General features: G+C 52.0%; 2 protein-coding genes across 5 annotated transcripts in view; both read left to right on the top strand.

Moving 5' to 3' along the window:
- The first annotated feature begins 2072 nt into the window (after window positions 1-2072).
- Window positions 2073-41344, top strand: D2HGDH (D-2-hydroxyglutarate dehydrogenase). 4 transcript variants are annotated; one of them, XM_077153369.1, is made up of 10 exons: window positions 2073-2149; window positions 6791-7176; window positions 18814-18871; window positions 19884-20023; window positions 20682-20875; window positions 22434-22602; window positions 26384-26527; window positions 28428-28570; window positions 31060-31225; window positions 40365-41344. In XM_077153369.1, the coding sequence occupies exons 2-10, from the start codon at window positions 6801-6803 to the stop codon at window positions 40622-40624; spliced, it is 1650 nt and encodes a 549-aa protein (XP_077009484.1). In that variant the 5' UTR covers window positions 2073-2149; window positions 6791-6800; the 3' UTR covers window positions 40625-41344. The 4 variants fall into 4 exon arrangements, with proteins under 4 accessions (XP_077009484.1, XP_077009485.1, XP_077009486.1 ...); XM_077153370.1 differs by having other exon boundaries at window positions 2078-2153; XM_077153371.1 differs by lacking the exon at window positions 2073-2149 and adding an exon at window positions 3261-4757.
- Window positions 41345-52946: 11602 nt separating this feature from the next.
- The window catches only part of LOC143675677 (galactose-3-O-sulfotransferase 2-like), a 10241-nt gene continuing 1035 nt past the window's right edge, over window positions 52947-62152 (top strand). The window contains 8 exon segments of the mRNA XM_077151748.1: window positions 52947-53013; window positions 53183-53268; window positions 56765-56856; window positions 57590-57615; window positions 57618-57711; window positions 58638-58908; window positions 59668-60654; window positions 60920-62152. The exon segment at window positions 60920-62152 is cut by the window's right edge and continues 1035 nt beyond it. Of these exon segments, the coding sequence (XP_077007863.1) occupies window positions 52947-53013; window positions 53183-53268; window positions 56765-56856; window positions 57590-57615; window positions 57618-57711; window positions 58638-58908; window positions 59668-60483 (1452 nt within the window). The 3' untranslated portion in view covers window positions 60484-60654; window positions 60920-62152.

Raw genomic sequence — 62152 nt, 5'->3', positions numbered from 1 at the left:
ATCCCCGCCCTGACTGAACTGTGGAGTGAAGACTGTGCTACCAGAAGGGCCTAGGAGATCTCTGCAGCTTACTCTCCCTCTCAGGGTAACAGGCCAGAGGTGAAAGGAGTGTTCAGCTTGGAGAGCATGTGACCGACGTGCCTGCCCCATCCCCAGAATTTTCCTGGGAAGAAGTTGGGCCTTCTGAGAGAAGATGGGTTATCAAAAACATAACTGGATAATGGCTCCACCTGCAGCTGCTCTTTCAGGCATGAGTTCCTGGAGCAAATCTACACTGCCAGCTCAAGGTGTGCAGCTGCTGGTCTGGCAGTCTTTCCTCTACACAATCACTAGGGACCCCAAGTCGTCTGGCTCTTACTAGGCAAGGCCAAGACTTGCTCTCTAGGCCTCATCTCAGGGTTGTGTTGATTGCTGCTGACTGCCAAGATCTGGTTCTGAAATCTTCACATTGCACACCCCAGAGGGTGTCACTTGGGCTCCTTCACTGACGGTCTGATGGACCTGGACAAGTCCTTTTGATGTCTTCGAAGGTGGCTGTGGGCCAGGGTGGGGGTACACCCTGCCCCTCATGCTACTGATACCAGGTGCTGTATCAGTCTGGCAAATAGAAACCACTATCTTATTTTAACAATTTAATTTAGGATACTGGAAGGTTGAAAAAGCAAAAGGAACACTGAGGTAACAGCAATTGCAGGAAGGCTGGGGGCCCAAAGGCAAGAAGCTTGGCTTACCTGGACTTAGAAGCTTAGAAGCTCAGCACTTTGAGGAGGAGTGCTGCTGGCTGGTCCTGGTGCCTGAGAACTCAGATAGGGTGCTCTGCAGAGCTGGAGTCCGGGCATCTAAGGAGGGGCGTAGCTGGCTGGGCCCAATGCCTCGGGAACCAGGGAAGGGCCTCTGAGCGGAAGGTGGTGGGTGCTGCTCTAACAGAGCCCAGAGCCAGGAGCCAGGCCTTGGAGGAGGCTATGGGCAACTTGAGGGAATGAGGACGCTGGATGTGAGTTCAGCTGGAGACTGCCCCGGAGCTGCTGGGCTGAAGGCCCTTCTGAGGTGCTGCTCGCAGGTGCCTTCATGGGGTCCTGCTTCGTCTTGCCCCTGTCTCTGCGATGCTGGTCAGCAGTGCCCAGCAGCAAGGTGGCTGGGGTCAGCAGGAAATAAACGGAGCTGTGAGGCAATGAAGACCTTTATTTGGTGTCTTAGAATTGCAATTCCGGGAGCACAGATTCAGGCAGCAACCCACATCACTGTCTGGTCTTGTTATCTCTAGGCAAAGGTTTCTAAAGGACAAGAAGATCAGATACGTTGTTTATGATTGGTGGACACCAACTGCTCCTCAGGTCACCAGTTCACTGCCTTCTGTATCCTGTGTTTTATTATGGTCGGATGGCCGTAGGCATCTGGGGAGCATTGTTGCTCGAGGTTTTGCATGCTATGGCAGTTTTTTGTGTGTGTGTGTGACCTCTGGCTGCGACCTGCCTATCGGTCACCTCCAGAATGACCTCCCCACTTCATTTAAATCTCTTAAGCATAGAAATTCTGTTTTCTTGAACACCGGCCAAAGAGAAGTGCCCAGCGTCACAGAGCAGGTGCAGAGGGGGCCACAGCCCGTGGATGGGAGCGCTCCCCGGCCAGAATCACACACCTGGGGGCACCCTCGGCTGCTACGCCCGCGCGGGGCTTGTGGAGGCTCTGCACATCCCCGCCTCGGGCCCGCCCTTTGCGGGGAGCCCTGCTTTGAGTTCCAGCCCTGGCCTTTGTTAAGAGAGCGGGTCGGCCTACCGGGCCGCTTTCCCGATCGGACCCCCAACTGGTCGCTCTCACCACCTGCTCGGTGTCCCCCAGGCCGGCCACAAGGGAGGCCCTGGACTCGGGACCCAAACGTAGGCCGTGGTGGGTCCGGCCTCGGGCAGGGTCTCGCGTGTTGGGGACAGAAGGCCTGGCGCGTCGGGAGGCTCAGGCGGACCGGGGGCGGCATCTAGGCCGGCGTTGGGCCGGGTCGGGATCGGTGCCGCAGGGCCGGGGGCGGGGCCGGGGCCAGGGGCGTGCCGGGCGGGGCCCCAGCGCGCAGACTCGGCTCCGCGCGCCCTGCCCACTCTGATCCGGGAGGCGTGAGGCGTGCGACAGACGCTGTGCCCGGGAGGAGGGCGCGGACGTGAGTGCGTGCGCGCGGCCGGCGCGGGGCGAGGGTGAGGGGCCCCAGGCTGCGGTTCCCGCCCGATGCGCGGGACAAAGCGCCCCTCCGCGGGGGAAGGCGCGCAGGCTCCGCCTGGTCCGCTGGGGCGGTGTCCGGTTCGCGCCGGCGCAGGGCTGCTCGGGGACGAGCCTGGGGCGCGCTATAAGCCGCACGGGGACGAGCCTGGGGCGCGCTATGAGCCGCACGGGGACGAGCCTGGGGCGCGCTATGAGCCGCGCGGGAACGAGCCTGGGGCGCGCTATGGCCGCGCGGGGACCAGCCTGGGGGCGTCCACCTTAAGCGAGAGACCACCAATAAGACCGGCGGTCACTGCGCCGAGTCCCCACCCCCACCTGACAAGGCAGGTGCTGCATTGGTCCTTTGTACCGACAGGCGTAGAGGCGTGGTCATCTGTCCGGAGTTACAAGGCCGGGTGGCGCGGCTTGAATGCATAGCCCTCTCCCGGAGCACTTTGCTGCCAGGCCCCAGGTGCAGTCGGGGTTATCAGAGCCCTAGGGGAGGCTAAAGCGTCCACATTCCAGGGATTCACCTACCCGCTAGGGTAGCACTGAGGGTTACTTCCTATCCTAGACGCCAAACTCTGCCTCTATCAGGGAGTGGTCGGGAAAGTTTCCCTAAACAACCCCCACCACCCCCACCCTGCCACCCCCTTTTTTTCCCCTATTCTTTTTTTAAATTTATTTTTTATTTATGATACATAACCACATACAAATACAAACATTTTTATCATATGATCATTCCGTTCTTGCTATTTAATCAATAATTCACACTATCATCACACAGTTGTATATTCATTATGATTTCTTAGAACATCTGCATCAATTCAGAAAAAACAATAAAAAGAAAACAGAAAAAAATTAATACATACCATAGCCCTTACCCCTCCTCTTCACCTATCACCAGCATTTCAATCTACTAAATTTATTTTAACATTTGTTCCCCCTTTTAATCCATATGTTTTAAATAAATTTTTATTTTTTTAATCCATATGTTTTTACTTTTAATCCATATGTTTTAAATAAATATTTATTTATTTTTAATCCATATGTTTTACTTGTCCGTCAATAAGGTAGACAAAAGGAGCATCAAACACAAGGCTCTCACAACCACACAGTCATACTGCGACAGCCGTATGGTCAAGGAACATGACCACCAGCTCCACATTTTCAGGCAGTTCCCTCCAGCCTCTCCATTACACCTTAACTAAACAAGTGATATCTATTTAATGCGTAAGAATAACCTCCAGGATAACCTGTCAACTGTGTTTGGAATATCTCAGCCACTGACACTTTATTTTGTCTCATTTCGCTCTTTCCCCTTTTGGTGGAGAAGAATTTCTCAATCCCTTGATGCTGAGTTCCAGCTCATTCTGGGATTTCTGTCCCACCTTGCCAGGAAGGTCCACATCCCTGGGAGTCATGTCCCATGTAGAGAGGGGGAGGGCTGTGAGTTTGCTTGCTGTGTCGCTGAGAGAGAGACAGAGACAGAGACAGACAGAGACCTATGTCCGCCACCCCATTTTAAAGCCTTAGCTTTACAGAAAAATTAACCAGCTAGGTCAGGGAGTTCCGGCATATCCCTCTGCCCCATCCAGTTACTCCTCTTAAGGTCTTGCATTGTTGTGATACATTGTTGTAATTAAAGAACCAATTTTGAAGCATTCTCATTAACTAAAGTCCAAAGTTTTGTTAGGTTCAGTTCTATGGGGGTTGGCAAATGCATAATGTCACCTGCCCACAGTTAAGGTATCATACTGGCTGCCCTAAAAATGCTCAGTGTTCCACCTATTCATCCCTCTTTCTCCACCAGAACCAGGGGGTAATCACTGGTCTTTTTCAGTGTCTATAGTTTTGCCTTCTCCAGGTCATCTACATTACATCTACATTACAACTAAGATGTAGTTGTAATCTTACAGTATGTAGGCTTTTCCAACGGGCTTTTTTCACTTAGTGATACACTGTAAGATTCCTCCATGTTTTTTAGTGCTTGGTAGCTTATTATTATTTTTTGCTGAATGATAGTCCATTGTCTGGCTATGCCAGGGTTTGTTTATCCATTCATCTATGGAAGGACATTTGGCTGCTTCGAGGTTTTGGCATTTATAAATAAAGCTGCTTTAAACATTTGTGTGCAGTCGTTGTGTGAACATAAGCTTTTTGCCTCCTTTGGGTAAATATCTAGAAGTGTGATTGCTGAATCATATGGTAAGACTGTTTTAGCTTTATACGAAACTGCCAAACCATCTTCCCAAGTAGCTGCACCATTTTGCACTCCTGCCAGCCATGAGTGAGCTTTCCTGTCGCTCGACATCCTACCCAGTATTTGGTGTTGTAAGTGTATGGAATTTTAGCCATTCCTATAGGTATGTAGTAGTATCTCATTATTGTTTCAATTTGTAATTCTTTGATGAAATGAGGTTGAGCGTCTTTTCATATGTTCTTTTGCCATCTATACATCTTCTTTGATGAGGTGTCTGTTCAGATCCTTTGCCCATTTTTAAATTAGGTTGTTTTCTCATTGAGTTTTAAGAGGTCATTGTACATTTTGGATACAAGTCCTTTGTCAGGTATGTATTTTGCAAATATTTTCTCCCCCTCTGTGGCTTGTCTTTTCATTCTCTTAACAGTATTTATTTCATAGAGCAGGAGAAAATTTTAAATTTTAATGAAACCCAACCATGCTTTCATGGATCATACTTTTAGAGTTTTGTCTGAAAAATTGTTGCCAACCTTAGGGTCACCTAGATTTTCGCCAATGTTGTCTTCTAGAAGTTTTATAGTTTTGAGTTTTACATTTGGTTTTGTGATCCATTTTGAGTTAATGTTTATGAAAGATAAGGACTAGTGTTTAGATTCGCTTTTCTGCATGTGAGTGTCCAATTTTCAAGCACCGTTTGTTGGAAAGACTCTCTTTTCTCCATTGAATTGCCTCTGCTCCTTTATCAAAGATCAGTTGACTATATTTGTGTGGATTTATTTCAAGGCTGTGTATTCTGTTCTGTTGATCTATTTGTCTAATCTTTCACCAATTCCATATCATCGTGATCACAGTAGATTTATACTGTCTTTAAGTCAAGCAGTATTAACCCTCTGACTGCCCTTCTCTAGTATTGTGTTGGCTAATCTGGGTCTTGCCTTTCCATATAAAGTTTAGAATCAGTTTGCCAATATTCACAAAGTAATTTGTTGAGATTTGGATTGGGATTGCATTGAATGTATAGATCATGTTGCGAAGAATTGACATCTTAACAATACTGAGTGTTCCTATCCACCATCATGGAATATTTCTCAATTTATTTAGATCTTCATTGATCTGTTTCATTAGAGTTTTGTAGTTTTCCTCATATAGATCTTGTATGCATTTTGTTAGATTTGTACCTATTTAATTTTTGTATTGGTCTAATGCAAATGGTTTTGTATTTTAGTGTCAGATTCCAATTGTTCATTGCTGCTATACAGGAAAGCAATTGACTTTTCCTTTTTTTTTTTTTTTGGCATGGGCAGTCTCCAGGAATAGAACCCGGGTCTCCAGCATGGCAGGCAAGAATTCTGCCACTGAGCCACTGTTGCACCACCCAGCAATTGACTTTTATATATTAATCTTGTGTCCTGCAACGTTGCTATAATTGTTTATTAGTTCCAGGAGGCTTTTTGACTGATTTTTTTTTTCTACATAGTCAAGTCATCTGTGAACAAAGTTCTTTCCCAATCTGTATACCTTTTATTTCCCTTTACTGTCTAATTATATTAGCGAGGATTTCCAGTATGATGTTTCAGTGGTGATGAGGGCATCCTTTTCTTGTTCCTTATCTTAATGGTAAAGCATCTACTTTCTTACCATTAAGTACGATGTTGGCTGTCAAGTTTTTTGTAGATGTTCTTTAATGAGTTGAGGAAGCATGTCTTCTTCATTCATGATGTGGGTATTGGACTTTGTGAAATGCTGTTTCTACCTTTGTTGGTATCATTATATGATTTCTCTTCTTTAGCCTGTTGATGCGGTAGATTGTATTAATTGATTTCAAATGTTGAAGCAGCCTTGCACACCTGAGATAAATCACATTTGGTCATGGTGTGGAATTTGTTTTATGCATTGTTGGAATTGATCTGCTAAAATTTTGTTCAGGATTTTTACATCTCTGTTCATGAGAGATATTAGTCTGTAATTTTCCTTCCTAGTTATGTCTTTGTCTGGTTTTGGTATTAGGCTAATGTTGGCCTCATAGGATAAATTAAGAACTGTCCTTCCCTTGCCTTCTAGCTCCTTAAATTCCTGTTTTCTTCTGCAGGATGACAAGCTGAAGGGCAGCTATGGCTTTTGCAAATGTTGTTAAAATATAGCAACAGGAGAGGATGAACTAAGGACAAATGTACAGTTCAGGGAGGGAGGACTCACAGCATGAGTTCTTCAGGGTTATCACCTGATCAGGCACCAGAGCCGGCCCCTCCCAGTCGCAGCCACGCTCTGGGGTCCACAGCTGGAGGCCTCTTGTCTGCTGGTCGCAGCTGTGTGCAGCACTGGTCGGCCCTTTTCCCTACCATCGGGGTGCTCTCCTTTGACTGGTATTCCAGAGCTCCACTTTCTATCGCTTATTTATAGGGCAGGAGCAATGGTGCCCTACCTGGTGCGGAGGTGGCCTGCCTGGTGCTTTGGAACCTCGCCTGGATGGTGGCGGAAGGGCCCTTGCGAAGCCCTGGTGTGGCCGGCAGGCGCTCTGGGATCCGAGGAGCAGAGGAGACCGGCCAGCGCACCCCGGGCCTGGGGTGTGGGGGTGGCCGCGGGCCCCGCCTGCAGAGCCCACTCCTCCTCCGCCGGAGCCCATCGGGTCCCACTGACCCAGGAGCGCTACCCGGTGAGGCGGCTGCCTTTCTCCGTGGTGTCCGAGGAGGACCTGGCTGCCTTTGAGCGAATCGTCCCCGGTAGGGTCATCACGGACCCGGAGGAGCTGGAGACGGCGAACGTGGACTGGCTGCGCACGGTGCGCGGTGAGTGGGGCCCGGGCAGGTTTGGGAAGGGGTGCGGGAGGAGACGAGGAAATCCGATGGTCAGCTGCCAGGTCCTAGGTGAGCTCAGAAGAACTGTTGCTCTGGGTGCCTTCTAAGGCCTTTGCACAAAACTGCTTTCTGCTGGTGATTTATTTTTGTGCGTATGTGGGGTGAATGGTTGGGTAATCGAACCGGGTCTCCTGCATGGTAGGCGAGCATTCTACCACTGAATCGCTCTGCTGGTGGTTTTAAAGTGTTTTGAAAAAATAAAAAATCCATAGCGTTTTATGGTGGTGCATGACATCTGCAGATAAAAAATTAAACAGCCACACCCCCCCACCCCAGCCCACCCCCACCCCACTGCTCTCTGTGTGTGTGCATGTGTGTGTATGTTAACTACCACACACTTGTCAGAACCTGTGTTAGTTTCCTGGGGCTGCTGTAACAAATTCCACAAACTGGGTGGCTTAAAATGTCAGGAAGTCAGAAATCCAGGTGGCTGCGCCCCCTCCCCAGGCTCCAGGGGAGGGAGCTCCCTGCCTGTCCAGGCTGGTGGCCCATGGTGCTCCTTGGCCGTGGCCATCGGGCTCCATCTGTCTCCACTTCCCCTTGGCTTCTGTTCGCCGTGCCTTCCCCTCTTCTGTCTCTTAAAAGGATATTTACCTCTGGATTTAGGGACTGCCCAGATAATCCAGCATGATCTCAAGCTCGTTAACTTCATTACATCTTCAAAGACCCTATTTCCAAATGAGGCCACATTCACACATTCGGGGGTTTTGATGAAGACATGTATTTTGGGGGGACCACCATTCAACCCAGTACAGCTCCCGAGGGGAAATGCCACTGTCCCCCCCACACACACACACACCTATCTGTTCATCAGCACCTTCCTTCTCAACTGCACAGACCCAGGAGAACAAGTTTTGATAAAGCACTCTGTGTTCTCTCCTGAAGTGATATTTGTAGATAATATAACCTACCTACTCACACAATTTCAAAAGTGAACATGACAACATGAAAGGAATTCACAGTAAAACATGCTTAAATATGTAATGCCAGGACAGGCTGGGTCTCCAGGCCCCCAGACTGTGGCTAGAAGCCCCACGAAAGGAACAGCAAAAAAGGCAGGTCCACAGAAGTGTACAAATGGGTGACTCAGATACCGGAAGGGGTTTGGCTGTCTGTATTAGTTTCCTAGCTGCTAAAACGAATACCTCGCAATGGGTGGCTTAGCAACAGGAATGTATTGATTCAAGATTTCAGAGGCTAGAAGGTATGTCCCAGCTTCCAGCCATCTTTGGGGTTCTTTGGCTTTTCTGTCACACAGTGATGTGCATGGCAGCATCTTCTCCCTTCTTTTCTGACTTCTGTTGGCCATCAGCTACCAGCTGCTCTCGGTGGCTTCTCTCTCTTGTCCAATCTCCTTTGCTTTTTGGCCATATTGGGTGAGGCCCGCCCTTATCCACAGGGGCTGGGATGGCATGGGTAGTGCAAGGCCAGGAGTGCCCAGGGACTGGGGGTGCATGGCATTCCATGAAGCAGGCAGAGGTAGAATGAGGGGGCCGCTGACTCTCAGCTGGGGAAGGAGGGAAAATGTGGGGACCTGGGGGTATGAAGGACAGTGACAAGGTGGCCTGTTGTCATGGCAGGTGGACAAGCTGTTCAGCATAAGAGTTGTGGGTTCCAGCTGGAATGCTGGGAATGGTGTTTGAGGAGCACGATGCCACAGGTGGAATTCCCTGGACACTAGGACACGGGAAGAGAAGGGGCAGGGTCCTAAGCCCAGGAGGTGGAAAGTGTCATCTAAGCCTGGGGTCAGCAAAATTCACAAAAAGGGCCACAGAGTTAACATATTAGGCTGTGTGCTTCTTGGTCTCTGTGGCAAGCATTCAACTCTGCTGCCATAGCAGGAAAGCAGCCACATTTTCCCTGGCAGAGCTGCTTCTGGCCCCAGTCTCAGAGCTCACCATCTGGGTAGGCTGAGAATGTCCAAACCATCAGTTTCTGGTTTCTCTATGCTTAGGAATTAAGTTCTCAGCTTGTCCCCTTCCTCCTGCCTTTCACTACAAGCTGCAAGGAGAAGCCAGGCTGCACCATCCAGAGTACTTGGAAATCTCAGTTAAATACCTAGGTTTGTCTCTTGCAAGTCCTGCCATCCATCCAACATCAGAGCTCAGTGTCCCAAGTTCATTTCCAGTAACACATTTGTCATTTCCTAAGGCCTCTTGAGAAGGCCTTTAATGTCCATACTTTTACCCATAGTCTCTTCAAAGTAGTCTAGGACTTCTCTGTTAAGTTCTCCCAGCCTCTGCCCATTTCCCAGTTTCAAATCCAATCCCACATTCTTAGGTATTTGCAAAAGCAGCACCCCACTCTCCAGTTTCAAAACTGTCTTAGTTTTACTAGGCTCCTAGCACAAACACCACAGGCTGGGTTTGGCCCTGGGGGTTGGAGGTGGCCAGGGCTCCCACCTGCAGAGTCTGCTCCTCCATTGCCTGGCCCCACCATGTGCCACAGGCCCACGAGCACGACCCTGTGTGGTGGCTCCCTTTTCCCATGGTGTCCTTTGAGCGAGTTGTCCCTTCACATGGTGATGTCTTCTCCATTCTCTTTGGAGTTCCTGCTGACTTCTAACTTCTGGCTCCTCCCTGTGGCCCTTTTTCTGTGTCTGAATTTCTTCTCCTTATAAAGGACTTTGGTAATCTAGATTAAAGCTCACCCTGATTCATTGAGGCCAGACCTTATGTAAACATAGCATCTTCACAAGGTCCACTTTATAGTGGGTTCACACCCACAGGGATGCAGCGAAGACTAAGAGCACACGCTTCAACCGACCAGAGACCGCATTTTTGTAGTGTCCTCCTGCCCTCCACACACACACATGCACACATATACACACGCACAGACACATGTGCATATGTACACACACTGACACACACACAGAGGTGCCAACTTCAGAGGCATGCAGAAGGGTCCTTTGCTTCTGTAAGAGGCGCTTTGCTTGTATCTGTGGTTCTGCTCCTGCGGCATGTCTCCAGTGCAGCAAGTGTTTTCCTTTTGTCATTAGGAAGTGTCTTGCAGAGAGATGCTTGAGACTGTGCACCCACCCTGTGGCTTCTCCAGCTCTCACACGTGTGTTTCAGCATCTCTTGAGGATTCTTGCCTGAATCTGCTCTTACGATGGTTGCCAAATGGTGGTTTTCTAAACCCAGCAGTCTGACTTCTGAGAAGAATGTAGAGAAGAATAGATTGGGTTCACTCCTGCTCCACGAAAGAAGAGACGGTGTGCTGGTTTGAAAGGCAGCATACCCCCTAAGAAAAGCCATGTTTTAATATAAATCCCATTTCATAAAGGTAGAATAATCTCTATTCAATACTGTATGTTTGAAACTATAATGAGATCATGTCCCTGATTGATGTGATTTAGTTAAGAATGGTTGTTAAACTGGATTAGGGGATGACATGTCTCCACCCATTTGAGTGGGTCTTGATTAGTTTCTGAAGTCCTATAAAAGAGGAAACATTTTGGAGAATGAGAGACTCAGAGAGGGCAGAGAATGCTGCCGCACCATGAAGCAGAGAGTCCACCAGCCAGCAACCTTTGGAAATGAAGGAAAACACCTCCTGGGGAGCTTCATGAAACAGGAAGCCAGGAGAGAAAGCTAGCAGATGACGCCGTATTTGCCATGTGCCCTTCCAGCTGAGAGAGAAGCCCTGACTGTGTTTGCCATGTGCCATCTCACTTGAGAGAGAAACCCTGAACTTCATCGGCCTTCTTGAACCAAGGTATCTTTCCCTGGATGCCTTTGATTGGACATTTCTATAGACTTGTTTTAATTGGGACATTTTCTTGGACTTAGAACTGTAAACTAGCAACTCATTAAATTCCCCTTTTTAAAAGCCATTCTGTTTCTGGTATATTGCATTCCAGCAGCTAGCAAACTAGAACAGAGGGGAAGAGGAGAGAATAACCAGGACTGCAGTCCTGGAGTGCGGGTAATCAAACAGGGTCTCCAGGGAGTTTTAGGAGAGGGGGTGGTGGTTGGGAGATTGGATGGGAAGGAGGGTGGGTCTGGCAACCATGATCTCAACTGGGGCAGGCTGCAGCTGAGGGAAGGTGTGATAGAAGGAAATTGACTGCCACTCCACTCCAGCCTGCCCCCAGCTGCTGGCTAGGGAAATCTTCCTGCATGGGTCCTAGTGGACAGAGCCAGTAGGGAGCCCGGAGGTGGACCCAAATGTTCACCACAGGGGAGCAGACTCCCAGGCATGGGGCGCGATCGCCTGGCTGGGTATGGTGTTTGGCAGATGTTCTAGTTTGCTAGCTGCCGGAATGCAATATACCAGAAACAGATTGGCTTTTAAAAAGGGGAATTTAATAGGTTGCTAGTTTACAGTTCTAAGACTGAGAAAATGTCCCAATTAAAGCAAGTCTATAGAAATGTCCAATCAAAGGCATCCAGGGAAAGACAGCTTGGTTCAAGAAGGCCGATGAAGTTCAGGGTCTCTCTTTCAAGTGAGAAGGCACATGGCAAACACAGTCAGGGCTTCTGTCTCAGCTGGGAGGGCACATGGCGAACACGATGTCATCTGCTAGCTTTCTCGCCTGGCTTCTGGTTTCATGAAGCTCCCTGGGAGGTGTTTTTGTTCTTCATTTCCAAAAGTCGCTGGCTGGCAGACTCTGCTTGCGGTGGCTATGTCATTCTGCTCTGCTGTCTCTGAATCTCTTTCATTCTCCAAAATGTTCCCTCTTTTATAGGGATGATTGATGTCCTGGGATCATTGATGTCCCAGGAGAAGAGAAAATTGAAGGGCTGGGAAAGTTTTTTGAAGATTTAATCAGGGAAAACTTCCCAACCTTATAAAAGACATAAATATGCAAATCAGAGAGGCCCAGTGAACTCCAAATAGAATAAATCCATATAGGCCTACTCCAAGACACATACTAATCAAACTATCAGGTACTGAAAAACAACCAAGTCCTGAAAGCTGCACAAGAAAAGCAATCTACTACATACAACAGAAAACACATAAGACTAACTACAGACTTATGAGCTATTCAACAGGCACCAAGGAGGCAAGAAGGCAGTGGTATGATATATTTAAGATCCTGATTCACAAAGCCGTTCAGGCAAGAATTCTTTATCCGGCCAAGTCTTCCTTCAAAATTAAGGGAGAGAGAAAATCTTCAAAGACAAAGATTGAGAGAACTAGTCAACAGAAGACCTGTCCTACAAGGAATAGTAAAGGGAGCCCTGTCAGCTGAAAAAAAAAAGCGAGAGAGGGAGGTCTGGAGGAGGGCACAGAATTGAAAAATATGAGTAACAATAATTTAAAGGATAAAAAGAGAGAAGGAAGAGGATATGTAGATCTGACTAATAAAAACTAAAGGATAAGAAAGAGTCAAGAGCTGCTTTTACAGTAATGATTTTGAATGTTAACAAGCTAAACTCACCAATTAAAAGACACAGGCTGGCAGAATGGATAAAAAAATATCCATTTTAAATCTATTTATCTAGGTATTATTTTATCATCTCTTTATGCTGCTTACAAGAGACACATCTTAGATGCAAGGACACGGATTGAAAGTGAAAGGATGGAAAAGATCGTCTATGCAAGCTGTAACCAAAAGAAAGCAGGAGTAGCTCCATTAATATCAGACAAAAGAGACTTTAAATGTCAGCCCAGTAGTCTGCCCACATCTACTCCCTTATCTACACGCTTTATATGAGTTCTTGTGTTGTTCCATGGCTGTGGTTCTTTGCTGCCATTCTTTCTTTTTTTTAATATTCCTAAATATTTTATTCCTTTGGTTGCAATTGTAAATGAATTTTTTTCTTTATTTTCCCTTCAGATTGTTCATTACTAGTGTATAGAAACACTACAGATTTTGGGGTGTTGACCTTGTATCCTGCCACTTTGCTGTACTCATTAATTAACTCTAGTAGTTTTGCTGTGCATTTTTCGGGGTTTTCGACATATAGTATCGTATCATCTGCAAACAGTGAGAGTTTTACTTCTTCCTTTCCAATTTTGATGCCTTGTATTTCTTTTTCTTGTCTAATTGCTCTGGCTAGAACTTCCAATACAATGTTGAATGACAGTGGTGATAGTGGACATCCTTGTCTTGTTCCTGATCTTAAGGGGAAACTTTTCAGTTTTTCCCCATTGAGGATGATGTTAGCTGTGGGTTTTTCAAATATTCCCTTTATCATTTTGAGAAAGTTCCTTTCTATTCCTATCCTTTGAAGTGTTTTCAACAAGAAATGATGTTGAATTTTGTCAAATGCCTTTTCTGCATCAATCGAGATGATCATGTGGTTTTTCTGCTTTAATTTGTTGATATGGTGTATTACATTAACTGATTTTCTTATGTTGAACCATCCTTGCATACCTGCGATGAATCCTACTTGGTCATGGTGCTTAATTCTTTTAATGTGCTGCTGGATTTGATTGGTTAGAATTTTGTTGAGGATTTTTGCATCTATATTCTTTAGAGAGATTGGTCTGTAGTTTTCTTTTCTTGTAATATCTTTGTCTGGCTTTGGTATGAGGGTGATGTTGGCTTCATAGAATGAATTAGGTAGCCTTCCCTCCTCTTCAGTTTTTTTAAAGAGTTTGAGCGGGATTGGTACTAATTCTTTCTGGAATGTTTGGTAGAATTCACATGTGAAGCCATCTGATCCTGGACTTTTCTTTTTGGGAAGCTTCTTAATGACTGATTCAGTTTCTTTACTTGTGATTGGTTTGTTGAGGTCATCTATTTCTTCTTGAGTCAAAGTTGGTTGTTCATGCCTTTCTAGAAAGTTGTCCATTTCATCTACATTGTTGTATTTATTAGCATAAAGTTGTTCATAGTATCCTGTTATTACCTCCTTTATTTCTGTGGGGTCAGTGGTTATGTCTCCTCTTCCATTTCTGATCTTATTTATTTGCATCCTCTCTCTTCTTCTTTTTGTCAGTCTTGCTAAGGGTCCCTCAATCTTATTGATTTTCTCATAGAACCAGCTTCTGGTTTTATTGATTTTCTCAATTGTTTTCATGTTCTCAATTTCATTTATTTCTGCTCTAATCTTTGTTATTTCTTTCCTTTTGCTTGCTTTGGGGTTAGTTTGCTGTTCTTTCTCTAGTTCTTCCAAGTGGACAGTTAATTCCTCAAATTTTGCCCTTTCTTCTTTTTTGATATAGGCATTTAGGACAATAAATTTCCCTCTTAGCACTGCCTTTGCTGCAGCCCATAAGTTTTGATATGTTGTGTTTTCATTTTCATTTGCCTCGAGGTATTTACTGATTTCTCTTGTAATTTTTTCCTTGACCCACTGGTTGTTTAAGAGTGTGTTGTTGAGCCTCCACATATTTGTGAATTTTCTGGTGCTCTGCCTATTATTGATTTCCAACTTCATTCCTTTATGATCTGAGAAAGTGTTTTGTGTGATTTCAATCTTTTTAAATTTGTTGAGACTTGCTTTGTGACCCAGCATATGGTCTATCCTTGAGAATGATCCATGAGCACTTGAGAAAAAGGTATATCCTGCTGTCGTGGGTTATAATGTTCTATAAATGTCTGTTAAGTCTAGCTCATTTATTGTATTATTCAAAAACTCTGTTTCTTTATTGATCCTCTGTCTAGATATTCTGTCCATTGAGGAGAGTGGGGAATTGAAGTCTCCAACTATTATGATAGATGTGTCTATTTCTCTTTTCAGTGTTTTCAGTGTTTGCCGCATGTATTTTGGAGCATTCTGGTTCGGTGCATAAATATTTATGATTGTTATGTCTTTGTGATGAATTGTTCCTTTTATTAGTACATAGTGTCCTTCTTTGTCTCTTTTAACTGTTTTACATTTGAAGTCTAATTTGTTGGATATTAGTATAGCTACTCCTGCTCTTTTTTTTTGATTATTATTTGCATGAAATATCTTTTCCCAACCTTTCACTTTCAACCTATGTTTATCCTTGGGTCTAAGATGTGTTTCCTGTAGACAGCATATAGATGGGTCCTGTTTTTAATCCATTCTCGTACTCTATATCTCTTGATTGGGGAGTTTAATCCATGAATATTTAGTGTTATTACTGTATGGGCAGTACTTTCTTCTGCAATTTTGCCTTTTGGATTTTATATGTCGTATCTAATTTTTTTTCTTTTTACCTTTACTGATAGTCATTTCTACACTCTTCTCCACACTTCTCTCTCCTGTCTTTTCTTATCTATCTCTAGTGCTCCCTTTAGTATTTCTTGCAGAGCCGGTCTCTTGGTCACAAATTCTCTCAGTGATTTTTTGCTTGAAAATGTTTTAATTTCCCCCCTCATTTTTGAAGGACAATTTTGCTGGATATAGAATTCTTGGTAGGCAGTATTTCTCTTTTAGTAATTTAAATATATCATCCCACTGTCTTCTCACCTCCGTGGTCTGCTGAGAAATCTACGCATAGTCTTATTGGGCTCCCCTTGTATGTTTCTCAGGTTTGCCAATCAAGAGTATAAGTTGGTATGTTGCTTTGTGTACCTTCAGATCCTATGTGCCCCTTCCTTTCCTTCAGGACCCAGACCCTTTCAAGTATTATGTGCTATCCAATCCAAAAAACCTTTGTTTCTTTTTTTCTTTTTTCGTCAGCCCTGACCCCTCAGTGCCAGGGCAAAAATCAGCAACCTACGCTTTGACCAGGTTCAGCTGAGCTGGGGTCCTATTTTTAGTAGTCAGAATTTGTGAGTTGATTCCACAATTGACGCTTAGTTGTGCTCAGCCTCTGCTGCTGGTAAAGTCCATTTTCTTTTCCCACTGGGAAGCAGCCTGTCGGGGAGGGGTGCCAGCTGCCACAGCTTGGGGCAGTCACGGTTCTGGGGGTGCTCGCAGCTGGTCCAGCTGGTCCCGACTGGGGCACACTGTCCGGTCACTGACGTGGCCCCAGCATTTGTTCTGTACTGTTCCTGGCTATTTACTAGCTGCTCTGGAGGACGAACTAAATCCCACACCTCACTAAGCCGCCATCTTGGCACTCCCTCCTGGATGCTATTTCTTGATCCTAGCACCAAGGTTTGGCCAGTGGGAGCCCTCGAAGCAGGGGCATAGCTGTCCTGACCCCACAGTGCCTCCCCAAGACTCGGGTTTCTTTCTGACATGTTGCTTTCTTTGTAAAGCTCTTTAAGTGGGGGGCAGGAGTCTGGCGGTGAGATGGGAGGATGCTCTGCCAGTCTTGGTGTCCACCTTACCTGTGGACCCTGACATCCTTTCTCACCTGCCTTCTGCACATAGACGTTCTTGCCATTGATGATGGCATCTGTTGGTGTCACACACTGTGTTTCTGGCTTCCCAAGGATGTGTTAGGAACCATCACCCCTTGGAAAGAGCTAAGCTTTCCCACCTCCAACATGCCTTGGCATCCTTGGCCTCCACCCACTCAATGCCACCCCCTCAGTTGTGACAGCCCGACCACCCTCCTAGCCCTGTGCACATGTGGTCTGCACGGACCCTCCTGTCGGCTGAAATCTGATGAACTTGCTGCCTGGGGCCCCCCACCCCTCTGTAGTCCTTATCCCACACCCCAGGTGTGCGTCCACCATGTGTCCCTGCCGTGTGTGCTCTTTGGCAGCAGGCATTGGCACTCTGTGACTGTGCCCTTTGGGTTTCACCTCAGGGCTTTCGAGCCTCATGTCTTATAGTTCGTGTTTCCCACTCGGCCATATTGGTCCATGTGAACCCCACTCTGCAGGATCCATCTACGACGCTTGCTTTGTCCTGCCATATTCCTGTTACTGGCATTTGGTAATTTCAGCCCTTTGCTTTTAAGAACTGTGACAAGTGGGGCTGCCCTTGCACAAGGGAACTCTGGGTGCTGGGGGAGTGGGGTTTGCGGCACACTCGAATTCCCAACTCCTGCCGGCTGACCCTGACGTGTGCCCCTTTTGCCCCCCAGCAGCTCAGGAGCTCATTTCCCATACTCTGCTCTTACATTTCCATGTGGTGATGCAGCACGTCTCACCAATAATGATGCAAGTGCTTTTTTCTTTAATTGGAATATTTTTAAATTAATTAATTTTTTATTGATAAATGTTATATATTCACATACCATGTGTTCTAGTTTGCTTGTTGCTGGAATGCAATACACCAGAAACGGAACGGCTTTTAAAAAGAGGAATTTAGTAAGTTACAAGTTTACACTTTTAAGGCCATGAAAATATCCCAATTAAAGCCAGTCTATAAAAATGTCCAAATTAAGGCACCAGCAAGAGTTTACCATCACTGAAGAAATGCTGATCAATTTCAGGGTTTATCTCTCAACTGGAAAACACATGGTGAATATGGTGACATCTGCTAGCTTTCTCTCCAGCTTCTTGTTTCATGAAGCTCCCCCAAGGATGTATTCCTTTATTTACAAAGGTCTCTGGTTGCATGGCCTCTCTTGGTTCTTGTAACTATGCTCTGTTGCTCTCTGCCTCTCTCCAAATACTCTCTCTTTTAAAGGATTCCAGTAAATTAGTCGAGATCCACCTGGAATGGGTGGAGTCACATCTCCATCTAATGAAAGGTTAATACCCACAATTGAGTGAGTCACATCTCCATAGATAATCTAATTGAGTTTCCAACCTACAATGCTGAATAGGGATTAAAGACACGGTTGCTCCTACAAGATTGGATCAAGATTAAACCAAGACTTTTCTAAGGTGCATAATCCTTTCAAACCAGCACACCATGTAACCATCCAAAGTATGCAATCAGTGGGTCACAATTTCATATAGCTGTGTATTTATCATCACAATTGCCTTTGTGTGTGAAAAATAACATATATACAAAAAAGCAATACATTTCAAAGCGCATCACAACAATTAGTTGTAGAACAGATTCCGAGTTTGGTATGGGTTAGATTCCACAATTTTAAGTTTTTGCTTCCAGCTGCTCTGAGATACTGGTGACTAAAAGAAATATCAAGTTAATGATTCAGCAGTCATACTGATGCATTAAACCCTATGTTCTCTGTATAACTCCACCATCGCCTTTGGTCTTTCTCCCACTGTTTAGAGGTATTTGGGCTCTGCCCATTCTAACTTTTTCATGTTGGAAGGGGCTGTCAATAATATGGGATAGGGAGATGAAATTATCTGATGTTCTGGAGAGGCTGGCCCCTCTGCATTTTCAGGATTTCTCTGGTCCAGGGACCCATCTGGAGATTGTAGGTTTCTGGGAAGTTACCCTCGTGCATGGTACCTTCGTAGAATCTTATATATTGCCCTAGGTGTTTTTTAGGATTGGCTGGAATGGTCCTGGTTGGGGTTTGGCAAGTTATGATAGGTAGCAAGGTCTAACTGCAGCTTGTGACCTCCAGAGCAGCCTCTCGACTCTTATTTGAACTCTCTCAGCCACTGATACCTTATTTGTTACACTTCTCTTTTCCCTCTTTGGTCAGGATGGAATTGTTGATCCTATGGTACCAGGGCCAGATTCATCCCTGGGAGTCATCTCCCACACTGCCACGGAGACTTTCACCCCCCAATTGAGTCAAGTGCTTTTAAAGAACCACCCCAACTTTCCAGACAGTGCCAGGAGCTCAGACGTGGGCTGGCGGGAGAGCCGTCCCGCCTGTGGGGTCCTCTCCCTGCAGTGTGGCTGGCTGGGTGACCCCGACTCTCTCCTGTGGCAGGCTGTAGCCAGGTGCTGCTGAAGCCCAGGACCACGGAGGAGGTGTCCCACATACTCAGGTAAGGGGGGTGCCCAGCCCTTGGGCTTCTGCCCTCCTGGGCCTTCCCACCACTGAGGGCTGGGGTGGAAAGTTCTGGGGACTTCTGCTGCCTGGGGCCTCCCAGACTGGGGCAGGAGCACCTTGTGCTTAGGGATGTGGCTGTGGGGAGGTCCGGCTCCTCTGGTTTGGAAGTGACTCTGTACTTTTTTTTAGGGAGGAAAATGGATTTTTCTTTAAAAAATCATTTTTTTTCCTGATCATGTTTATTACCAAAAATTGGTAAACACAGAAAACCATGAAGAAAAAAATATAACAGTGACCAATACTTTCACCACCAAAGATAGCCCCATTTGGGTTTATCTGACCCCGATATATTTTCTTCCTGTGTCTGAGTTTTTCAGTATGATCACACTGAGCAACCCATCTTGAAGGCCTTTTCCCCACTGGCCCAGTCCTGCTTTCGGTGCTGAGTGCCCCTTGCTTGTTTGTGGAGCTCGTGGGACTCCTGCCCATGGCTGCTCCCTGTTGACCAGCTCCCAGGGCGGGATGTGGGGGCTGTGGGCGGTCTTAGGGCACTGCAAGCACTGCCTTAGAGCAGCCTTGCTAGGCACCGTCCCATCCTTTGGCTCCCTTCCTGGAGGTCTGCTGACCCCGGAGTGGTGGAGGTGGGGTGGGGGTTTATTTGGCATGTGGACACGCTGCCAGGGCTAGGGTGGTCACTGTCCTCTGGCAGCATCCAGCCAAATCAGGCTGCGGGGCAGGAGGCGAGAATGCAGCTTGGAGGAGAGGGCTGGCCAGGGAGGCTGTGGCTGGCCTCCAGTGCCTGCAGGCCCAGGGAGGGACCCTGGCCTCCCTGTATTTTGAAGGATTTAGGATGGACGCAGACTCCCCCCTAAGAATATCATTGCGCGGGAGGCCAGGGACTGCGTGGCGCGGGCAGGGGCAGGAGTGCTTGGCGGGACTGGGGATTCAGCAGTGGGGCGGGGGGTGGGTGGGGTGTCGGCGAGGACCTGAGCCCCCTCTTATCTCAGGCACTGCCATGACCGGAACGTGGCAGTCACCCCGCAGGGCGGGAACACGGGCATGGTGGGGGGCAGCGTCCCCGTCTTCGACGAGGTTGTCATCTCCACCGCCCTCATGAACCAGGTCATCAGCTTCCACAGCGTGTCTGGTAAGCTGCATGCCTGGCCCGGGGCTGGTGCTGGGGGGCGTTGGGGGTGCTGGGCCGGGAGGAGCCCCGGCTTCTGCACCCAGCTCAATGCCCCGGACTGCACCAGCCACGGGCGGGCAGGGCCTTGAGTGGTCCTCCCGCTGGCCCTGCGTGGGCTGTGCCCCACCCCTTCCATGCCCACCTTTCAGGCAGCCCATCCCCTCCTGAGGTCTGCGAGGTGCTGCAGACGACGGCACCCGGGTTGACTGAGGTTAACTGACCCACCAGTGGACGGTTTCCTCCTGGCAGGTCTCCAGCCTCCACTCTGGCGCTTGGGGGGCTCATTCCTTGCTGGGGGGCCATCCTGGGCAAGGGGTCCTGGCAGCCAAAACCCCTCGGCTGTTGTTCACAGCCCTGGCCACAGGGCTGCCCCAGCTAAGGTCCCTGCTCCGCAGCAGCTTCTGCCTTCCTCCCCCTTCTACAAGTGTGTCCAGCCAAACCCATGTCTCTCTATAGACACCTACATTTGTTCTTAGCATTCCTTTCTTCTTTATCCCTGTCATCATTAAGGGTGCATTTAAGTGCAGATGCTTTTGTCCCGGGAGGGGTGGGAGGACTCCCTTAACCCCATCAGGGCCTGAGATGGGGCTGGGGCCATAACCCTGGCTGCTCTTGGCAGGAATCCTGGTTTGCCAGGCCGGCTGCATCCTCGAGGAGCTGAGCCAGTACCTGGAGCCACGGGGTTTTGCCATGCCCCTGGACCTGGGTGCCAAGGGCAGCTGCCACATCGGGGGCAACGTGGCCACCAACGCGGGCGGCCTGCGACTACTCAGATACGGATCGCTGCGCGGCACTGTCCTGGGGCTGGAAGTGGTGAGGGGCTGAGCCTCCCGGCCCTCCCTCTGCCCTCTCACTTCTTGGGCCCATTCCCCATGTCTCAGGCCCTCCTCCCACCCTCTCACATCTCGGATGCCTCGCCATGTCTCAGGCCCCTCTCCCATGTCTTAGCCCCCTCCCCCTGCCCCCTCACTTCTCGGACCCCTCCCCCATATGTCAAGCCCCTCCCCCTACACCCTCCCCATCTCAGGCATCCCAACTTTTCACTGGACCTTTCCTGGTGGTCTCAGGGGACAGCGGCCAAGGTCTCTGTAGTTAGGCTCCCTCTGTCCCAGGCCAGCACCCTGGGGCAGGTCTCTGGTGAGCCTCAGATGGCCGTATCCTGCTCTCTGGGGTCATCCCAGTCGTAGCCTGACTCACGACTGACAGGGAGTCCTAATATCCACTCACACTGCAGGACCCAGGGTGGGGTCAGCTCTGCATGGCCCCTCACTCCATCCCAAGGGCAGCTCTCAGCCCCAGGTGGCTAGGAGGGCGTGGGGCAGGGGCCGTGTGTTCCCAGCCCCTCACACCCTGGCCCCACACAGGGTTCTGGGCAGGAGCCCCCCACCAGGCCAGGTCCCTGGCGCCCAGCCCTCACCTCACCTGGCTCAGGTTTGCAGGGCCCAGCGCCCAGAAGGCATCCAAGGTGGACGGGTCCCCATAAAGGGGCCTGGGGTACCATTAACTGTTATCCGCCAGCGCTAGCCCCACTCGGGATGTTTTGCCTTCTTCCCAAAGTCGTTTTAATTTTTTTCCTCCCTGAGCTCTTTTCCAGCTCAGCTTCTCTTTGGGTTGCTGGTCTCTGTCAAATCCTACCTCCCCAGCCCCCAAGCACCCCACATCTGTGATCTCATTGTTTTTAAAGGGAGTTGTTTGCTGCTTTGTTTATCTCATGAGGGGCCTCGTGTAAAGCCGCGGTCTTCTTTCTTTCTTTTTTTTAACATTTGTTCCCCCTGTTATTTATTTATTTTTAAGCCATATTTTTTTACTCATCTGTCCATCCTATAGATAAAAGGAGCGTCAGACACAAGTTTTCACAATTACAGTCACCTTGTGAAAGCTATGATTGTATCATTATCCACTCATCTTCAAGAAACATAAAGCCACGGTCTTGATTTCCATTTGCTCAGTCACCGCGTCCCGAGCTCTGTTTGGCCAGCTGCTGTTTATTTTTGTTTTTACTGTTTCTTGTGTTGTGGGCTCCATCAGTAAGCCTTGGACTAACTGCACACAAGCCTGGGACAGCTGACAGAGCAAGAACTGGGGATGCTGTGTGAGGTGTCTGGGCTGGGCCCACTTGGTCGCAGTGCCTCTGTTCCTCCCTCTCAGTCGGGTGGGGATTCCAGGTTCTGTCCTGGGGATGGGGGGCGGGTGGGCGGGGAGGCCCAGGTTCCCCCCTGAGTCTCCCGGGAGCTCAGGCAGCCGCAGAGATTTGGATGTGTTCAGGCTTTGTGGCTGGCTTGGTACCCCAGGGTGCCTGGGAGCCGGGCTGGGCCTGGGGGGGGGCCCAACAGCACCCCAGCAGGCCCCACCTAGTCGCCTCTGCCCCTAGGTGCTGGCGGACGGCACCATCTTGGACCTGCTGAGCTCCCTGAGGAAGGACAACACGGGCTACGACCTGAAGCAGCTCTTCATAGGGTCGGAGGGCACTCTGGGGGTCATCACCGCCGTGTCCATCCTGTGTCCGCCCAAGCCTGAGGCAGTGAGCGTGGCTCTCCTGGGTAGGCTGCCTGGGGGGTGGGGGTCAAAGGGGGGCCTCCCAGCACCGCCCGCTCCCCTCCCCTGGTACCTCTTTCCTGGTGCTGGCCTCCTGGTGCTCCCAACGTAGGTGTCGCCCCGTCAGAGCTTCCCCTATTCTGTAACAAAACCGAGATTTTGGTCGTTTTTCTTCACTCCACTCTGTTCGTTACCTAAGTAGCTTAAAGTGTAAGATAAGATTATGAGAGAAATGACATCATGTGGCCTGAAGGATGCAGCCTGTTCCGGACAGAGCTGCCTCTGCAAGGAGGACCAGGCTCTCCCTAGCCGGCAGCGCCCCTCTCCGCACCCTGCAGCTGGCGCCCACCCGTTCCGCTTCCTCTTCCCTCCCCAGCTCCTGTTTAATTTCCCTACCTCTCTTTGCAGCAGACTTTAAAAAAGAAGTTGATATCCAGTGTCTTTAATTCTTTTCCTCCAGTGATCTGTTTTCATCTCCTTTCTTGCCTTCACTTGGATTATCATAGCATTTTCTCTACTAGAACTATTCAGTTGATATTGAGTAATAGCCACACACTTCCAGTCCAAGCACACTATACAATCAGTGGCTCACAGTGTCATCGCATAGCTGTGTATTCTTCACCATGATCATTTTTAGAGTATTTGCATCACTCCAAGAAAGAGAGAAAAAGAAAAAAAACTTATCCCATAGCCCTGCCCCTCCTTCTCACTGACCACTAGTATTTCAATCTACTCAATTTATTTTACCCATTATCCCCCCATTACTTATTTATTTTGAATTATATTTAAATTCTTTTATTATTATTTTTTTTAGTTGAGAAATCTTCACACACATACATTCTATACATGGTGTACCATCATTTGTTCACAATATCATCGCATATTTGTGTATTCATCACCATGATCATTTTTAGAACATTTGTATTACTCCAGAAAAGGAGATAAAAAGAAAAAACTCATACGTACCATACACCTTACCCCTCCTTTTCACCACTAGTGTTTCCAACTAAGCAATTTATTTTACCCTTTGTCCTCCCTATTATTTATTTATTTATTTTTTATCCATACTTTTTACTCATCTGTCCATACCCTGAATATGAGGAGCATCAGACACGGGGTTTTCACAATCACACAGTCACACTGTAAAAGTTATGTCATTATACAGTTGTCTTCAAGAATCAAGGCCACTGCAACAGTTTCAGGTACTTCCCTCCAGCCACTCTAATCCACTATAAACTAAAAAGGGATAACTATACAATGCATAAAAATAACCTCCAGGGTAACCTCTCAACTGTGTTTGAAATCTCTCAGCCACTGAGACTTCATTTTGTTTGATTTCTCTCTTTCCCCTTTTGGTCAAGAAGACTTTCTCAATCCCTCGATGTCAGGTCCTGGGTCATCCCTGGGAGCCAGGTTCCATGTTGCCAGGGAGATTTATACCCCTGGATCTGCATTCCTTCTTGCATCAAACCTTCTATTTGGGATTATGTTCCTTCGAAATATGTCCTTGATCATTTTCTGTAATGTAAGTTGGCAGTCAATTAAAGAATAGTATCTTTTATCAGTTCCAGAAACTTCTTAGGCATTACCTCTTCAGATATTGCCCATGTTTTCTTCTCGTTTTGGGACTATGATTAAGCATGTGATAGAACTTTTCAGTTTGCCCTCTATGTCTCTTAACCTCCCTTCCACATTTTCTTATTTTTCACTCTCTGTTTTGCATACTGAACAGTTTCTTCTGATATGTCTTCTAATTCACTAATGATCCCTTCTGCTGTGTTTAATATGCTGCCAAACCCATCCATGAAGGTATTTTTTCCTTGTCCATTGAGTTTTTAATCTTGAATATTAGTTTCATTCGAGAAGTTTTTTCTTTTTTTTTCAAATTGGCAATAGCCCTTTTTGTAGTTTTCTATTCCTCATAGATATTTTCAAGCTTATCATTTGTATCTTTGAACATAGTAAGCATAATTGCTTTATCATCTGACCATTTCATTCTTTTCAATCTACATGGTCTCATTTAATCACAGGGTTGTTTGTGGGGACCGCAGAGGCTGAGGAACAAGTGCCTTCCTCCAGGAAGGCTGTGCACTAGCTCTTGCTGAGCGGCCCTGGGTCCAACTAGTCTGGAAGCTACCAAGTTCCTGGGCTTGCTGTTCTCTCTGCAGCCAGGGAGCGAGGGCCAGGCTGCACACCAGCCTGCAGGCCAGCCCTGGCCATGGCTGACCAGGAGACGGACTCCCCTTCTTTTCTCATGCTCTGGTCGGAAAGGAGGCAGCTCCCTGTGCGGCCTTGAGGGTGGGGCAGATATACAACTCCCTCCTCCCCCTGCCCCGAGCTTGTGTCCTGTGGGCCCTGAGCCTGTGTGTTTGGGCTGGGCATGTCCATCCGGGCCTGGGGCCAGTCCTGCCTCTGGGTGGCTGAACTTCCCCAAATCGGGCTTGGCCTTCCCCACTCTCTTGATATTTTCTTGCCCAACATTTCTGTTGTTTTCAGTGGGATCTTGGGCCAATAGCCCAGCCCATCATGCCTGGCTGGCACTCTTCTCCCCTCTCTCTTGAACTTTGGCCTCTATTTCTCCATCCAACTGCTCTTGTCACCTCTCTGCTGCTCTTGCTGTCCAGCCGCTGGCCCCACCTGGGTCTCTCTGCTGCTCTTCCTCCCTCTTGGCTCCCTGCAGCCTCCTTTGCAGCTTCACCTCTCGCCCAGCTCAGGCCTGGCCTCTCCTTTCCAGATTCGCCTCCCACTGGCATTATCCAAGCTGGTGGCTCACAGTCCATCTGTATTCTATGTTTTCTGCCCGAACTCACCCCTGAGTCCACACTCGCTTGGCCTCCCACGGAGCTGGTGGAAGGGTTCTCACCCCAAACCTGCAGTAACATGCAAGCTACTGGAGTCCCTCCACCTGCTCCTGCAGTCCCTCCACCTCAGTACACCGCGGCTCCTCCTTCAGTTACTTGGGGCCCTGTGTGGCTGGCTTCCCTACATGTGGCCAGGCCCCTCTCCTGTCTGCATGCCACACTTACCATCCCAGCAGGCACCCGGTCCCAGGCTGCAGCCCCCGGGGCCCCATTCAGCCACTGGCTTCCTCCCTCCAGCAGCCAAGCGGCTCTGTAAGGCCCAGGCCAGGTGGGCTCCGTCTCCTGCAGCAAATCTGGGGGCCTGCCGGCCTCTGCCCTCGTCCCAGCTTCCCTCTGGAGCATCCTTCCCCGATGCCCATGGGTGCCTCTCTCTGCCTTCCAGTCGGTTCCGAAAAGCCCCTGAGATAAGGCCAGCCCCTCCCCAGTCATGGGCTCCCTTCCCTCGCAAGCCGTCTACCTGTTTCCTCAGCTATGCTCGGTGTGCCCTCCCCCCAGATTGGATACTGAACTCCGGGGGCTGTGCTGACGCCTTGGTGTCCAGAAAACGCCAAGTGTTTTCATAAGTGGCCGTTAAAACCCCAGCACTGCTGTATTAAAAGAAATACAAGGAATCATCTCAAATGCCAGTGCAGTTTCTGATGCTTCCTCTGTAGACTTTTCAGAGGGTGGCTTTGCACATCCCAAGATTTCTTGGTCTCACCCCCACCTTGCCAAGCACCGTCTGTGGCCCTGTGGTGACGTAGTAGCTGAGTCACTAGCCAGGGCTGGCCCCTGCCCTGAACGGCTCCGCGGCTCCTTTACTCTGTCGCTCGGAGCTGGGCACAGGGGGCGTGGGCAGACGCAGTGGGCGAGGCCGGGGTCTGGCCTGATGCTGCCCCTACCCTCTCATTGTCCTGGCTTGTGGACCCCGTGGGACCTGCCGCAGGCTGTGCGGGCTTTGCTGAAATTCTGCAGACCTTCGGAACCTGCAGGAGGATGCTGGGTGAGACGCTGTCAGCATTCGAGTTCATGGACGCTGAGTGCGTGCAACTGGTCGGCCACCACCTCCACCTTGCCTGCCCGGTCCAAGGTACTGGTGTGGTGCCGCTGCATGGCAGGGAGCCTGCCTCTCCCTTCCATGCCCTCTGATGTGTTGGGTGGGTGAGAGTGCAGGGCCACCTCCTGTCTGGGAAGCGGGAGGCAATGGAGATGCCGATTGAGCCGTCATCCTGGGGTCCCTCCCTGGTTCAGCGGTGGGCTCTTTCACACATTCATTTAAAAATCTTGCCCCCGAGTGAGTTTAGTTAATGTTACTGGTTGTGCCAATTCCTTGGAGACTTGGAAACAACCAAAGCCCGTGGAAAGGCTCCAAGGCAGCTTCGCGCTTCTGTCCAGTGGCTCCATGAAGGCGTGAGCTGCTAGGTGAGGCTATGCCTGCTGAACTAGCAAGTTTAGCATTGGGCACAGTCTGGGGGGCATAAACCAACAGAGAATTTTTTTGCTTTTTTTTTTTCACCAAAACAAATTTATTTCCCGTGTTTAATTGCGTATGCGCACAGGCATGACACAGGTTTGGATTCATTAAGCCCTCATGCAGAATTATATTCTTCTCAGTAAAGAAACCAGTTCCATCCAGAATCTGCTAGCTATGCACCTATGTTACAACATTTATATCGAATCTGGTGATACAGCATTTTGGAGAGCAAGTTGGCATTTTGAACTGAGAGTCTTGAAAACATTCAATAGCAGGTCTTGGTAATATGACTTCTGAGAATCTACCCTGAAGAAATAACCCTAAATATGGAAAAATTTTATGTTTTAAATTTTTAGTGAGGGGTTATTTTTGGTATAATAAAACTTAAATGTCCAGTGGTAAAGAAATAAGCCCTGGTGCTCCCAAAGGGCAGAAGGAATGTCCGTGGTATGGTCACAGGTGGACAGTCCACCTCCCAGGCAGGAGGTGCGGCCCCTGGGCTGGCAGTGGGGCCCTAGGTGGGTGCTGGGTCTCTGAGTGGGTTATGGGGATCCTGGTGGGCAGTGGGGTCCCCAGGTGGGTGATCGGGTCTCTGAGTGGGTCCTGGGGCCCCCTGTAGATGGTGGGGTCTCCAGGTGAGTGGTGGGGACCCCGGGGTTGGTGGGGTACCCGGTGGGTAGTGGCCTGTACCAAGACAGACCCCAGGTAGCTAGTGGGCCCGAGGGAGCACAGTGGTGACTGGACCATGCTTCAAGTGGGGCCATGCCTCAGCGCTGTGGCTGGTTTGCAGCTGGGATGAGTTCCCCGTCCAAATAGAGGAAACACAGGAACTAAGTCAAAATATTAAGTGGTCATTTTTGGCAAGGTGGGAGATTTTCTTTTCATTTTTGTTTTTCTTAGTTTTACAAATCTCTTTTTGTATGCATGTTTTACTCTCATACTGGGAGAAACAACCAATAGTATAGAGACAATCTCTTAGTGGGCTACGCAACCTGGGAGAAGGTTAGTGGTAGACTTTCCTTCCCGGCATGGAAAAATGCTGGAATCTGGAAAACGCTTATATTGCCGTTGTGGTAAGAGGAACTCATGATATTTTTGTTGAAGGGATTGGTGCCACTCAGTAAGTTTTCATTTATTGATTTCAGTGAGTGCAAACACATCCACACACTGGCCTTGAAACTGCAACGGGTGCCCGTTAGCACAAGCCTTGTGCTGAGAAGGGGCCTTTGCGTGGCATGCCCCGTGCCTGAGCCCGCATCGCCCTTTAGCCATCCAGAGTTCCTCCTGAGCCGGGGAGTGTCCTATCCGACTGGGGTGGGCCTCACAAAGCCCCTGCAGTGTGCTTGTCTGTCTTCCATGGCTTCTGTTAGGGTGAAAGACTCCTTTTTCACCGCCCAAAGCCCAGCCTCCCTGAGGCTTCCCGGGGTGCAGGCCTTGGGGTCCGGGATGTTTCAGCCGCGGCCTCTTGACCCTTGACCTAAGCCTCTACTCACTCACTTCTCTTGCTCCTTTCCAGAAAGCCCATTCTACGTCTTAATTGAAACCTCAGGTTCCAACGCAGGGCACGATGGAGAGAAGCTGGGCAGCTTCCTCGAGCACGCCCTGGCCTCCGGCCTGGTGACCGATGGGACCGTGGCCTCAGACCAGAGGAAAGCGAAGGTGCTTGGGGTGCAGCTGGGCTGGCCACTTCCACCTTAGCTGGGCACCAGGGGCTGCGCCATCCACCATGGAAGTGACCGCCTCTCCTCACTTTGACTCAACAGCCTGTTTGGGATGAAAAATGTGTTCTTGGTGTCTAGATCATCTTCATCAGGGCTTCCCAGTGCCCCCTGTCTGGCCCTCCTCACCTCCCCACTTACTCTCCTCTTCCTCTCTCCACCCCACCTTCCCCCCACACCCTCTGTCTGCCCCCCGCCCAGCCTCCTTCCTGAGCACCAGGACTGAACGATACCAATGATGCCCTGCCTTCCCTGCCTTCCGGAGAACATGCTTTACTGCAGGGGGAGTCAGGAAAGGACAGTCCGCACGCAGTTGTATAACTCATTCAACCAGGTGCCAAGAAATAGCTGCCGGGGGCTGTGGGAGCATTAGTAGGGCTGGTGGGTGAGTTCTGGGGTTAGGAGAGTTTTCCTGAGGAAAGGGCATGGGTTGACGTGGAGGCTGGAGGGGGGCTGTGGAATGCAAGGCTGGGAATGGGGGATAGCCACCACCAGGCGCTGGCCATGGCCGGTTCCAGCCTGGGGGAAGCCCCAGGGTGGCCTGGAGCTTGGGCCCCCCCCCCCCCCCGTGGTCCTTGGGCTGCAGTGTGGTCAGTGGCCAGCAGAGGGCAGGCGGGCCACAGGAGAGAGGCCGGAGCTGGACCAGGGAGGGCCTTGGCCATGGTGCAGAGGAGAGTGCAGGTAACTGTCACTCAGTGGTCTGCCCATTCACTCTTTCTCTACTTTGTCATCACAACTTGTCTCTACAGTTAGCTCTTGTGAAAGTGTTACATGTAAGTAGTATGGGGCCTAACATCCCAGTGGCCTATGCCGGCCCTCCTCCACGAATGGGCTCAGGCCTCGCCTGGCTTCCCTGTGGGCACTGGGTGCTCTTTTGCTCATCGTCCTGTGCAGCTTCTCCTCCTGCCCCCTCCTAGTGCTGCAGTTTTACCATTTGCAAGGAAGACAGGCCAGCGTCTTAGGGACGGGGCTTTGTCTCTGTGCCCTAATGGATCCAGCATCCAGTACAAAAAATACCTGTTGAATGAAAAAAGGAGAGAAACAGTCACTCACACTTAGGGCTCTGCAAGTACTATTTTAGCAGAACCAGAAGGCATAGTGCCGTGATGCTTCCTTGCCATGCCTTAAGGCATCTTTTCCTGTTTTTGGTAAATGTGCTCCGCCAGTCCCCTGGAGGAGGTTGTGTCGCAGTAACACAGGCCCCTAGGCCGAGGCTTCTAGGTGCACAGGTTCACTTCCCTACCCAATGCCTGCTGGCACCAGGGGTGGCTGCATCTTCCCTTCTGGGTCCCCGGGTTTAGGCAGCAGCCCTTTCTGGGCCATTCTGTTCTCTGGGCAGGAAGGAGAGAAGGAAAGCTGGGGAAGGTACAGTGATGCCAGATGTCTCTGCCCCAGCTGCCCCCTTCTGCTCCTTCTCATAGTGGACAGCAAGGCGGGCTGGGTAGGGGCCTCCTCTTGCTGCAGGGAGGGCACAGACGCACCCTTCCTTGTGCTCACCAGTGCCCCCAGCACCGCTCCCTCCCTGCTGGCCATGTTCTCTTGAGACCTGCCCCCAGCCCTCTTTCCTCGACCTGTCCACAAATCTGGCCCCATAGCCAGGGGCCTCCCCCTTGGTGTGCAGGACAGGCTGGCCTCTGAGCATGCCCTGTGTCCTGTCCCTTGGCCTTTCTCTGGCCTGTCACACCCAGACCCAGTGGTCTTGGTTGGCCTCACCTTCCTCAGGTTACTCCTGCATTTTGCTGAAGCCCAAGGAAAAGCAGGGGTAGGTAATGGGGAGACCTTGGTGCCTAACAGTGCTGAATTCTGCCCCCTGAAGTTGCATGAAACCCAAGTGACCCTGAGCTATGGGACAGGTCCCTGGGGTGGGGCCAGGTAGGAGGTGAGTAGCATAAAGTGGCCCAGCCAAGGTTTGGGGAAACAAGTGCAGATCCCCAGAGGCCAGACGCTGAGGGGCTGGGAGACAGGGAGGGTGGGGGTGGGGATAGGGGTGGACAGGGAAGAAGAGGGGGCAGGGGGGCAGGAAGCAGGGAGGCAAGGCCAGGTCTGCCTTTGAATGGACTCTCCTCGACCCCCTTTGCTCCCTGGAAGCCTCTGGAGAACTTTGGTGGTGGGTGAGGGTCTTTGCTTGGCAGCAGGATCTTGGGGGTGGCCTCTGGGCCCCTTAAGAGGCAGGCGCTGGCCGCGGGGTCCCTGCATCATGTTGTGGGCTCTGAGGACCAGGCCCCCTGCTACTCCACTCACACCTCTCCTCTTAGGGAGTCACCCCCTCTTCTTTCCTACTGTTGTCTTCTCCTGGGATTCTGGGGACAGGAGCTCAAGGCTTATTTCAGGCCTCGCCTGTCCCGGGGCAGAGTCATCTTAAGAAGCAGCTTCTCTGAGGCTGCCCCAGCACGTACCTGCGGCGCCGCTAACTGCCCCTCCTCTGCCCAGGCGCTGTGGGCCCTGAGGGAGAGGATCAGTGAGGCCCTGAGCTGTGACGGCTACGTGTACAAGTACGACATCTCCCTCCCCGTGGAGCGCCTCTACGACCTCGTGATGGACCTGCGTGCCCGGCTCGGCGCCAGTGCCAAGCATGTGGTGGGCTACGGGCACCTGGGTGAGCAGAGGGCGCCAGGCGCATGGCAGGCCATGGGTGCCTGGGTGGGCAGAGGGCACTGGGCACGTGGTGGGTTATGCACCTGGGTGAGCAGAGGCGGCGCCGGCATGTCCAGGCTCCACCGTGTGTTGGGGGTTCCGGCTACACTGCTCCAGACAGCAACAGGAGAAGGGCCCAGTAATGTCTGTGGCGCTTTTGTGATGCTTTGGAAAAGACCCTGTTGTCTAGTTTTCATGGCAGGAGGCCAGGCCAGCTGGGCAAAGGGCCCAGAGGGATGGTCAGCCTAGGACCCTAACATGGAAGGGACAAGGGGCGGTCAGCACAGGCCTCTGACTCAGTGGGGATGACGGGTGGCCAGCGTGGGACTCAGCACAGTGGAGGGGACCTCCTCTCCCCAAACACACTGGCACAGGTTGTCCATAATATCCTTTTGTTTCCTTAGCATCTGGTAATGGCTCCTTTGTAATTCTTGACATGGTTTGTTTCTTGTCTCTTTTTCTCTTGATCAGGCTTTTCGTATGTTTATTAATTTCATAATCTTTTTAGAGAATCAGAACTTGACTTTGTTGATCCCTTTTGTTGCATGTTTGTATTCATTTCATTACTTTCTACTCTTTTATTGTTTTCTTTCCTTCTTCAGGTTTTAGGTTTATTTTGTTCTACTTCTCATTTTATAAATTAGCTACTTGACTCACTGATTTTCAGCCTTTCTCTTTTTTTTTTCTTCTTTTGGATGCATGGTCCGGGACTCAAACCCGGGTCTCCCGCTCAGCATTTTTCTTTTTTAATATATGTATCTGTGTCTTTAAATTTCCCCCTAAGTACCACTTTAGCTGACTGCACATGACTTTGATTTTATTTAGGTAGTATCTCTGTTTATTACTTTGTCACGCTCAACACATCGTTTTTGTAGCACCTGACTGCAAAGTGGCGGTCACTTAAACAGGCAGTTTGTTCAGGAACGAGAGTGGGGTAGGTATGGGCATAGCTGCTGGCATGGCTGCTGGTCCGCGTGGACTCAGTCAGTCGCCCTTACAGTGTGTGTGGTGCTTTGCACCCACTAGGAACCTGCTCTCCTCCCCGTGGTCCTCTTGGGCCTGTGCCTGGGAGGATGAGCGTCCACGCTCGCTCTGGATTGTCCGCTGTCCGGCCTCAGGACCCCTGTCTGGGGTGGGGGTGGGGTGGGGACTGCAGCTGAGAGAAACTGTCAGCTTCTGATCACAGCTGGGCACAGCGCTTGAAACCTCCCTGCAGGTGTGTCCAATGATGTCGATGCGGTAGCTGAACAAGTGCAAGTGTTTGCATGGGAATTCCTCAAGTCCTTGTAGCGTTCTCATGATCTTTTAGCTCTAAATAGTTTTAGATGTCCATGATCCATTTATTTCTTCTTTGACCCATGAATTGTGCAGAAATGTGTCTCCTAATTTCCAAGCATATGGGGGTTTTCTTACTATTTTATGGATTACTGATTTGTAGTTAAGAAAAAGTTGCACCAGAGAATACTAAGCAAAGGGCAGCAGGACTTTAAATGCAGGGCTGAGCTAGGGGAACAGCCCTCGGGGGTGTTGGGGGCAATGCTTGGGGTGGGGAGGGGTGAGTGACACTGAATCTGCGGTTAGAGACACTTGGTTCGGAATCTTTCCTTTTGCTTTGAGTGGGCCACCTGGGGCTCATGGGAGTGGGAGAGGGAAGAAGGGGGTGAGGGACCCCTTGGTGAGCCTGGAGAACATGAGGGCCAGGGCCAGAGGGGGTCAGCAGCTGGCCCGGCATTGAGTCCAACTCAGGCCGTCTGGGTGAATAGCGGAGATCTTTCCCTGTACTAGGCCACTTGGTTGGAATTCAGCTAGCAGCCGGTACGTGGCCAGTCTTTAGACATGTTTAATGAGACTGGAATGTGGCTTGTTTTGGTAGAGTCATTGGTTATAGAGAGTCATTTGATCAAATGCATATGTACAGCACATGTGTAATCTTCTACCCTCTTCTGCCAAGGCTGCTAAAACCACGCGAGATGTGCTAGAAATGCCCCCACTTTGCTGATGGACTCGTCTATCATAGTCCTGACAATTTTGGCAATATCTGGTTAGGGACGTAGTAGTTTAGAATTGCCATTTCATTCTGGTAACTTGAGTCTTTTATCATGATGGGCTGATTTCCAGATGGGTTTTTGCTTCAAAACCTGTGTCAACCATGAACTAACAACTAAGCTGTGAGGCAACAAGGATGCTTATTTGGGGTCACAGGATTGCAATTTGGGGAGCACAGATTCAGACAGTGACCTACAACACGTCTATCTTGCATGTCTAGGCAAGGATTTTTAAAGAAAGAGAAGAAGAGAAGATAAGTCTGTGCTTGGTGGCCATTTGGGGTGTCTTAGGTTAGTTAATAGTTCACTGAGCTCTTCATCTTGTGGATTCTTTTTGGTGCTGGTCGTGCATGGCCTCAGCTGCGACCTGCCCGAGAATCACTCCAGAATGACTTCCTGACTGCATCTTAAGACTGTCAGTCATAGAAACTCTATTTTGTTTTATTTCTTTTAACACCTGTTTTGTTTGGTATCATAGCATTATACTAGCTTTCGTTTATTTGTCTGATAGATCAGTTTTCCTCCTATTACTTTCGATCTTTCTCCTGATGATTTAGATGTGTCTCATGTAAACAGCATGTAGCAGGTTTCCTTTTTCATTCAGTTTGGAAGTGATTGTTTGTAACTGGTACATTTAGTTTTTTTTATAATCACTACAGTTTCTTAGTTACTCAGATTTATTTATTTCATCCTGCCTTGAACCCTCAACTTGTCTCTCATTCCTTCTCCATTTCTTTTGCTCTGATTTGTTACCGTGTTTTGGTTGGTATTTTTTCTCATTTCATTTCTAGCCCTTTACTAATTAGGAAATTGTCCACTCTGTGTCTCTTCTTTTAGTGGCATGCTCTAGAAGTATGCCATGCATTTTTTAAATGCAATTTTATTCAGCTATATATTCACATACCATAGAATCATCCAAATTTTACAGTCAGTGGCTCACAGTGTCATCATATAGCTGTATATTCATCATCACAATTTGTGAACATTTTCATTACTCCAAAAAAAAGCAAAAATAAGAATAAAAATAAAAAAGAACACCCAAAACATCCCATACCTCCATTGCACATGTTATTCATTTATTGTCTTTTTTTTTCCTTAAAGGGAGTCTCAGTCAAAAGGCTTGTTTTTTTTTTAGTCATAAGGTTTTTACAGTCACACAGCCACACCTTGAAAGCTCAATAGTTATTCAGTCATCTCCAAGGATCAAGGCTATTGGATCACAGTTCAACAGTTTCAGGTATTTTCCTCTAGATTCTCCAATACACCAAGAACGGAAAAGGAATATCTAGATACTGCCTAAGAACAACCTCCAGAATGGCCTCTCCACTCGAATTGAAATCTCTCAGCCACTGAAATGTTATTTTGTTTCATTTCTTGTCCCTCTGTTAGTCCAGAAGTCTTTCTCACTCCTGGCCAGGGGCCAGGCTCATCCCTGGAAGTCAGGTCCCATGTGGAGGGACATGCCCTGCATTGTTAACTTAACTGTGTTTAAAGTTAATCAGTATCTTTATCCTCTCAAACAAAAGGAGGAACAGGATCCTTTAACTCTGATTGTCGATATCACCTTCTGGTTATTTAGTTAGGCCCTGAGTAAACTGACCCATGGCTCCCGGGTGTGAATAGTTTATCCTGGAGTGTCTGCTCTCCACCCATCAGTCCGGAACCTTCTTTCATGTGCGTTTCACTTTGAAGTTGGTTAGAGAAGATCTAATTATTGATGTGCAGGTGGGTCACATGCCAAGTCACAGACTGTGTAAGAAAATGGCAGGGCTTTGCACTTGGTGTGGGTTAGCTCTGGGCTGACCCAAGACCCTTCATTAATAAACATTAGGGGCTGTCTTTAGTGATCATAAGACTGTAAGGTTGAAATACCTGACAGTGGGGTACAAATGGGGGCCAGTTGCACTGTTTGTGCAATGACAACGGCACTAAATAAAGGCTGTATAGCTGCTATACAGTCCTTATCAGAGATCAAGCAGCTGGAGATTTCAGGTATTTCCCTCTATGTACTCCAATATAGAGGAAAGTAAAAAGGAATTTCTACAAAATGATTCGGTCATCAAAGTCATCCCCTAAATCCTAACTTCTCGCTTATAGAGGCCACACTTAAAAGGCGCTTGTTGAACAGGTGTTTTCTCCGGAGGCACAACCCAGTCTTCCTGTACTTGAGAAAACTAGATGGCACTTCAGCACTACGCAGGGGCCCTTCTAAACAGCAGAAGCAACAATAAAAAATGCGAAATTTGAAAAATGTTAGATATTAGATGAAAAGGACACTTGTGGACAGTCTGAGAGCCAAAGCAGGAAGGCAGTGCATCCCTGTGCTTGCCCTCCTTAACCTCTGCTGGGACGTCCTGTTGGTGGATGCGAACGTTCCACTGCTCTGTTCATGTCTGCAGAAAACTGCAGAAGTCCTGCAGATACTGATTTGGGGGCTACAGATAAATTCTAGCAAGTAGGCAAATTCACCAGTACCAAGCCCCTGAAGAATGAGCAGGACTGTTTGCTTTAGTCCCATCAGTTCCTGTGGCTGCACACAATGCCGTCACCATCTTTACCCAGTCGGCCATGTGTTCCCACCATGCCCCCTCTGCTCCTTTTCCTTCCTGTGCCCCTGACACTCCACTGGAATCCCAACCCCCGCCTGAAGCTCTGCTCTTAGAACATCCTCTGCAAGGGTAAACAGGTGACAACGTCCCAGAGTTGATTTGTCCAGAAATATCTTTACTCTGTTCTTTTTTAACTTTTAAAAACTTTAAAAATTGTATAATATAACATATATACAAAGCAAAGAAAGAAGAAAGCAATAGTTTTCAAAGCACTCTTCAACCAGGAGTTACAGGAGAGATCCCAGAGTTTGTCATGGGCTACTATTCAATCCTCTCAGTTTTTTCCTTTTAGCTGCTCCAGAACATTGGAGGCTAGAAGGAATGTGCATTTTTATCATCACTTTTTTTTCTTTTTTTGTGAAAAATAACATATATGCAGGGCTGTCAATAATAAGGGGTAGGGAGATGGAACTATCTGATGTTTTGGAGAGACTGGGCCCTTTAGGTTTTAGGACTTATCTTGTCCAGGGACCCATCTGGAGGTTGTAGCTTTCTGGAAAGTTACTCTAGTGCGTGGAACCTTTGTAGAATCTTATATATTGCCCTAGGTGTTCTTTAGGATTGGCTTGAATGGTCCTTTTTGGGGTTTGGCAGGTTATGATAGGTAGCAATGTCTACTGAAGCTTGCGTAAGAGCAACCTCCAGAGTAGCCTCTTGACTCTATTGGAACTTTCTCAGTAATAAATACCTTATTTGTTACAATTCTTTTCCCCCTTTTGGTCAGGATGGCATTGTTGATCCCACAATGCCAGGGCCATACTCATCCCTGGGAGTCATCTCCCACGTTGCCATGGAGACTTTCACCCCTGAATGTCATGTCCCACGTAGGGGGGCGGGCAATGATTTCACTTGCAGAGTTGAGCTTAGAGAGAGTGAGGCCACATCTGAGCAACAAAAGAGGTCCTCTGGAGATGACTCTTAGGCACACCTATGGTAGGTTAAGCTTTTCTGCTACCTACGTAAGCTTCACAAGAGCAAGCCTCAAGATCAAGGGCTTGGCCTATTGATTTAGATGTCCCTAATGTTTGACACAGTATCAGGGCTTTCCCCAGTGGTAAAGTTTAATAGTTCGTTATTTTTTCTCCCATCCCTCAAAGAGCTTAGCCAATATTTTTTGATTATCTGCTTAATATATTCTGGGATATATCCAGGCTATACAGGAGTAAAGGTCTTCATTTTTATTCTGTGCTTCCTGTTTTTCAGTTGTTTAAATGAGCTATCCAGAAAGGTTAAGTTAGATTATGTCCCACAGAAAACTTAGGTTCTGGACAAAATAAACCTTTCTTCCTTTGGTCTCAAAAAGTAGGTGTGGTTCTAAAATATAGACAATGTCTGCCTTACCCCTGTGTTCTGAATTACCTTAATCCTGACCTTATCACCTTCCTTCTTATCTCTGAATACCAGGTTATACATATATAAAACAGCCTTTAAAAATCCAGAAATAATTAGTACCACTCTGGACAAAATGTGACTGCTACAAGAGCTTACAATTTTCTTTTTTTTTTTTGGGTGCATGATCCAGTAATTGAACCCAGATCTCCTGCATGGGAGGTGAGCTGTCTACCACTGAACCCCCTGTACACCTTTTTATTTTGTTCTTAGAATGTGTTTTTCTCCCAATGAATTCCAGCCATTCTAGGTCGTTCTGCAGTGACAATAATGCCCCCATCTTCTGATGAAGGTCTGCTGCAAAGCCAGCCATTGGTTTAATTGATTTTCTGCTGAAGGCAACATGCTTTTTTTGTTTTGTTGCTTTTAAGACTTTTTGTCTTTCTAGTTCTTCAATTTCACTGTGGTTTGTCTAAGTGAGCTTCTGCTTTTCCTGCCTGGGATTTGCTAGGCTTTGGTGTCTTTCACCCGTTATAGAAAATGCTCATTTGTTATCTCTTCACGTATTTCCTCTTCCCCATTCCCTCTCCTCTCTCTTGCTGAGCTTCAGCTCAGCTCTCATCCTCTCCCTGGTCTCTTAATCTCTTGCTCATATTGTCCATATCTCCAATTCTCTCAACTGTATCAGAATAATTTTATTTATTTTCCAGTTCATTAATCTGTTTACTGTTAAACTTACTCCTTGAGTTATATACATTTCAGTGATTATATTCTTCATTTGTTAGATTCATTTGGATATTTATAAACTTTGCTGTGTCATACTTTTATGCTGTTTTATACTTTTATCCCTTATTTCTTTGACCATATTGAACACTTTATATTCTGGAAATCACAATATCTGAAATCTTTGGTGTGTGATTTCACTGGGTTTAGCTCATGGTGGTTTGTTTCCTAGTGTGTATGACTTTTTGACATGGGCTTCTATCTGTGAGGAATATTTGAGGCTGGGGTTGGAAATGGTTCCTCCTGAAGGTATTTGGTTTGCTTCTTCCTCTCCTAGCTGGAAGCCCTTTGGCCTTCTCATTCTTAGCTCAGTGTCTTTGTGACCACTGATGCTGTGTGAGCTGCAGCTGCAAACCTGCACCTGGGCTTGCTTACGGTTGTGAAGGGGCAGTGGAGATGCTCTCCTTGCACAATCAGTTCTCTTTGCAGTGAGTTCCTTTGCTGGGGGTTGTTTGGGGTTCCCCTTTAGCCTGAGAGTGTAGTAGTTGGGCCCTCCTCTTAGTGGGAGAAGGGTCTTGCTCTGCTCTCACAGCTGGGAGACCCTGTGCTTTGGGCAGAAGCCCAAGCTGGTCTGGTTTGGAGGTCCTCCAGGGGAAGGCAGCTCTGGCTCCATGTGCCATCGTTCTTGGCCCCCAAGAGCTCCTGGGGAGCTGCAGCTCACAATGCACTTACAAGCCACTTATTATTATTTTTAAAAATATTTTTACTGCGAAATTTTCACACCCATATATTCCATGCATGGTATACAATATCAACACATAGCTGTGTATTCATCACTGTGATCATTTTTTAGAATATTTGTATCCTTCCAGAAAAATAAAAATAAAAATAAATCTCATACATATTGTACCCCTTACTCCTCTGACCACTAGTATTTTCATCTATCCAATTTATTCTACCCTTTGTCCCCCCATATTATTTATTTATTTGTTATCCATATTTTTTATTCATCTGTCCATACCCTGGATAAAAGGAGCATCAGACACAAGGTTTAAAACAATCCCACAGTCACATTGTAAAAGTTATATCTTCATATAATCATCTTCAAGAATCAAGGAGAAGCTGCTTTTGATTTTATCCACTGTCCAGAACTGCTTTCCCGGCCCCTTCTTCTGCTGGTCTCGGAGATCAGTGCCCTCCTCTTTGGGGTGCAGTTCTCTCATGATCCCAGGGCCCACTGCCCACTCCTGGCCCCTTTCATGCTTTTGACCTCTGATTCTTGGCCCTCCTGGGGCTCAGGTTGGGCCCTCTTCTCTCTCTCTTTTTTTCTAAAATTTACAAACGCTCTACACCCTCCAAGCAACACCCCCTTCCCTCATTTCTGGGCTTGTCTGTGGCTGAGTCTTAAACGTGCACCTCCTGCTGTCCCACCGCCTCCCCTACATGACAAGGTGCACACCCCTGGCCCAGCATCCCCCCCACCTTCCCCTCTCCCTTCCTCCCAGCCTGTCCCCACTCCTGCCCCCTAGCCCTGGGCCTCTCCTGTCTGTCTCCTCCCCAAGCTCAGTCAGTGGCAATGTCTTCGTTTCCTCAAGCCACAGAGCTGGAGCACCCCACTCCCTTCTTCTTACCCCACAGCCAGGCCAGGGGGATGGCCGGTCCCCAGGCTTCCCCTGCCACACCCCAGCTACCCAGCTACTCCAGGCCCCTGTATCTCTGGCTGGTGGAGTAGTCATTAACCTTTGGGAATCCCAAGAAGAGGTAAAGGGGTGGTGGCACACTGGGGTCCCTTTGAAGGCCGGAGCTGGAGAGGACTTTGGACAATCTGTGGAACTGTAGGGAGAGGGGGTCCCAGAATGGGGCGCCTAGTGGGTGGAAGTGCCTGGGGGAGGGGTGGGCCCCCAGTAGCCTCATCAAGGGGGGATGGTCCAGGTGACTGGGGCTCTGTTAGGAAGGGGTAGGACTGGGGGAGACCTGGGAGAGCAGGGAGGGTGCAAAAGTGACTGGGCACGGAGTTCGGGGTGGGGGGGCAAGGCTGCGGGCACAGGGGTGGGGCCGTCTTGTCAGGGCCCTGGTGGTGTGGGATGAACCAGGCTGCAGAGGTGAGTGGCTGGCTGGCTGGAGGGCATGAGGCTAGCCGGGCAGGAGGGGACTGGTGGTTCTGAAGGAGGGGAAGGGGTCTTGGAGAAGGGAGGGGGTCTCAGGGAGGGGAGGAGTTTGCGGAGGGGAGGGGAGGGGAGGGGGTCTTGCAGAAGGGAGGGGCTCCAGGGAACAGAGGGATCCTAGGGATGGGAGGGGCCCTAGGGAAGGGAGGGGATCTAGGGAGACAAGGGGTCCAGGAGGCAGGAGTCCTGGCTGCCCGCAGCCCCCCAACCGCGCCTCCGCATCCTCGCAGGCGATGGCAACCTGCACCTGAACGTGACGTCAGAGGCCTTCAGCCCCACGCTGCTGGGCGCGCTGGAGCCGCACGTGTACGCGTGGACAGCACGGCAGCGGGGCAGCGTCAGCGCGGAGCACGGCCTGGGATTCCAGAAGAAGAACGTCATCGGCTACAGCAAGCCACCCCAGGCCGTGGACCTCATGAGGGCACTCAAAGCCATGCTGGACCCCAAGGGCCTCCTGAACCCCTACAAGACCCTGCCCTCACAGGCCTGATGTGCGCCCGCTGCCACCCTCCCTTCCTCCCCTGTGCCAGGCGGTGCATCCAGGCTCATCACAGAGAGCGAGGCCCTCAGCCTGCACACCCTCCCAGCCTGCACCCACCTTCTCACCTGCACCCCTTCCTTGCCGGCACCATCTTCTGTTCCCCCTTCCCACCTGCCACCCCTTGTAACCTCTATGCCCACTGCTTCTCATCTGCGGGCCTCTCTTTGCCTCTGTGGCCCTGTGAGGCCAGTGGGAAACATGGTGGCCAGGCATTTGCCCCTGTATGTTGGGCAGGACTGAATGACCCAGCTTCCCTGGGCAGGAGTCGTGCCGCTGTGCCATCTGGTCTGTGGGGAGCAGAGCAGACTCTCAGGCAGCCGCCCTGGCTCTGGCCACCTTCCACCTTGGCCCCATTCTCTGCTCTTTGCTCTTTGGCCTCCCCTGGGCCAGCCAGCAGGTTTGCCTGCTTAGATGACCTGGCTTCCCTGTGCCTGGCCATGCCCTGCTGGCCACTGGGGTGGCCCTGCTGTCCCTTGTAGAGCCTGCATCTGGCCACACTTGAGCCTGGCTGTGTAAGCTTTTCCCAAATTCATCTTAGAGGGTGACTTGGTTAAGGATTGTGATGGCTGGGGAGGGGCTTTAAAACTATGAAGGGACAGATGGTGATCAGTAGTGGTTTTATGACTAAGACAAGTTAATTTGGAGAATTAAAATTATGCTTGAAAAACAGTGCTTCAGCATTTGAGGAATTTCCTGCCTGTGCTAGAGTAAGGGTGGGCCCTAAGGAAGGCAGGGTGGTGACCAGATTCCATGGGAGGGCAGACCCCTCTCGCCACCCCCCTCCCAGCACAGGCATTGGCATAGAAACCTATACCAGTGTCTCTTATGGCTGCATGGCCAGAGGCCCCCATGTTTGGGGACAGTGCCTGCCCCACTTCCAGGTGCCCGCCTCTGCCCCGGGGCATCTGCTGGACAGTGCTGAGAGCCCCTGGAGCTGCCAAGGGTAGAGAAGGGTATCCTGGGCCTGGAGCAGAGACAGTCCCTTGAGCTCGGGTCATGTCCCTGCGTGTCCAAGGCCGGTGGTGGCTCCCCTTGGGGGGAACCTGGAAGTTGGGCCAGGGACAAGAGATTTTATTTGCTATGTATTTTTGTATGGTTTGATTTTTTTTTTTTTCTTTTTTGCCAAGGGCATGCATTCTTTTTTTTAATTTTATTTTATTTAAAAATTTTTAATTTTTTAATTGTATAATATGACATATATACAACGCAAAGAAAGAAAAAAGCAATAGTTTTCAATGTACTCTTCAACAGCTAGTTGCAGGACTAGGTCCCAGAGTTTGTCTTGGGCTACCATAACATCATCTCAGATTTTTCCCTTGAGGTGAGTCCATCTGTCTGAGGTGAGTGGCTTGGAGGAGGACCCGAGCCCCTTGCCCTGGCTGCCCCAGCTCACCAGCCTGCCCAGGGTCCTTGAGCCCTGGCCAAGGATGGGCCACATTGGGGCAGAGGTGGGTGTCCTCTTGGAGCCAGGGTCAGAGGTCTACTTCTAGTCCGTCGTGCCAGTTCAGCAGGGGGCAGTGGCAGGACCTGAGACTGTCTGGACTGGATGGCCCATCCCCACTACCTACCCCACCACCCCAGCACCACCTGCCCAGACCCCCGCTCTCTGCTGAGATTTAAAACAGTGGCCTACACTTCTCAGAGGCCACAACTGCCCTCACAGGTGGTGCCCTGCCTGCTCTGGGCCACCGTGGGTGCTCCTGCGGTTGGCTCTGTCCCCTGTGGCCTGGCTACCATCCCACCAGCCTTGGCAGTGCACCTGTGGGAGCCGAGGGGACCATGTGTGGAACTGCCCCCTGGGAGGCCCGAGACCCAGAAGTGTCCTCTGTGCTCCCACATGTGCCTGTCCCTCCCGACACAGGTCTGTCCAGCCTGGTGCCTGAAGCATCTGCAGTCAGCAGAGGGTGACCGTCTCAGCCTCAACTCGCAGGCCATTTTCCCCAGACAGTGGCCTGCAGTCCTTGGTGGGAGGCAAGGCTGTGCATTGCTCCAAAGAGGTGCTGCCTGCTGAGTGCAGCTCGGGATGAGTTTCAAGCTTCTGCCTGTTCTGTCCACTCACCTCTAGACAGGGGTCTGTGTAGCTCCTGGCTTGGGGACCTGCCCCTTCCCTCTACTCCACTTGTCAGGAGAGCATGGCCATGGAGTCAGGTCCAGGGGTCAGGGTCAGGAGCAAGGGCTAGGCTGGACACTCACCCAGCAGGTTGGGAGGACACCAGTGTCCTGTGAGGGTGGAGGGCCTCCTCTTCCACCCCACCACTGCCCACAGTTCCCACCATGTCCATATCACCTGCCTCAGAGGACTTGGATTCTGGGTTGAAAGGAGGGAGGAGAAGGTGCACTCCATTTTCCACTGACAGGGGCCCGAGGAGATGGTAGGGCTGGGGGTGTCAAGAGGTGGACACACGCTGGCTGTGTCCCACTGGTGCCCCCCTGGTAGGCTGGTGTGATGCTGGTGCCTACAGGTGACCCTGATGGTCCCCAGTGGCCCCTCATGCTCCCCAGTGGCCCCCAATTGCCCCTGATGGTCCTTAGTGACCTCCTGTTGGTCCCCAATGGCCCCTGATTGCCCCGATGGTCCTCAGTGGTCCCCAGAGGCCACCAGGTCATTTGTTCCTGGGATTCACAGTGGCCAAAGTGGAGAGCACAGAGAACCTTCTCTCCTGAAAGCCATAGGGCATTTACAAAACCAGCAGTTACCTCCGAGCAAACGTGGTGAAAGCCAGAGGCTCACAACCACATTCCCTGACCATGCAGACGAAACAAAATATGAACCACAGAAAGGGAAAGGAAACCTAACCTGCCCTAGCCTGGTGGGCCCCTGCTCCCTACACACCAGGGACTCTGACCAGTCTTGGTGAGGGTAGGTGAGAACTTTGTGTAGGGATTAAGGAAAAGCTTGTGATTTTCGCCTTAAGGCCTCTAAGTGGCTGTAATGTAAGAAGGTGTTATGTAAAGAGGGGGTTGAAGTGAGTGCAGGGGAGGGGGACTGCAGTCCCTGGGAGGAGCTCAGCCAGGGCCTAAGCTGCTGTGGGGGTGGGGGTAGGGGTGTGATGGGTACTGGACAGTGGGCTCAACCCAGGGAACAGCGGCCATTGGGGGCAGTGGGGAGAGGCAAGAGACAAGGAAGCCACCATCTTCTTGAGCCCTGGATGAGCTGGGGGGCATGGCGACCTCGGGGAGAACAGGAAGGGCAGACTCCAGGGTCTGAGCACTGTGGGCCCCGTGGCAGGGAGGAAGAGCCCGGGGCATGCGATCTGGAGGCAGCTGGCGAACTCAGCTTCTCCGCCGTGTGGGCGAGACCAGGGGCTCCACCCAAGTGCTGGCAGGAGGGGCAGGGCCTGGGGCTCTGGGGTGGGTACGGGGGACAGGAAGGTGGGTGCCTCATGAGTGCCTTGTTAGGAAGGGGTTGAGGAGGAGATAGCTAGCAGAATTCTTGGTTTGTTGTCACATTCCTGAAGTTTGTCTTTGAGCAAATGGTTAGCAATCTTTATGACTCTATGCTTCCCATCACTCACTCATAATTTGTTTTGGAGCATTGATTTTATAAGCTTTTATGATTTGGAAAGGTTTCAATGGTTTGGGGAGTTTTGGGGGCTTTAGGGAAGTTTTTGCCCCTGGAAGTTTGCAGATGGTTTGCAGCTCTGTATTAGTTCCTTTGGAGCTAGATAAGAAACAAGGGACTTCTAATTGTCTGTTAACTCTTTCAGAGCTGAATAGGAAACCAGTAACTTGCATTTGCCTGGTTTTATCCTGCTTCACACCAAGCGACTGGCCCTTGCTGGCAGTCTGGAACTCTCAGCAGTGACCACCTGGGCGTCTCTTGGCAGGTGTTGTCTCTGCCTCCGGGTGGCTCTGAGGACTTCCACAAGGAGGTCTCTGCCCTTGAGGGACAGGCTGGACTGGATGGAGCCACCCAGAGCCGAAGGAGCTGCGCTGGGCCTGGCCCTCCCCTCGGCCCCCTAGCAACTCTCTCCTTTTTCCCTTAGAAAGGGTTTTCCTTTAGGGTTCTGGGCTCTGGTCCCCCATGGGTAGTGCTGGTAAGAGCCCCTACCTGCCTGCTGCAGGATTCCAGGGATGGGGGCGTGACAGCTGGCCACTGAGGAGGCTGTGTGGCCCTCAGACCTCAGGGAACTGGCAGCAGATGGAGTCATGGCCCTGCCAAAGTTGGGTCCTGGGAGCCACACACAGAGAAGCCTGCCCCCTGCAGCCCCCTCACCTGCTGCACAGGTGAGGAAGGCCCGGGAAGTCACCTCATCCACCTCGTCTTGAGCTGTGCAGTTCCCAAACACATCCCCAGGAGGGACCAAGGGCCCAGGGGACAGTCAGTAGGAGATGGCAGCAGCATTGAAGATGGGTGTGTAGGGGGCTCGTTCACCCCTTCCTCAGCAGGACCTGGGAGGGAAAGGGGCTTGTGGGGGCAGCCCCAGCCTGGGGTCTGCCTAGGGGGAAATTTATAGGCGCATCCCGCCTGGACATGTGCTGGCCGTGGCTGGTCAGAGGGTGGCAGCTGCCTCCGTTGGAGGTGGGTCTGATGTCAGCTGAGCTACCTCTTCCCTTGTGCCCAGGAGCCCTGGGCTGTGGCTCTGCCAGCCTTGTGCCCACAGATAGGGAGCTGCTGGCCTCAGGGTGGTGGCAGTAAACTGTGGAGATTGCTATCTGCTTTATGTAGAACAGTCTGGGAGGAAGAGAATGTTTACCCCAAATGGTTACCTTAAGTATGAAGGAAAAGAGCACTGAAAGATAAGCACTCTGTTTCCCCAGGAAATGCATGCATGCCTTTTGTCACCCTGCAGTATATAAGCAGGATCTGGTTAAGAATATAGTTGTCTGTTTGTCAAAGTTAAGCTTCAGACCCCCTGAACCCGTCTGTGTCTTTCTCTCTTTTTCTCTTTCTCTGTCTCTCTCTCTCTCTCTCTCTCTCTCTCTCTCTCTCTCTCTCTCTCTCTCTGTCTCTCTCTCTCTCTTTCTCTGTCTCTCTCTCTCTCTCTCTCTCTCTCTCTCTCTCTCTCTTTCTTTCTTTCTTTCTTTTTCTTGTCATTCTTTAATATCCTTTAAGCTCTGTTTCATAGGAAGCAACACCCAGCCCTGGAGGTTGAAGCTCAGAAGCCTGGCACCCACTCTTTGTCTTTCCTGCTTTCCTGAGGCACCCCTGCCCCGATATTGCCCCTAGGCTGGCTTTCCTTTCCTTTCAGGGTGCTCTGTCCCCATACCCGGAAACAGCAGCCCCCACCTGCTAGGGCAAATGGAACCCTGACCCTTAACCGTCTCTCCACACAAAGCAGCAGAGTTGGCTCCTAAGTGCACCAGCGGGTGGCCTAGCAAAGCTGCTAAGGCGAGGTCAGCCTCCTGGGATGGGCAGCGGGTTTGTCTTCTGGGCCCTGCTCAGGGGGTTCCATCCAGGGTGTGAGCTTCCATCCCAGGGTGGGCTTCAGCCAGAGGTGGCTGGGCCGGACCCCCGAGCGGGGAGCCAACATGCAGCTGTTCTCATGGGCTGACGTGAAGTCTCCCTTTCACGGAGGGGGTCTTGGAATCAGGAGCAGCAGGTTGCTTAGGAACGAGGAAGTGAGCTGCTGACAACCAGTCGGTTGTATTTAAACTTGGTTTTCTAGGCAAATTGGGCACATGGGAAATAGAAAGTGGCTTAGTTCTTGGTTTTGGCTTAGTTCTATTTGGAAATAGAAACTGGCTTAGGTTCTTGGTTTTGCTGGTGTGGGTTCAGTATACCTCCAGGCTGGCCCAGGAGGTTTGATTTGTCTGGCCAGAGACACAGTGGCCACAGGACGGCTCAGCTCAGGCCTGGAGAAGCCAGCAGAGTATCCACACTGCTCTCTCCTGGTCTCCCTGGAGTGGTTGGAGGAGGGTCAGTCCCTTAGCGTCTTCCTTCCTCTGCTGGCCCCTCCTCAGGGAGGACCCGAGAGCCAGCCCGGGGCCATGGGGAGAATGGCTGGCTGGGCCTGAGGTGGCCTGCCCCCTCCTACACTGCCTGTCCCTGCCCCTGGCTACAGGGATCCCTATCCAAGGGCCTGTGACCCCTGGTGCTGCCTGCGAGGTCACGCTGGCCCAGGGCAGAGGTTCGGGTCCCTGCATGGGGGTGCCTGAGGAAGCTGTGCCCACCGCGGTGGAAGAAGTGGCCTGGGCCGCCGGCAGCCTTTGCCCCAGCCCCTGACATGGAGGGGAGTGGGGGCACTGCACACAGACCCTGAAGCCCCTCCAGCAGCCAGAGGGAAGGAGAGGTGGTAGGATCACAGGTTTGGAGGTGGGGACTTGCTGCCCAGCTATGGAGGGATAGGGAGGGGTCCGCCAAGACCCCCAGCCACCAGAGCTCCCAGCCTGATCCTCAGCAGCTCTGAGGTCCTGGGGTGGGGGCAGCAGCAGTGTGGGAGAGGCGAGAGCTGAGAATTAACACATAATTTTGTTTACTGAATCATTATTTAGATGCTTTTCTTACATCTTCTTACATTGTGGAATGTCCAGAGGTAAATGCTGGAGGTTGCTGAACTGTCACCAGCTGCCTTGATCTTTGGTAATGGTTGTATATCAAGCCTTTATTTTGTGATAGTAAAAACCTTGTGACTGGTCTCCGCTCGTACCCCCTTATCCTGTTTTCCAAATTTAGACTCTTACAATAACTAAAGACAGCACCTAATGTTTATGAAGGGTCTTGGGTCAGCCCAGAACTGACCCACCCCAAGTTCAAGGCTATCTGGATAACCGAGACAGGATCTAACCAAAGTGGCCCACCTGCCAGGAGCAGTAGCTTAGATTCTAACCTACAAGTCACCTAGACCTCATCAGAATACTAGAAGTCAAACCCATCATCATATCAAGGCCACCATTTTCTTATGTATGCCCGTGACACAGCATGTGGTCAATCTGCACATGCTCAATAATCAGGGCACCTTTAATTATGTCATCTGCTGCCACTGTGCTCATTATCCTAAACCTGCCCATCTTATAATTCTCTAAAACTGTCAGAGTTACTGCAGTTCAGGAGACAGATCTTGGACCACAAGGCTCTCCTGCTTCATGCCTAGTAATAAACTCTTTCTGTCCTTGAACCCCCGGGGTCTCAGAAACTGGTCATTTTGATAGGTGCCACTTGGGGGAAGGGGTTCAGACAAAGGGAGTGTGTGGTTAAAAATCACCCAGCAGCAGGAACCGGGAAGCTACTGCTCCGACCTTGGCACCAAGCTGTCCTCTAGCTGCCTCCTGGTGCCAGCTGGCAGGGCACTTCCTTCCTGCTGCGGTACCATGCACAGCCTGCACAGGTGCCCGCGGCCCTGTGATTGACTAAAGGTCTGGCAGGGAGGAGGGCTGAGGTCTCCTGCTGGGAATGGTGCAGGGCATGGTGCCATGCCTGGCCCCTTCGCTGTGCAGGCCGCCGCGGCAGCATCTGTGACCATCCCGTGGGTGGGCCTGCACGCTCCTTGGCCCCACAGCTCAGCCTCCACCTCTGGCCATGGCCATCTCACTCCATTATTGTGTTCAAACTTCTAAGGACACCAACCTGATGCGCTTTGGCCTCAACTTAACTGATAACATCTTTAGAGGCCCTACTTATAAATGGGGCTTAGGACCTCAGTGTGTTGTTTTGGGGACACAGTTTGATCCATAACATCAGCTTATTGACCATCAGATGTCCCTGACCTGGTTGCCCCCTGTACTCATCCCTGGCCACTCCTGCAGGGTCTCCCTGGCTGGCCCCTCCTTGCCTCGTCCCCTCTTCCCTGGCAACTCTTTTGGGTCGTGACTCATGTGCTGATGGCTCAGCTGTGGCCTCTGGCCAGGTGGAACTCCCAAGCCCCAGACTCCATCTCACCCCTGGACCTTCCGGTGTGGAGCCCAGCTCCTGAGTTGCTGCCTGAGCAAAGATCAGACCTCAGTGATCTGCAGGCACAACTCCTGGGCTCTACAGCCTCTGCCCCTCCCTCTGGCTTCTGCACAGCTACTCTTTCTCCCAGGCACCCACCCTGAGTTTCACTATGGTCCTTGAGAATTTGCCCTTGTAAGGAATGGCCTGGCACATTCCGGGGTGTCTGATGACAGGGGACCCCATGCCACTGGCTGGCTCCCAATCTTCCTGCCACTGGCTGGACACTCCCTCAACATACTTGGGTGGCCAGGCCGACGCCACCACTCACAGCTGTCAGCAGAAGTGTCTTATATGTGGCAGCAGTGTGCTCAGGCCTGACCGCTGCATGGTGCCCTGGTCCCTGGTGCACCCCACGCCCATCAGCAGGAAGGTGGGCAGTAAGGCCCTATGGGTCCTCTGGCTACCACTTACCCCAAGGCTGGCTGAGCTGGCTCCGTGGTCTCTGTGCCTGCTGGGGTTGGTGCTCCTCCCTCTCCTGCCTACTGTCCATGGACGCGGCTGACCCTGGGACATGTTGACCCTGGGACACAGTGACTGCAGGATGTGCTGATCCCTGGATGTACTGACCTTGGGATGCGTTGACCCCAGGATGTGCTGACTCTGAAACATGCTGGCCCCATAAAGTGTTGACCCCTGGGACACACTGACCTGGGGTTTCCTGAGTCCAAGACTCCTTGACCTTGAGACACCCTGACCTTGGGTCTCCCTGACCCAAGAACACACTGACCCTGGGACATGCTGACCCTGGGATGTGCTGATCCTGGGATGTGCAGACCCTTTAGACTCCCTGACCCTGGGTCTCCCTGGCCCCAGGAAGGTTTCCTTCTATGTGGTCTCGGGCTGTGGGCTCTAGGGGGCTGCCCCCCACCTCCACCCACACTGTGGCTGGTGAATTGCACAGCCTGATCCTCCTTGCAAGCCCACCTGAGCAGGTGGACTGCCACGGTCTGGAAGCAGGTGGGAGTCTGTCCAGGCAAGTCCCCCAGGGACTCCCCATCTCTCATCTGCAGGGTGTCTGCCTGTACTTGCTTGCTAGGAGGTGGGATGGGGTGGCCACAAACCACAGGTGTCCCCTTCCTGTGCTCGGTCTGAGTTGGCTCTTCGTAGGCAAGTGGGGGCAGCTGGAGGGAGTGGCCCCACACTGATCTGGCAGGTGAGCGTCTGTGGGACTCCTGCTCCCTCCCCCTCACCTGGCCCCGCCCCTCGGTGCCTGCAGGGACAGTGGGCATCGCCAGCTTGGCACTTGGGCCACCACTGCAAGGCGCTGCCCCTGCCCACGTCCCTCCAAGCCCCTAGGACGACATGCTGAGCGCACTGGACGGCACGCAGAGGTACATGGATGGCCACGGTGCGGCCCCCCCGGGAGACCCGGGGGCTTTAGGTCCTCGGTGCTCCCACAAGCCGGGAGAAGGGTGCCGTGTTGTCTTTGTCTTAAAAATGGAATCAGTTTGGGTTTTGAGGATATTTTCCACTAATGCTTACTGGAGTTCAAATTTCCCTGGCTTCATTTTGGTCAGCCTTTAACCCCTTGCTGCCCTTCCCAGGAGGTCTGGCCTTGGCATTGGGTGCATGGGGGCCTGTACCCCTGGCAAGGAGATGACAGGGCTGCCGTAGGATCTGGGGTGACGGCCTGCAGAGGGTGGGGCTGCCAGGGTTTGCGCCCCTGGCCACGACTCTGGGTGTGCTTTGCCGTTGTTGGTGCTGGATTTACTGCAGCAACGTCCCCGGCACTTGCCCCAGCGGGTCCCCCAGGCCCACCGGGCTTTTCACTCCAGTGTTCACAGTGCACTTTGGGGTGACTGCTGGGGCACGAGGCCCCGTGGAGTTTATGCCAGGTCCTTTCTCTTCTGGGCCCCAGCCTGGCCCTGCCAGTCCTGGGTGATTGAAGAGGGGGTGATGGGACGGGGGTGAGATTGAGAAGCATGGCAGTCCTCTTCTCTGGCTGGCTCAGTGCGCTTTGGGGAGATTCAAGCTCTGTTTGGGTGCCCCCTACTCCGTGTGCCCCACGCCCTGCGATGGCACCCAGGACGACTGCGGTGACCAGCCTCTCTGGGGACGAGCGCCCGCTCTCCTGGGTGAGAACGGAGGCTGCTTGTGCGGGGCTGCCGGCCAGGGGGCGGGGGCAGCAGAAGCCCCCCCAGGGCCACCCCACCCCTCGCCCCTGGGTCAGTTATCTCCTCAAACTGGGGCCTCAGCCCAGGCCATGTGGGTGTGACCAGGGAGGTGATAGCACATCCACAAGGACCCCTCTGTGGGTGCGGCCCACGTGAGCATAACGGGGTTCCTGAGCTGGTGGCACCCCCACAGCACAGGCTCCTGTGCACCTCTGTCTTAGTTTCCAGGTTTACCGGCCAAACGCCCTGCGCTCTCCACCCAAAGCGGGGGGGCAGGGGTCGCCCTAAGCATCCTAGCTCCTTCGCAACTCTTGGGGTACAGCTCCAATGACAGGTGCCATTTCCTGCTGACGAGTCACTGCTCACCAAGCCCAAAGTGCAGGCTCAGCTGTGGGCACCCTTGGAAGTAGGAGCCGGCAGCAGGGGCAGCGGGCAGGCGAGTGGGAGCTGGGGGAGCTGACTCTGGGGCCGTTGTCGGAGGCCCAGATGTCCCCGTAGACCTTGTGACCTAGAGAAATGCTGTTTCTGTTTGGATAAGGCTCTGGTTTCTGGTGAGAAGTGCCCCGTGGGGTCCCACCATGCTGAATTGCCCACGGTGACATCCCCTGTGGCAGTGTGTCCAAGCCCGGGCCTCGGGCCACTCAGCCGTGGTGATGTCTTGGGGGGAAGACTGGGCAAGTGTCAGTGAGTGTGGGTTTGTGGTGGGCTGGTGGGCTGGTGGCGGCCACACAGAGGTTGAAGAGAGCCCCCAGGAGCAGGTGCCCCTGGCTGCTAGCCCATGCATAGCACCCACCCAGACCTGAGGGGGCCACCCACAGAGGCTGATCCTTCTGAGGGACAAGCTGTCTCCTGGACACAGGGCAGGTGGAGGTGTCCGGGTGGACCGTCCCGTGGTTGGGGCTCTCGGGTGGGGAAGATGTGCAGGACGCTGGCCCCACGCCCAGGGAGTGGGACTTAATTTGGAAGTCAGGTGAAGATGAGGCCAGAGGGGCTTGGGGTGCCCTTATCAGAGGACCAGGCAGAGGGAAGACTGTGGGGTGGGAGCACGGCCATAGACAATGGCCAGCAAACGCCAGAGCAGGACGAGGCAAAGGTGCCGCCCACAGCCCCCCAGAGCCTTGGAAGGTGGTGTGGCCACAGTACCTCGATTCGGAAGTCTGGCACTCAGAGCTGAGAGAACCCACTTTTGTTGTCTTAAGCCCTTCAGTTTGTGGACATGGGACAAGCAGCCAAGAGAAATAGCGAAGGCTGTGCCTGCTGGCCAGCTCCGCCGTGGTGGGCCGCTCGGGCCCACACCTTCTGGAAGAGGCCCTGTCTGGGCTGGGTGCAGGCCGCTCTTTGAGCTGTAGCCTCTCATCCATCACCACCCAGCAGGTGGGCTCCGGACCCCTGGGGCTGCCCTGAGGTCTGCTGTGTCTGTCCCGCTGTGGCCGGCTGCCTACCCCGCCGCGGTTGGGAGGCTGGTTATGCCTGGTCTCGGGTTTGTGGGACCCGGACAGTGAGGTCTTTCTCCCGGAACCCGTGACCTGGGCTTAAGCAGAGAAGTGGGGTGCAGTCTGTCCACAGCCGAGAACGGCAGAGTCAGGGCAGCTTGGAAGGGTGCCCTGGGGCCCCCGCTCTCCGCAGCACGGGGCCTTGCAGGGGGTGGGACCCCCATCTCCTGTTGAGGGCCCAGGTTAAGCTTCCCGGGGAGGGGCCAAGGTGCCCTGAGTTCAAATCGGCTCAAGGTTCAGGAGACAGGGCAAGCAGAGCAAGCAGGACCCAGGACAGGGACTGGCTGCTGGCTGCCTGGCCCCCACTCTCAGGGGCGGGGGGCTCATTGCAGTCAGGGCGGCTTCATGAATTTCCTGCGGCCTGTGGTCAACCTGCAGCTGCCTGGGAAGAGCCATGACGGGGCTGACAGATGAGGGAGTTGCTTCTGGGCCAGGATGGGAGGGGGAGACTCGGGGGCTGCCAACTGAACCCTGTCAGGGGCGGGGACTTCCTCCTAGCCTCCTGGAGGAACAGGGGCCTCCCAGCTTTAGAAACAGGGCCGCACCTTGTGGGAGGCTAGGGCTGGGGCTCCCTGCAAGCCCACAGGGTGGGGGAGCCAGAGGAGCTGGGGGCAGGACCAAGGCAGATGGGGGAGGGAGGGAGGGAGGGCAGGGAGGGCGAGGCAGCCGGGTTGGCTCGGAGGTCCCAGGTCCTTTTTATCCCCATGGTGCTCCTTCAGGGGGAGGGGCACCCCCCACGCTGAGATCAGGTCAGGACTGTGTTTCTAAATACCGACTAGAAGTGGGTGACCATGACCGGTGGCCAGAAACAGGGGTCCCTCAGCCACCCCACTGAGGTGGCGAATCTGTCCACATCAGGTGAGCTGGTCAGGCTTTTCTTTAAATGTTTAAATCCGGGGCATGCAAAATACATTCTCTCAAAACCCTCCATGAGTCTCCCTCATAGTCAATATGGCCATCCAAAGCAGAAGTGCCTTGGCCACAGATTCTGACCCCCTCTCCATGTTGTACTGGCCCCTGAGCCCAGTGCTGCCCGTCCTGAGCCCCGTGCCGGCCCCTGGCAGCGGCTCTCCAGGGCCTGCTTCCACCTGCGCTCAGCAAGCAGACCAGGAGGTGTTCCTGGGGGGGCAGGACCATCTCCAGAGGTTCCATATGGAGGAATTTTTTTTTTAATTATTGTGGTAACATACACACTGTAAAATGTGCCACTGTAATGTTTTTAACTGCACAATTCAGTGGCATTAATTACATTCCCAATGTCATGCAACCCTCACTGCTATCCGCAACCAAAAGTCTCCATCACCCAAACCGGTTAGCACTGATCCCCACCCTACCTCAGCCACTGGGAACCATGCGCTATATTCTGTGTGAATCTGCTTATTCTAGATATTCCGTATAAGTGGAATCACAGTATTTGTCCTTAGTGTTTGGCCAATCTGACTCAACATTGTTTTGGGGTTCCTCTGTCTTGTTGCACGGACCAGATCATTTCTTTTTACAGCTGGCCAGTCTTCCAGGGCCTGGAGCATGGCATCTTGGTTCTCTGTCCATTAGCTAGGGAGTCTGTTCGTTCAAGTTGTTTCTACGCAAATGGAGGAACTGCGAGGCTCTTTGGAACTTATCAAAGGCCACAAAGAGAAGGGCTCCATGCCAGAGCTCCACACCTGGCACGTGCAGTATGGTCACGTTTGAGCTCCACCGAGAACATTTTTGCTTAAACAGTAAGGTCCTGGGGGCTTGTTGCCACTTTGAGCTGTGCACTCTCTGAAGCAATGGTACATGGTAGATCATTTCACATTTTGTCACCAGGAGAGAATGAACTTTACGTGGATGTCAGGCAGGACAAGCCAGGGTGGGCTCTCCAGACACCCTGGGGTCAGCCAGCACAGGGGACCCTGGCCAGGGTGGCCCCCAGGCTGGCTGTGGCCACCTCTGGCTCTCTGCAGATATCTGAGGTTCTACCAGGCTGATGAGGAGCCTCCCAACAGAGATAAAGAACTCATTAGAAATGTGGCTCAGAGAAAGCAGATCCCAGGAGATGTTGCTCAAGAGTTCACTGCTCTAACTGGCAGCTACAAACTCATCCCTCCCCACAACCCAGGGGTTTGCACAAAGGTTCACACAGATGGTCAGCACATGTGGAGGCTCCATAAACTCCTTCACGAGAGAACCAGTAAAAATTCAGTGTTTGCAGAAGAGTCTTTTTATAGAGAATAATAATGGTTGTGTGTGAGACTGAGAGAGACACACAGCTGGATTAATCATCTACCGGCTGGTGAGTTGGGCCATGGGGGCAGAGAGCCTCAGGCATGCAGAGGTGACAAGCTGGGAGGGGCTCAGGAGGACAGCACAGGGCCAACCACACAACCAAAGTGCTGCCGTTCAGAACTGTGCCTCTCCCAAGGTTTGGGGGGTGGGCACCTCCTCCTTCATATGCAGCCACAGGGGGCTGGCCCAGTGCCAGGGGAGGGGATGGGAGAGAGGTGTCAGCCCCACACTGTGGCTCTGAAAACGTGACAAGGGCCCCCAGGGAGAGCAAAGGCCCTCGCGTCCCCTCACTGGCCAGTTTCCTCATGGAATGTGTGGGGCATGGAGACGCGTGCTTCCACCCAGCAAGGGGTGTGGGTGTTTGGCGGCCAAGCAGACACAGCTGTTTGCTTGCTGGAAAGCCAGGTACCAACCCCGTGGAGGGCAGCATGCCCCCCAAGAGTGTAGGGACCCATGCCCGCAACAGGGCCGCAAGGTAGTGGGTCTTGATCCACTAAATGCCAGAGAAATATCCAAAAGGCATGGCCGCCCACAGCCCCAAGGATGTCCCACCCCAGCACTGGCTGACGTGTTCGTGAGCCGGCATACAGCAACCCCACACCCCAGGAATTGCCTGTTCGGGCAGAAGATCTGAGTTGGACAAAGGCCAGCCTTCAGCAAGCTCTTGACACCCAAGACCACCCCCTTGCCCCCACACCCACTGCCAGCTCTCTACTGGGTCCTGGGCCTCAAGCCCAGGTCATGTCCGAGGGTGGTCACTTATATTTCCTTCAGGGTGTGTCTGTCTGCAGGTGCATCCTGGCTCTGATCCAGGCCTTAGCCCACAGTGGCCGTGGGTTTATATAAATGTGGCCAAGGAGGCTGATACCACTTTCTCCCTTTGCCTCTCCACAGAGGCTGTAAAAGCCGCTGTGGTCAGGGGTGACCATAAGACCAAGTTCAAACCAAAAAGATACATGTGAAGGTTTGCAAGGGCCTTCTAGAAAAGCTTTTGATTCCTCTTGGTGGCTGGCCCTGTCACTCCTCCTTTCATGCTGATCCAAATGTGGATGCGATGTTTGGAGCATGGCAGCCATCTTGGGACTATGAGGCAACAAGCAAGGAGAGCAAGAGACACCAATATCCTCAACCTGGTAGGGCTGTGAGTCAGTAGGCACTGGGCCCTGTGAGCTGGTACCTGCAGATCCTCTCTCCAGACTTCTAGATTTGTGAGGAAAAGCCACTCTTTTTCTGAGAGTAGAGCTTCTAAGCAAAACATGGTTTTAGCTTACTAGAGATGGAACATTTAAAAAGGGGAATTTATTGAGTTGCAAGTTTACAGTTCTAAGACTGTGAAAATGTACAGATTAAGGCATCCAGGGAAAATTACCTTGATTCAAGAAAGGTTGTTTTTTTGCTTCCTATTGAAACGGAGCTTGAAGGATATTAGGGAATGAATGATGAGAAAGAAAGGAAGAAAGAATGAAAGAAAGAAAGAAAGACATAGACGGGCTCAGGGGGTCTGAAGCTTCACTTTGCATCAGACATCAGACAACTTTATTCTTATCGAGATCCTGCTTAAATACTGCAGGGTGACAAAAGGCACGCATGCATTTCTTGAAAGAACAGAGAGCTTATTTTTCAGTGCTCTCTTCCCTCATACTTACCATAACCATTTGGGGTAAACATTCTCTTCCTCCCAGACTGCTCTACATAAAAATCTCCACAGTTTACTGCCGCCATCCTGAGGCCAACTGCTCTCAACAAATTCTGCAGGTCTTGTTTTAACACTTGGCTCCTACAGTTATTGGGTTCAGACCATCTCTGTCAGCTGGAAAGGCACATGGCAATGTCTGCTAGCTTTCTCTCCTGGCTTCTTGTTTCATAAGGATTCCCTGGGGTGTTTTCCTTCTTCATCTCCAAAGGTCTCTGGTTGCATGGGCTCTGTTGGTTGTGGTGGCTCTAAAGCTTTTTTCCAAAATGGTTCCCTCTTAAAGGGCTCCATTAAGGAACCCCACCTTGAATAGGTGGGGATACATCCCCACCCACAATTGGGTGGGCCACATCTCCATGGAAACAATAAAAAAGATCCCACCCAGCAATAATGAATGAGGATTAAAGGACATGGCCTTTCTGAGATACAGAATAGCTTCAAACTGGCACACATGATGATGATGTGCGGATGAATGGCCAGCTCAGCATCTCCCTGAGCACCGCTCATTTTCCACCAGTGGCTTGTCAGTCCCAGCTGGGTGTCTAAAGACATTTCACATTCAACAGATCTATTTCCACCCCTCCACCCCACCCCCACCCTGCCTCTGCACCAAGGCTCCACCAGCTGAAACCCCTCCCCCTCTCCCAGGTGGGGAGAGTTGGGGAGGGGCAGGCAGGTCCCCTGCAGACAGTCACCTTGGCATGCGGCATCCAAGCTTTCCATGCAGCTCTTGCCCACACGTGAGCTCTTTGTCTTAGGGAGCTTTGGGGAGGCACTGAGCCTCCTTTTGACCAGGAGATGTGAGGCCTCTCATGAGGGGGTCCCCACTTCCCCACGGGGCAGGTCTTGTTCCAGCCCCGTCCCTCCCTTAACCTAGTCCTAGCATCCCACCTTAGGTGCCATGGGCCAGGGACCAGGCTTCCAGGCCCTTTGTTTTGGACTCCCCAGCTTGGGGCTGAAGCCAGGTCATCCATCCGACCCTCTGACCATCTGTCCCAAGACACCAGGTCTACCCACCTGGCCGCCTCTCTTCTCCAACCCTGCACCGGTGTACTTGTGGGGGTTGCTGAACTCAAGGTCTTTGGGGCTGCCAGACTCCCAGGGGTCTCTGTGGGGTCAGTGACTCCCTGAGCTGCTCTTGCCTGTGTACCCTTGTCCACACCACCTGCTCCAGCTCCCTGGCTCCTGCCACTTAGGTTCTCCTGGCTCCTGAGCCATGAGGATGTGGCAGGGGGGCATGAGGGGGTCAGGGATGGAGCCTGAGGTGCTCCTGTCTCCTGGGCCCGGCCAGCCTGGGCCAGCAAGACATGTCAGTACATGCAGTTATGAGACCATGGGCGTCAGGGCTGAGGGTCATGTGCAGCCAAGGGCCTGGGGGGCGGCCCCGGTCAGGGATGGGGCAGGCCGGTGTGGGGGCGCCCCTTGGAGACTCCACCTGGGCCCTGACTTGGGGACTGAGTGCACCCCCCACAGGTCCTTCCGGGTCATCCTCGCCCTCCTGGCCTGACCGTCCTGCTGGCTGGCTTCTTGAGCTCGGATGCCGGCCTGTGGACACAGTGGGTCCCGCACCAGGGGCTCCTTCTGGCCCTGGCTGGGTGATACGCAGGTCGCCGACCCCCGGGGCCTCTGGGTGGACTTCCATAGGAAAGGGGGGTTCCAGGCAGGTCCCAAGGGGTGCCGTGCTCCACCCTGGATCGCTCAGTCTGGCCTGCCTTGAGGCAGGGAGAGCAATCTTGGGGGACCAGGAAGAGTGGCCTGCTCTGGGGCCTGGGGCCTGGGCAGACAACTGGTGAGCAAGCCCGAGGGGGCGCTCTGGGGCGCCCTACTTGGATCACAAGAGAGGAACAAGTGTCTATGCTCAGGCCAATCTGTCCTGTGTGAAGGGTTAGCCACGAGGAGCTGGAGGGGCAGCTGGGGTGTATGAGCAGACTCACAGCCCCCACCCCCAGGCAGGGAACAGAATGGGGGGGCCACTCAGGGACATAAAGCCTTAGGGAGGAATTCCGGCCCATACCAGAGGGCCCTCCGGGGCTGCGGAGGTGAGGACTTGCCAGGTCAGGAAAGGGCAGAGATGAGGTCTGGGAGGGTTGTGGTGTGGGGGATTGTTGGGTTGGTGAGTGTGGGGTTAGGGGTTGCAGGGTTAGGGATCTTAGGTTGGGTGATTGGTGAGCTGGGGGGGCTGGGGTGTGAAGTTGGAAGTCTCAGATTGGGGGTTGGGAGTTTGGGGGGGATCCAGGATTGTAGTCTTAGATTGGGGGATGTGGGGTTGGGGGTCTTAGATTGGGGGGTTACTGGATTGTGGGTTGTGGGATTGTGGGTTACTGGTGGAGGGTTGGCATGTTAATGGGCCCAGGTTGAGGAAGATAGGGCTAGGGGTCTCTAGTTAGGGTGTGTCTGGCCAATTTGGGGGATCTCAGGTTGGGGTATTGCTGGATTGGGGGCCTGGGCATGTGGAGTTGGAGTCTCAGGTTGTGGGGTCTGGAGGGTGTGTCTCCCACTGAAGATGCCGCCTTCCCCCCAGCCAGGAGCAGAGCTGGGCCGCAGGGCCACCTGTCACCAACCTCATGTTCCTGAAGACGCACAAGACAGCCAGTAGCACCGTGCTCAACACCCTTTTCCGCTTCGCTGAGAGGTACAACCTATCGGTGGCACTGCCTGCAGGTGGCCGCTTCCACCTGGGCTACCCCTGGCTCTTCCTGGCACGTTATGTGGAGGGCAACAAGCAGGATGGGCCTGGCCACCAGCGGCGCTTCAATGTCATGTGCAACCACCTGAGGTTTAACCCATCCGAGGTGGGACTGGTGATGCCCAAGGCACACCCATGGCCTGGTGGGTAGTCCAAGGGCCCTGGAGTAAGGCCTTGGTGTGGGGGGTAGGGCAGAGGACGTAGCCTTGCACGGGGCCTCCTGGTCCCCGGTTTCCAAGCTGGAGTCACCTGCAGGGAGATGCTCCTGGAGTAAGCCCAGCAGCCTAGCCTCCCACTTTCCTATTTGAGCACTAGTCTTACCCTCCCAACTGCCCCAGGGCCTTTGCACTTGCTTGGTTCCTCCTTGGAATTCGCTCTCAGCTCCCCTAACTTCCCTTCCAGAGGGAATGGGTTATGCAGGGAAAGGTGTGGCCTGGCTCAGGCATTTTGGGGGAGGGACTCCGATGGGGTGCACAGGGAAGGAAGGGTGAGTACCCACCCCCCTATCCACCTTCCACCCCCAACCCCACAAAACCTCTTGGCCTGGACATCCACCACAGACCCCTGGGTTTCTGTGAGACTCAGTTTCTTCCTCTGCGGTGGGTGGTGACACGGGGAACCCCCGGGGGTAACACTCCCTGGCTCCTGCCTCCTGGCTCTGCTCGTGGGCCCGGGCGCAGGGACTTGTGTGTGAACCGAGCTCTGCTCCAGGCGGCGACAGGCTGCAGGTGGCGGGAGCAGCTGCGGCGGGCTGGCGGGGGGGGGGGGGGGGGGGGGGGGGTGCAAGGGGCATATGCCGGTTGGGCAGCGCCTGACGCCCGCCCGCACCAACGGGGAACGAAGCCTTCTCTCCTGTCTCCCACAGGTGCAGAAGGTCATGCCCAACGACACGTTCTACTTCTCCATCCTCAGAAATCCCGTCACCCAGCTGGAGTCCTCCTTCATCTACTACAAACACGAAGTCCCCGCCTTCAAGAAAGTGCGGGATCTGGACACGTTCCTGGCGTCCCCGTGGACCTACTACGAGAGCCTCAGCCTGATGAACGTCTACGCCAAGAACAACATGTGGTTCGACTTCGGCTTCGACAACAATGCTGCGGCCACCGAGGGCTACGTGCGCGCGCGCCTGGCCCAGGTGGAGCGGCGCTTCCAGCTGGTGCTCATCGCCGAGCACTTCCACGAGTCCATGGTTCTGCTGCGGCGCGCGCTGCGCTGGCTGCTAGACGACGTCGCTTACTTCCGGCTGACCGCGCGCAGCGCGGGTACGGTCACCGGCCTATCGCCCGAGGCGCAGGAGCGCGCGCGGCGCTGGTGCGCCCTGGACCGGAGGCTCTACCAGCACTTCAACCGCACCTTCCGGGCGCGCGCGCACGCCCAGCTCGGCCCGCGGCGGCTGCGCAGGGAGGTGGCCCAGCTGCGGGCGCGGCGGCGCGAGCTGGCGGACCTGTGCCTGCAGGAAGGGGTGCCCAAGAACAAGTCGCAGATCACCGACTGGCAGCTGCAGCCGTACCAGTCGGGCCAGGCCAACATCCTGGGCTACAATCTCAGGCCCGAGCTGGATAACGAGACGCGGCGGATGTGCGGGAGGATGGCCGTGCCCGAGGTCCAGTACATGGCCCGCCTCTACTCCCTGCAGTTCCCCGAGAAACCCCCGAAGAAGATCGACTTTCTGGCGGGGTAGGGGCGGGCACCTGGCCCGGGGACCCTCCACCGTCACCCCGGGGAGGCCCTGGCGCCTTCCGAACGACGGCAGCACCTGGCGCAGGGGCAGCCCCTCAGAGAGGCCCTCCCCTGGTCCGGGACGCGCAGCCTCTTTTATGAACTGGGGGAAGGGACTTAGGACGAGACGAAAGTGAGTTGGACTTCTAATTACGTGTGAAGGGCCCACTCCCCAAACGAACACAGACTGGGGTGTCGGGGAGGCTCCAGCAGCTGGAGCTCAGGGCCCCAGGGGAGCTCAGAACCGCCTCCGCCTATTGCCCGAGTATGAGGGCTCCAGGCGACTCATAAAAACACCCCGTGGCTCCCAGGGCAGTGCTACAGAGGCGACGGGTGGGGGTCCGCCAGGGACAGCAGCAGCTTCCAATCTTTGGCTGCCTGTGGTTTCTTTCCAGCAGGACGGTCTTGGACTCAGAAGTGTTTTCCATTGCCGACAAGACCAACCAGCGGCAAGCGGGCTGAGACTCTGCTCTCTGTAGCTGAGAAGGTCCGGCCATACCCTTGGTTGTCATGGAAACCGCCTTGGTTGCCATGAAGACCACATCTGATCTGGGCCCAGAGGAAGGCGGCTTCCAGACACCCTATTTACCGTGTGTGTGTGTGTGTGTGGGGGGGGGTAGTACTGAGGCCCCTTTTCCCGCAGGCTACGATCCCTGACTGCGGGGGTCCTCTGGTAGAGCAGGGTGCTCCCACCCAGTGCCACATGCCCTGGGAACTGGGAGTGCCTGGCGCACCCGAGAATAAGAGCTGCAATCATTTGGTCAACTGGGTCTCAGCCTGGGCCCATCGTCCCCTAGCCCTGAAGAGAAGCCTCTTCTATCCCTTCTGCCACAGGGGGCTCTCCCTCAGCCCTGGGGACTGCCGAATGGGCCGTGTTTCTGGGCATGTCCACGCAGGGATGGGCGGCAGGCAGGAAATCCCCCTTGGCCCTTCAGGGGGATCATCATTAAAAGAAGGGGCACCACAAACACTCAGAACAGGGGACTCTTGTGGATACCCTGTATTGGAGCGAAATTTACCAAGACAGGATTTCCAGGGGGTTCGAGATATTTTAGAATAAAAGAGAATGTATGAAGATTGGAAAAATGACTTCCAAACACCTGAACAATGACAGTGAAGAGCGGAGGGACTTCCTGCTGAGAGCTGAGCCACCATCCAGAGGGATGCGCAGACAGAAGGACGTCCAGGAGGAAGGCAGGAAGGGAGAGCAGGTTCAGGGTCAGCTTTCCTGTGAAAGGGGTGAAAGGGGTGCAGGGAGAGGGAGACTAGCATAGCTTAAAAAAGGCTCCAGTGGTTCAGTTGTCAAGGAGAACCTGGGTTTTAGGCAGGATTGACCAGCACCCCCAAAATAAAAGACCCCCATCTCTACTAGCATGGGAGGTGTGTGACCACAAAACTGAGAAGACTTGCTGCTTCTAAATGCAGAGGACAATTATCTTGGGTTGGGGGTTCAGCCCCATCTGCCTCCCCTATCCCAGAAGCCTAGGGACCCCCTCCCTCAATGGCACTCTCCCATGAGTCTACATCAGGCTTGTTTGTGCATTGAGTTTGGTGGCAATGTAAACTGGTGCTGTTTCAGAGGGAAATTTGGGGTATTTAGTGAAATGTCAAATACAAGCAGTGTTGGTAAT

Source organism: Tamandua tetradactyla, chromosome 3, assembly GCF_023851605.1.
Source record: "Tamandua tetradactyla isolate mTamTet1 chromosome 3, mTamTet1.pri, whole genome shotgun sequence".
Classification (NCBI taxonomy): Eukaryota; Metazoa; Chordata; class Mammalia; order Pilosa; family Myrmecophagidae; genus Tamandua; species Tamandua tetradactyla.
This window is presented reverse-complemented; position numbering and strand designations above follow the sequence as displayed.

Bases quoted from the DNA above. Each gene is read 5' to 3' on its own strand.
- D2HGDH (XM_077153369.1), top strand. From the start codon at position 6,801: ATGGTGCCCTACCTGGTGCGGAGGTGGCCTGCCTGGTGCTTTGGAACC. The intron at 26,528-28,427 runs GTACTGGTGTGG...GCTCCTTTCCAG, and splicing joins CCTTGCCTGCCCGGTCCAAG to AAAGCCCATTCTACGTCTTA. The intron at 28,571-31,059 runs GTGCTTGGGGTG...TCCTCTGCCCAG, and splicing joins CAGACCAGAGGAAAGCGAAG to GCGCTGTGGGCCCTGAGGGA.